This window comes from Oreochromis aureus, linkage group 22 (assembly GCF_013358895.1).
Source record: "Oreochromis aureus strain Israel breed Guangdong linkage group 22, ZZ_aureus, whole genome shotgun sequence".
NCBI lineage: Eukaryota > Metazoa > Chordata > Actinopteri > Cichliformes > Cichlidae > Oreochromis > Oreochromis aureus.
Window position 1 is genome coordinate 10,256,024 of NC_052962.1, and position 69,009 is coordinate 10,325,032.

At 40.4% G+C, this 69,009-nt stretch overlaps 2 protein-coding genes and 1 long non-coding RNA gene across 3 annotated transcripts; 2 read left to right on the forward strand and 1 right to left on the reverse strand.

Annotated features, from left to right (window-relative positions):
- Window positions 1-5,195: 5,195 nt before the first annotated feature.
- LOC120435907 lies at window positions 5,196-10,050 on the reverse strand. Its single transcript, XR_005610008.1, has 3 exons — window positions 9,980-10,050; window positions 8,986-9,075; window positions 5,196-5,415 (listed from the first exon to the last, which is right to left on the reverse strand). It is a non-coding gene; the product is annotated as an uncharacterized LOC120435907 (long non-coding RNA).
- Window positions 6,527-11,219, forward strand: LOC120435906 (macrophage mannose receptor 1-like). The gene is made up of 7 exons (XM_039606070.1): window positions 6,527-6,758; window positions 7,422-7,498; window positions 7,838-7,875; window positions 8,013-8,390; window positions 8,597-9,024; window positions 9,129-9,231; window positions 10,772-11,219. The coding sequence occupies exons 1-7, from the start codon at window positions 6,708-6,710 to the stop codon at window positions 10,774-10,776; spliced, it is 1,080 nt and encodes a 359-aa protein (XP_039462004.1). The 5' UTR covers window positions 6,527-6,707; the 3' UTR covers window positions 10,777-11,219.
- A 22,560-nt stretch (window positions 11,220-33,779) lies between these two features.
- On the forward strand, window positions 33,780-59,849 carry fndc5b (fibronectin type III domain containing 5b). Its single transcript, XM_031734394.2, has 6 exons — window positions 33,780-33,855; window positions 37,995-38,113; window positions 45,969-46,167; window positions 51,408-51,497; window positions 57,855-58,047; window positions 59,539-59,849. Exons 1-5 carry the CDS (start codon window positions 33,780-33,782, stop codon window positions 57,992-57,994), a joined length of 624 nt encoding a protein of 207 aa, XP_031590254.1. The 3' UTR covers window positions 57,995-58,047; window positions 59,539-59,849.
- The last annotated feature ends 9,160 nt before the right edge of the window (window positions 59,850-69,009 follow it).

Consider the following 69,009-nt stretch of genomic DNA (forward strand, 5'->3'; position numbering starts at 1 on the left):
TATTTACATATTGTATTTTTAAGACTATTATATTGACTTTTTTAAGCCCAATAACAGACAATTGCTCAAGTTTAGTGTGACTTTTACATTCCTATTTGAACTGTTTAGCAAACCGTTTTTTGTTTTGTTTTATTGTAGTTTTACAAAAGAATAAACATGAAAAGTAAACCATCCTTTAAGGGTTAACTTTTCATATCATTGTAACAGGTTCAAAGAATGTTCAAAGCTAGAGGAGCAAAGCCACGCTGTGACCACTAGAGGGTGCTTGAGGTTAATTCATCAATTTAAAAAAATAAATCCACCTAAAGTCGGCCGCCTACTTCGTATCGGGAACAGTTCTGTATGTTTAGCAGCCTCGGCCTCGAGAGTGACACGACCCACTCTCTCTCACTGTTCGTTTTAACACAGGAGATGGATAGCTGATACCTCCCAGGAGTTAAAGGTCACACTCTCAACTTCACCAGCTGCCCAAGTAAAGAGCACAGATTAAAGGCCACACCTGTCTCTGTGATGAAGTAACAGGCCTTGTAGTAAAGGTTAGTTACTTTAGGTCTGTGTACAGAAAAAAAACATAGTTCAAAACAGCAGAAAGATCGAGAAAATGGAATATTTTGCCATATGACAATGTATTAAACAGCAGTGACATTTTTAAATGTTTAAGCTTATTAAATATTATTGGAAGATTAAAGCTGCCACATCTTTGCTGTATATGGCACTTTTGTTCCACTCCCACAGAAAGAAACTGACTAAAGTTTGTCGTTCAGATCATTAAAAGTTGAAAACAAAATGTATAAAAACATGTTTTTATTTGACATGAGCGATGTTCCTTCTACTATATGCAGAGGATTATAATGGTTGGTAATGCTGCTTGTGATCCGTCTTTCACTTTTAGTTTGTTTATATGATACTCTGAACAACACCAGAGCAGAAGGTCACGCGCCTCATTTCACCACCTCATAGTGCATGAAAATAAGAGTTGGAGCGTTCTTCCTACTGCCGGTGTGGTGATGAGGTTGGTTTTACATAATCACTTTAGGACTTCCTAAACATCAGCCATGACACAAGGCATAATATAACCAGTACAAGGTTAATACCCCTGTTAACCTCTTACCATTGACCAGGTTTGTGGCAACCTGGGTAGCTTCATATGTACCCATCTATGTGAAAATCTCACCTCTTTCTATCTGAATGGAAATACTAAAACACAAGAATTGTAAGGGCAGAAACACCTGCTTGTCCTCTGAGGTCAGTAGCATAGTGACCATAAAGATCTTTGTGTTTTCATACACAAAGGTCAGTGCTATAGTGTTTTAGCTCTTACAGGTTGGTAAATATGAATGCACTCACTAAGAAACACCTGTACACAATGTTTATCCATGCAAATATCTGGAAGCTGGTGCACAGTGGCCTCTCATGACTGGTTACCCCAGAGAAAGTCTACAATAGCGGCTTTCAGCCTTGAGTGCCAAGAGTGCTGAGTAGACCAAAAGCCAACAGATGTGAATCCTGTGTAACTTTATGAATTTGAAGCTACAAATCTTGAATTTATGCCTGGAAATGCCAAGAGATTCTCAAAGGAACATGTTTTGGAGTAGGTGACATTTTCATAGTGCTGCAGCTACTAAAGGCTCTGATTGACGTAACAGTATCAAACGCTTGGTGAAGCCTCTGAGCAGACTCCACTGAAGCTCAAACAAGAGACCCTATCTGAAATTTGTATTCAGAGTTAATTTACTGAATAATATTTCTGCATGATCCTAGCTACAAAGCGCGCACATAGACCTCACGACGGCAGTGCAGCTCGTTTTGTGTCAGCACAAAGAGAACCTGATGGTCTGTCTAATGGGAAAAACAAATGCCAAACAAGTCCGCCAGCTGTCTCTGCCACAAACAGAATATATGCAAGTCCTGTTCAGGCCAGACAGACAGCGACATTCCTGACAAAGCAGGTTTTCCTCAGCACATCCCTCCAATGAGGACAGAAGTTAAACTGTTAAACTGACTGAACTGCTTAAAGTGTACCTGACTCCTGTCAGCAGTTACCAAGGAGATGATCCTTTTTTGCAAATGTCCAAGCAAACACAATGAAGGCAGAGTCAAGGCAGGATATGTTTGCTTGGTCAGTCAGTACACTTTCTGTGAATTCTAAGGTTTAAGGTTTAGGATATATAAAAAAAACATCTGTATGAAAGGAGGTAAATACAACTTAAGAATAACAAAACTACATGACATGTTACACATATGGCATTACTTTTTGTATCTACACTGATAAATACAGGTTTGCTTCCATCAGCTAACAGATGAGGGTACAGAATAACTCACTCTATCTCACTCTATCACCATCTGTTGGATGTCCTTCTTGAACGTTGCCTGGACATCACTGCTGAACATCACCTGGGACTCCTTCAATAAGCTTCGAGAACTATCCCTGCAGACTACTTCAAGAAATTACAAGAACATTAGTCTAAGAGAGTTCAGTGTGTTGCCCTGTCAGGGCCAGATCTCTCTAAAAAGAGACCTTTAATCTTAATTTGGCACAGGTCACAATAAAATAACTTTTGTATGAACAGAATAGAGCTAAATACAGGACTAGATTATAAAAATTCATTATTCTTTGAGCGAATAACAGCCACTGACACTGACTAGACCTGTCATGGTCTCAGCGTCTAGTGTGTGGCATATTTTTCCACTGTGTTTCTGGCATCCAGGTTCTGCCCCCTTTCCTTATGCTAATCCTGTGTCTCCCTGTGCTTTCTGCTACCTTAATTCAGGATCACTATTCAAGTCACCTGCATTTGCCTCACTACACACCACTCACCTGTGATTCTGCACTATCTCTCCTCTGGAAACACCTAAAACACGTAACATCTCCCCTGCCTGCCGTCCTGCTCGTCACCCCCAGATCACTGAAATGGTTGGACTACCTGCCCTGGTTCCTTCTATTTTGCAATTAAGCATTCACCTCACCACCACTCACGTTCTGCAAGTTGCGCTCCGTTTTGCATTAGCAAAACACTCTCCCTCTTTTTCCAGTGGTTTCAAAGCATGCGACTCTCAATCCAGTCACACGTCCCAGTTATTTCACCGAATGCTTCTGGGTCATGGGGCCATGTGACAGGAACAACAAATAAACTGATCTAGCTAGATGTGTGAAGAAAACAGTGGTAACATATTAAAACAAGTACTATGTGTCCCATCTCTCCAATACAAAATAAAGATTATAAAATACAGGCTACAACCACAAAAGAAGAAGTTTTATTTTTTTACCAGTATAATAATAAACCTCAGCATATGAAGAGTACTACATGATAATGATAATGCTACTTACACTGTTTGTCAACTGTCACCAAACTACCTTTAGTTTGCTTATATAATAAAAGACAGGAAGTTCACTTTGCTAATTTCACCACCTGATGATTCATGGAAATAAGAGCCTGAGCTCTCTTTCTGTGTCAATGAGGTGATATGTTTAGTTTTACATAGTCATTTTAGGATTTCCAAAACCACTGATATCAATCAAATGTGAGTTCCTGGATAAAAACAAAAAAAACACAGAGTGTTTGCATACCCTCCCCATTGTCTTTTTCTACCCACGTGCTCTTGGTTTCAAAAGAACTCTATTAGCATTTTCTCCATCCATATTCTTTGTCTTTTATCTGTTTCAGGGCTGCAGGAACACTGGAGTCTACTGACATTTGGGAAATGGTAGTGTACACCAGGAGGTTTTAACAGGAGGCTTCCTGCTGATTGGTGACGGTGCTCACTATTGCACCCACATGACACCTTGTGGTTTGATACACCTAAGTAGAAGTTGTTCATTGTCCCCTATTACAGAGTCATTGTGTCACATCAGCAGACCGCTTGTGGGATATGTTAAATCATTAGCTTGGTCTATGAAATTTAGCCATACTGGAGGGATTTCCAGCATGACCCAGCTGAATAAGGTCACGCCAAAGAATCTCAATCTGATTTAATCTGAACTTTTTTTTCTGGTCACACCAAAACGGAAGGGTGGACATTCCCCTTCAAGATTTTCTGCTAGAGGACAGAATTCCTGGATTAATCAATTACTGCAAATTCTTCAGGTCCTGAAGCAGCCAAGCAGCCCCGGACCATCATACTACCACCTCCATTTGACTATTGATCTGATGTTCTGTTTATGAAATGCTGTGTTAGTTTTACGGCTGGTGCAACAGGACTCAAACCTTCTAATATCAGAATTTGTTTGATCATCTGATACTTTGAAGTATGACAAAAATGCAAAAAACTAACAACAGAAAGCGGGCAATTTTTTTTTTTTTTCACAGCACTATAAGTACTCACAGTGTGCTTGTATAGATATTTTCTTATGTCTGATTTTGGTACATTTTTTTAGTTACCTCCTCTGTAGGAGAAGAACCGCCCAGCTAGTATGATCGTAACTGCTCTAGATTTTCAAAAGGAAATGGCCAGGACAGAAACAGTTGTGGCCAGTTATTTAAAGGGTTTTGCGGTAGGTAAAAATCAGAAGTGGCTGTAGTTGGATGGCATAAGTAAGTGGCTGTCTGTTGTTTGGCTAGCTGGCTGGACTCAAACGGGAAAATTCGCCTGTTAGCTGTAATGTTCAGGTTTGTAAAGCACTTTACAAACTCTACAAAAGCACTTTATATAATTCTATTTTTTCCTAGTGTTCATTTGTTTGTTTTTGTTTCTAGAAAAAAAAGAACTACATTGAGAGACTGCATCTTAGCTCATACAAATGCCCTCATAATTGTCACAAAAAAACATTAAATTAATATTTTATTTTTCTTTATCTCATTATCGCATGACTTTCCAGAGAAACAGAAAAAAGGTTCCGTTCAGTGGAAGGATAAATTGATATGGTTTGAAAATACCATCTTAATGCTTTCCTCCTAACCACCACTTATCGTTCCTTATGTTCTTGCCGTATACGGGTCTTTCTGAAATATTCTGAGCAAACCTGGGTGCAGCTGAAGAAGCTTCAGTGGTTATCCTTGATTTAATGAGTAAATGGTTTACTTTTATGCAAACTGTTTTTGTGCCTTTTTGCAGGTTAACATCAGGTTTATGAACTTGCTAGCTAGCTAGTGTTAGCCTAGCTTTCGTACCACTGATGTAGTTGGTAAAATGTTGAATTTTACTCTAATTGATTTTTTTATCATTGTTATATTGTTCCCTTCCTGTCAAGTCTGAGTTAATGAGGACCCAAACGCAGGACTCTTCCAAACAAATACAGTGAATTTATTTACAATCGTAAAAGGTGAACAACAATAGTGCCAATCCTCGCACTGTGGCTCCCATGGCGATTCACCCTGAACCCTACACAGTGCTCGTGTCCTTGGCGTGAATCGTGACAACTTCAACTCCAAATCTGTACAGTGGCTTCGCTTCCGTCACAAACTCCGTTCCCAACACCTGATGAGAAAACATACATTAGTTGATCTAGCAAGCTATGCAAGTTTTCACTAGCAAACCGTGGCTGTACTGATGAGTGAACGATCCAGCAGTTCTGCAAAGATCTAGTTAAGTAGAGAGGCTGCTGACGAATGCTTTCAGCTACAGCTGGTGATGGCTGATGAGCAGCAGGTGTGACTGGCTACAGTGCAGGAACTCTCCTGAACTCGCCTGATGACGCTTGTAAGGTGACCTTCTGGATACAAACACGTCCAAACACCTCTTTATTTTCAGGAATATTTTTTTGTCCAAAACATTTTCTTGTTAAAAACAAAACTTGATATATTTTAAGAATTTCTCTGAATGTATTTACAATTTTACAATTACAATGAATATGCAAATATTTACAATATATTTTAAAATGGACTGGAAACAGTTTGATCATTGCATCCCTCGTGCAGATATGAATTCATAGCGGCAATAGAATGTTGGGCCAAAAAATTTCCCAGTAGAACGTTTCCAAATGATGTTTTCAGCCCAATTTGTTCTCTATCAGCAGGCAATTACAAAGTCACGAGGTGACAGCTGTTAGCCCCTGTGAGATGTATGTTGCCCTGGATCTGATGCCAGTAGTTGTGATTCTTTTTAATACCAGGGAACCACTTGCCTCCAGCTCTAGGAAAAAGCCCTTGCTTTCTGCTGTCTGCAAGATAGTTGTATTTCTGGCTGACCATGCATTTCACCTCAATGATGCTCAAGTAGGCCACTGTTGGATAAAAACAGTCCTCTCTCCTTGATAACTGCACCAGTGCAGTCAGTGTACAGCAGCTTGGCCTTTGACTCATGAAGGATCCCCCAGTCACTTGCCTTTGGGGATGAAAATATCACTTAGCCTTCTGGACCCCATCCCAGTAAAATGCCCAAGTTTTGATAGACATGCCAGTGCTCAGTCTTTTGATTCCAGCTGATCTAAATGAGTAATCGTTTCAAGTTAAGATACTGTTTCCAGATTAAAAGCATTTATTTAGATCTATTCACTTAAAGCACATGTTTTAACATTTTTGCTGTACAGTACCTGTGTGTGTGTGTAATTGTGTGTCAATATAAAACACAAAGCTTCACATAAAGTTAAGAGAATAATTAAAACTAAGAGAGAATTTTTATTAAATGACTATCTTGTGTTTTTCATGGTGTCATCTCAGACACTCTCTTGAACAAATTTTTTCTGCTTTGGATGATTTCACCCTCTTCCACTCACATTCTGCGTTGGTTTGAGACACATTCTTCTCCACCCAAATCGACAATGCAGCCATATGATGGCATCTTTATCATCATCTAGCTCCCTCCTAACTCAGCTCAACCTCGTAAGTCTTCTTTTTCATGGATACATGGACACTACCCTTTATAATACTACCTTGGAGAACAGATACTCTGACCACTTTATTAGAGTTGGCTAAAATCTTTTTTTTTACATGTGAAAATGTAAGTTAGGCTGATTTTTACTACATTACAAAAATTGTTCCTAATTGTTCTTTTTGAATCACACTTACATACAGTGTTTATTAAGTGTTGTTTTACTAGAAATCTCTTAAGTTCAAGGATGATCAATCATAATGTCATTTACTTGGATTCAGTTTTTATGTAAGCAAATTAAAAATAGAACATTAACACAAATTGTTTTTTAATATAGTTGAACTTGTTTATTTTTTGTGTCAGTAGATGAACATTTAGTGTTGCTCACTCAGAAAAATCAAGTCATTCAGACTACTATTCACTCACAATGAGGAGGTTGCTCTGACTTAGCCATCTTTAGTAAGCTATGCCTAGCTCTTCTAAGGCAATGAGTTTGCATAATGTTTTTAGGTTCTGGGAACTAGTTAGATCGTACTTTGAAGTTACTTTCTTTTTTTTTAATTTGCATGTCTTAACATGCTGTTGTGATAATAAATAAATGACACTGGCTTTGCATAGTTACCTTAGAGAAGAAGGGGAGAAAGTGCTTAAAAGAAAGAAAATTTCTACTGAAGGTTTCAGGTGTGCAGAGTCAGAGCAAAGACAAACAACACAAGAACAAGAGAAGAAGCTGGCACATTGTAAAGTCTAGGTAAGCCTAAGGTATGGTCTGAAAATTTTACTGGTGTCGCCTTTTTCTCTCAACATCTTTTTCTTTCACTTCTGTGGTTCAGAGGCTGGAGTTCAATTGCATTTAAGTTCTTTGGTAAAGTTTCTGTTGCTTCTTCTAGAAGCATGAGTATAATACTGAAGTTATTTTCAATGTCATATATGTGCAAAAAAAAAAGCTCAAACACCTTGGATACTGTATATAATTCAAATACAGACTTAAACTATCCCTTAGACTTTTTAGTAGTTTTTATTTTTAGGAAAAATCAAGTACATTTATTGTGGTTGGAGAAAGTGACAAAAAAAGGTTTCTGTTTCTCAGGACGATGAACACACTGCTGCTTGCACTCGCTTTTTCAGGTCAGTCTGCAAAAAGTTTTTGAGTACGTTACAGTGGCTCCATGTTTAGAATCAGTGCATTGAAAATAAGCTATTTGGTTTCTGTATGATTACCATGTTGCAGCACTTGTCATGAGTAAAATTTCTTTCTCCTTCAGGTCTGACTGTCATATCTACAGAGCTCTATAAAGAGTACCACTATGTGAGACTTTTAAAGACCTGGGCTGATGCTCAGAGTTACTGCAGAGAGATGTTCACTGACCTCGCCACTGTTGAGAACCAAGATGACAACAACAACCTGCTCAGTGTGATCCAGGGCAGTGGAGAAAATGCATGGATAGGGCTTTATGATGACCTGATCAGATGGAAGTGGTCGCTTGGAAATGCAGACTTTAATGACAATGTAGATTTCACCAGCTGGCTATCAGGTCAGCCGAACAATGGATACTCCAACCAGTTTTGTGTTTTTATGACCAGCAATGGTCTTTGGAATGACTACAGCTGTTCAGCCAAATTTCTTGCAGTTTGCTTTGATGGTAAGAAACAACAAACTAGTTTGAGCTCTGCTTCTGTCTTCTTCTATATCAGCCTAAATCTTGTGGTCAGTAAAAGACCCAAGTTTCCATTTAATCTCTTGATAAAACGTTAAACCAGTTTATCTTGACAAGCAATGAAATTGCAGTACAGATGTCAGACAGTAGCGTTAACAATTGTCTTTTTGGTTTTCCTTGACTTTCTGTAGAAAAGGGTCCTCCCATGTATCATATAGTGAAACCTCAGATGACTTGGGATGAGGCTAGGAACTACTGCAGGAGCTCCTTCACAGATCTCGCAAGTGTGAGAAACATATCAGAGCACAATGAAATCCTCTCACTGCTGTCAGCAAACACCTGGTTCGGTCTCTACAGACATCCCTGGTCTCACTGGTCTGACCTGACCCCCACCAACTTCACTAACTGGAATTACGGCCAGCCTGACAACAGCGGCAGCACCATTTCATCATGTGCTCTTGTCAGCCCAGCTTCAGGAACATGGTTCGAAGCTAACTGTGGTGAAACACACTATTTCATCTGTCAAGACTTTCGTAGCAGAAGAAAAAGGTTGAATTTAAAGTTCCAGTCTGAGGCTGACCTGACTGATCCCAGCATTCAGCAGCAGCTCTTAGAGCAGGTACAGCGACTTTGAAGCTGCTTTACATAAAACTCACTTTGCTGTTTAGTTCTGAAAAAAAAGAAAAGAAATCTTGTTGTAATTATGCTATTTTTTTCATATAGCTTAATGAGAAGCTGGAGACAGATGGATTATCAGAGTTTAAACTGCGCTGGACTCAGGCTGACGGGCAGACCTTCCACAAGGAGCCAAAGAAAGAAACACAAGGTAAAGAGGTCTGTTAACTAATTAAAAAACAAAGCATCATTACATTATAAGAACCTTTGTAATTGCAGTGTAAGTCTACAGACAAGCTAAGCAAATAGACTGGAAACAAAAGCTACTACTCTGGATGCTAAAAAATTAAAATGTATTCCTATCAGACACTTTACCAATTTCTGCTCTTGGACACCAAATCAAAGGTTCCCTGATATAACACATGACTAAACACAACACCAACGTTGAGAAGGTTACTTAAAAAATGATTCCACTACAGATTACAGAATACATGCCCCAAAATGTAGTTTGTAACGTATTCCATTAAGTTATTCAATGAGAGTAACGTATTCTGAATACTTTGGATTACTTAATATATTATCATGCGTTTAACAACTACATTAATGTACTATTGATGTGTGATTTATTACTATTACTGATAGTTAATTGCCACCGAGCTAACATTGTTAGCTGGCGTTAGCTGAGGCTCATAGACTGTTTTCCAAACAGCACGTGATTATTTGCAGCTAGCAGGTTGTTAATGCTATCCATCAAGTCTAACAGTCTGCAGTCTATGAACTAAACTCAGCTAACACCAGCTAACAATGTTAGCTCGGTGAAAGTAGCTTTCAGTAACTGTAATAAATCACGCAGCAACAGTACATCGAAGATACCGAAGTGACACTTAACCCAGGCCGCTACCACAACTAAAACAAGGTAATAGCAATAGGCTACCATTAGTTTTTAAAAAAGAACTTACCTCCAGATGTTTCTTTTGAGTTGCAGGTGGAGTCTTTTGACAAATAGCAGCTTGAAGAATAGCATATTTTGCCCATCCCTTTCTTCTTTAAATATGAAGTTGTGTCATAATTTCCAAGTGAAAAATGCATTCCTGCTGTGCACTGCTGGCTCTGTTGTGCAGGCTTTGGGTCAATTTTGTAACTGATGTCACCAACATTAACAGGACGCTTACGTTGAAGCCTCTTATTGCGTGTTTTGCTTGGGTTTACAGCAATGTGTGGAATTACCAAAATTAGAGAGGGGATAGCCTAACATATGAAACAGGAAAAGACCGCCATGTAATCCATTTATTAATCACCTATTTAAGCAGTAACTGTAGCAGAATACAGTTACTCATATTTTGTATTTTAAATACGTAATGCTGGTACATGTATTCCATTACTCCCCAACACTGCACATCAAGCAGCATGTTAGCCTTGCTGGCCATCACGCTAACTAGCTAGCAAAGATTTAAACAGCAACGGATTCATTTGTATCCTCTTCTATACATCACGGCATTTTGCATTTTAATTGTTACAATTTTGTCTTTATATATATAGTAAAATGAGTTTTCTCTAGCATTCTTTTTTTTTTACCAGTGGCAAGAATAGCTGAATCAGTCTATTTCTATGCTTTTGTTTTTCAAGCTAAGTTATAAATGAAGCTGTGTAGCTTTATCCATAAATTTGCAAAAGCTAAATAATAAGTCTCTCAGTCTTCTGGTGTAATTGTAAGCAAAAACTTTATTTCAATTATTTTTCTTACTTTTCAGACTGAGCTGGTTAAGAGAGGACATCGTGGTCAACTGAGTTAACATCTCACAACTGAAATGAAAATGACTGACCTGCTACTGAAACCATTTTCACCTTTAGAAACACATTTTACGCATTGAAATCAAACGCGCATTTCATTTTAATGTATTTGTACTGTACACACTAACATCCAATAGTAGTATATGTTAGTGTTCACATGTTAGCTGTGTCCCAATTCCTTGGCCGCATCCTTCGGAGGCCGCATTTGAAGGCCGATTACATCACAGCCAGGCGACGAAGGCAGTCCCAATTAGAAGCCTGCTTCATGACCAATGCGTCCTTCATTTGAAGGATGGGTCGGGTGTATCCTTTGTGGCCCAACCTATCCCAGAATTCATAGTGTGGCTCAGCCAATTCCAATTTCCATCAATGGCGGCAGCTACTTAGATTTAATATTACTCTTTCTAGGTCACAAAATAAACTTTTAAGATATTTTCAGGCAAGAATGTATCTGTGTAAACTTCAAATTGATAGCAGACGGCTGAGTTTATTAAACTCCACCGACAGCTGGTGATGCAAATCTGAAGGCTAGATCGTCCCATTTCACAGCCTCACACTTCCGGCCTTCTCAGTCTTCGAAGGACCTGGCCCACGTAGACCATGAAGGCCAGGTTCTAGGAATTGGGACACAACTTCAGTCAGTGTTTGCCTCTCACATCCTCATAGTTAGCGTTTCCATGACTTTGACCATTTGCTCATGTCTATGCTTTTTGATTCTCAGCCCTAGTATTACTCACAGCTCATGTTCACTGGAACTCGCTACCGTCATAGTTTTGCCCACGCTCCTGTATAAAGCCGTCGCCTGTTCACTAGTGTGACCGTTTGCTCACTCTTCGTATTGATTCACACCCTGTATATATCACTGTTTATATCTTGCCACAATCACTGTACATAAAACTCAAGTTGCACATATTCTTAGCCTCTTTCTTGAATCTGCGTTTTGGTCCATCCTGTGGTCTAGTGTTTTTGCCGTGACATTATGAGCTACACTCAAGACAACTACATACAGAAAGATAGTCCCCAGAGTTTTGCAACAGGACCTTCACCTTTACCTTACATACACTTTAAGCTCCTTAATACCAACCACTCATGATATACACAAATCTCTCGAAGTGATGTGCGATAGTCATGTCTGCTTTTCAGACTTTTTCTGGAATGCTAGTTTTTCTTGATTGCATGAGCATCATGTGAAAAGTCAAAAAGCATGGTGGCCATGGTCTGGTTCCAAACAAACTGAGCTGAGAACATGAGCCGACTTCAGTTCAAACACACGCCCCAAACATTTTTTTAAAAACAATATTTTTAATAAGCTTTTATCTTATAAGCGTGCACAGGGACCTGCTGGAACATCTCAATCAAAAAAGAAATCACATTTCAAAGCTACTCGGAATTCCGTTAAACAACGTTAAACATTTAACAAGCAACCTAGCCAACTCCACCGCTGACCCATTTAGCTGCCAAGTGACCTTTTCAAATTCCCAGAGCATCATTAGTTGTCTGACAGCAAAACCAATCACAGCAGAAGTGAGCTGATCCAGTTTAAACAAGATTTATTGCCACAATCTTCGGCTCTAATTTTCCCACACGTTTCTGCTGCCTGTGTGGCTACAAAAGTCAGGTTGTTTCAGTCAGATGAACATTTTTGTATTACAGAGCTCCAGATCAGCATGAATTTTCATTTTTATTTTTGCAAAGAGATTTCTGCTGCTATAGCAGTCAGAGATCACCTGCCAGTCAAACCATTTAGAAAGCTGAGATGTCTCTCCAATTGGATTTTCTCTTAATAAGCCTTCTCTAAGTAGCTTTACACATGCTAAGTACCCAGATCTGCTTAGTATTACACACATAAAACACAGAACTACTTTTGTTAGAAAATATAGAGTTTATGTTATATACAATATACATGGAAAAGTCCAGATTAATAGCACTTTACCATTTGTGAGACGACTATAAATTGGGAAGTGATTTACCAGCAGACACCCACACACCCTCCTCCAACCTCCCTGAACACACCAGGAAGCCAAAACCACCCACTACATCCCGATGATATGTCAGCAGTCTCCATGGTGACCTTAGAGCCATCTGGAGCACAATATGAAGCATCACACAAACACACAGCAAAAATCACCCATTGTCAGAAATGATTCCTGGTAATTATCATTTCTTCTTTTAAAACTCTGGAGGATGAGATCTAGCTTATTGTTCTCATTATTAGCCCTGTATCTGTGTATGTCTGTTTTATGATGATACACAACTGAGTTTGCATAATTTCAAGTGTCAGCAGTTGCAAACTATTCCAAATGGCATTCGCTCCACCTGCTGCCATACCTTCAGGCACACAACACATACACACAGGCAGACAAACTGAGAAAAATAAAAGAGTGGAGGTGAGATAGTAATTCAACCGTGCTATCGGCTGGTGCGCGACCATCTCTGGCAACACCCTAAATGAGTTCTCGTGTCTCCCATGGCAAGATGGAGCACCGCTGATAAAGCAGAGCCGCGGGCCTCGGTTTCCTAGTTTACACTGCTACTAAATCACAGTTTGTCTCCTGCTTTTCGTCTGCTATAGGTGCTAACTGTGTAGGTGTGTGTGTGTGAGTGTGTGTGTGTGTGTGTGTTTGATGCTTTCCAAGTGATTGGTGAGAAGAACAAAATAACCAGTAAAGTGACTGGAAAGTGGAAACAAAGAAAACGATACAATAAAACCTGAGCCCGTGTGTGTGAGAGAGAGAGTAGCCAGAACATTTCACACAGCCATCATTCCTCAAAGCTCTCATCATCTATGTTGGCATAAAAACATCAAGATTCCAAGAACCAAAAGAAATCTCTGTGCTCAAAGGATGAGGCCAAAAATCAGCGCTGAATGCCCAGAATCGTCAGGTCTGTGGCTGGCTCTGCATTAAATTGCATTAGACATGAGTCTGTCATGGAAATCGTGAAAGAATGGCCAAGATTCAGCCTTACAGTACATGGATGAAGCTTTTTAAACAAGGTTGTTAGCATTAGCTAACTGCTTAGGACTACACTCTTTAGCCTTTTGCTTATGGATTTAAAAAAAAAGTAACAACAACAACTAATAAACAAGGCAGGATAACTAAATATTTTTTCGGTAACTAGCTAGCTACTACCGCAGGATGGGACCACCACTCCTGACCAGTTTGGGTCAAGTTACTTGAAAAAGTAATCAGTAACTAATCACTGATTACTTCTCCAAAAAAGTAATCCCATTACTTTACTGATTATTTTCAAAAATACTTAGTTACTTTTTAAAAACATGATACACAACCTTAAGGGGTAATAAAGCAATAGATCTTTCAGCTCAATTCTACTTTTTCTGCAGGGGTATCGAACTCCAGGCCTCGAGTGCCTGCAGATTTTAGATCTCACCCTGGGTCAACACACCTGAATTACATGATTAGTTCATTAGCAGGCCTCTGGAGAACTTCAAGACATGTTGAGGAGGTCATTTAGCCATTTGAATCAGCTGTGTTGGATCAAGGACACATCTAAAACCTGTTGGACGCCGGCCCTCAAGGCCTGGAGTTCGACACCTGCGAATCCATCATATAAAATGTAATCAAATGAAAAAGTCTCTTTTTAAAACTTGTTTTATTAGTTTGAATCTTTTAACTTTATGCACATTTCATCAAGCAAAAATTAAATTAAACATTCTCTGACTGGAATTGGTTTAACATTTAAACCTATTTTCTACATATCCCAGCATATTAAAAAAATAATTTTGGCGTTTACACTCACTCTTTCAAATAGACTCAAGTAAAACACAGCAGAAAATAAATAAAGTCAAAGATTCAGCAGCTGTCCTGTTGCTCTTAAATCTATTTTCACCTGTTTAGCAGGAGTGGAGCAGGCGGAGGTTTGCCCTGGTGCAGGTGTTCCGCAGCAGTCATGTCAGTGTCCGGGATCCGGGGGTTTCTCTGTGAATTCCTCATTCCCGTGGCAGCGTGCTATGTACTTGCTCAGAAGTTTAGGGATTTTTTTCGCTGTAAAAATAAGTTTTTTTCCCATGCAGATTGTACAGCGGACGCTAAAGTTTTTGTCACTTTTTACAGAATCAAACTCAAAGTAAGGTCAGTACATCCACGCTTTAAACACTGCACAGTCATACTCTCTCCCGCATTCGATATATTATCCATTGTTGTCTGTTGCCACGAACGTTGCACACGCTTACATCGTCATGAGACTCCCTCGCAAACAAAATCACGGTTTAGTAACGCAGCATGCTTACAGAAAAGTAACAGTAATCTAATTACTTTTTTTGCATTAGTAATCCCTTACTTTACTCGTTACTTGCAAAAAAAGTAATCGGATTACATCTCTGCTCCTGACCAAAGTCATGCTGGAGTTTTTGATGGTTTTTTTAATCCTCCCTGTCTGAATTTGCTGAACATACAATAACTCATTGTTATAACATCAAACATTGTTACTTGCAATGACAAAAACACAAAGCAAAGAAGTGTGCTGTTTGTGTGAAGGTCAGGTGGGCCCACCCAGTCCTTAAACAAGGGATAAGAAGGGTTCATACAGACGTACATACAGTACACTAGAACTATGACAGTAAAGATTATAGCTTAAGTGTCCAAAACAAAACTCGGTCAGTTAAAGTCTGGGTTGTTTGGGGATCTCATCATAGTGTGATATGTAATATTAAAAGTCTAGGTGCCAGCAGTTGATTTCATAAGAATTTTTCAATATCTACAACTTAAATTAGTGAGTGCTGTGTTGAGGGAGGCATAATAGTTTTTATTCACATATCTGAAGTTTCCTTATTATTTTTAGACTTCAGAGAAATCTGCCCTGAATATAATCAGCATTAGATTACAAGATGCTGTTTTTTGGTTTGTTTTTTTATTAAGTGCCATAGCCCCAGAACACACCTGTGCACCTGTGTGAAGACAAATTGCTATCACAAAGCAAACAAAGCAACATACTTATTACCATTTGGTTTCATCATACCCACAAAAGTCACTTAATCTCTTTTCTGAAGTTACCTGGGGGCTAAAAAAAAAAGGCCAAGACTGTGGTTGTTATTGAAGTTATTAATGTTATGTCCTTGTAAGCTATGCAGCATCCTCACTGGTATAAAAATAGGTTGGGTGTCTGTGTTTACTGTAGCAATGAGTGTATGATAAATTAGGCCTTGCTGTTCATTAAAACAGAAAGTGTTTATGAGTGCATATAATATAAACCTGCAGTGCTTTTTTCCCCAGTGACACAAGCACCATAACGCCTGATTGTGAAAACAAAACTAACCTGGTTTATAACACTACACCCCCCCCCACACACACACACAAGCTCAGGCTGTTCAAGCAACTGATCTGATCTGCTTGCTCCCTCTTCCCATAAGCATTTCAATCGACGCCCTTTAATGGGACCAGTAATGGATTCCAGTTGACACCAGCTCAATCACTATTACATATAAGCTGCACTCCAGCCCGCCTCTCGCCGTTTCATTTGTGTTCCATAATGTATGTTTAATGACGGCATTTAATTGTCATTCTGAGTTTCTGTTGTCATCTCTCAGTCATTTCTGTTGTGGCTGATTATGACTTTAATTGAATATTGGCTCAACACACACACTCATTAGTGTGTTGAGTTGATAAGGTGCAAATTGCAAAGTAACTTTGCCAGAAGTCAGTTGGCAGCCCAGAGCATCAGCCAGAGAAAATAGTGGGAGTGTTTGGCTGCCAAATCACACCAGCTCTAGTGCGGCTGAATGCATCCCTCAGTAGTAAGCAGTGGGTTGTTGCCATTTGCATCCTTACTGATATTTTGACTTTAGGCTAATACAAATGTGAAATGCATCAAAAAAGCATTTACAAACCCAGCAAGTATGAAATTAGTGGAATGGGGGGAAAAAGTACTTTCCACCTGTCAAAGGCACCCAGTGAGTCACATTTCCTGAACATTTTAAACGAGCACTGATTTGGTCTCTCAGAACATCTCCGTCTTTCTCAAACGCTCAGAAAGACAAAATGCAGCTCTTTAACTGTAGAGTGATTCCTGTAAAGCATATTTAGGTGCTTCAATACCAAACATTAACTGCGCTGCAATTAAGCCTCATTTCACCATACTTTGCACAACAATCACACGTGATGAGCACCATTCAGAGCCGTCACCCCGTTCAGCACCGACCCTTCAAAAGCCACTGTGTCATCATTCGGTAACAGTCAAACTGTGAAGCCCCTTTGATGGAGCAAACGTGGCCGCAATCAGCTCCTGTGTCACCTTTCACTCGCCAGGCTGCTCGATGAAGAAAAGACCGTCTGAATGACAAGCAGGAGAGCAGGGCGTGTTTCAGTACGAACGCTGTTTATTTTATTGTTAAACAATACCTGTAAAATTGCCTTTTTAAGCTTTTCAGGGAATATCTGAGTTATCAAATGGAGGGAAAAAAGATCCTAGAATCTCTTTAGAATCTAATCCATGCTGACTGAAGGCAAAAATACCAACACTTGTATCTATCATGACTTAGATTTTCTAAAAGCACTAATTTGTACTTACATCAGGTGCACATCTGCATGTAACACTTGTGTTTGCATGTGTTTAAACCTGAATGTGTTTTTCAGTTTAATTCCAAGTTTGATGTATAGACGGACGATTTCTACATGTTTCTCCAGCTTTCTATCCAAACTCTGTCCATCAATATTTCTGCCAATGTTTATCACGCTATCTATAAATGAAGATCCACTGATATTGTATTGGTGTTGTGTGTTGATGTTGAAATCCACATGCTTCTTTTGCATTTACCCCACTAAGCATCACTCAGTAATCTTAATGAATTACTGTAGACATGAATGTCTTTCTTAAATGGTAAAAACTGTCAACACAACCAGACTGAGATGGGCTTTGTGCATGTTTAGTGAGACTGGAGTTTTTACATGACTGATTCAGTTGCCTTCACAAAGTGTTGCTTACTAATAAAACGAACAGGACTCCTCTAGCCTGCCCTTCTTGGATCCTTAATCATTTTACCCTGATGGACAGAAAATAAAGTGACACATTAAAAGACATGTAATTGTGTCTTATATTAATCTTTCATTTCCAGTTTATTGTTTTGAGAAATTTAGACGTACACAAAAGTCTAATTTAAAAAAATGAATCCAATTGCAGAAGGTCCAGTGGAAAAATATAACGACTGATGTGAAATCTTTATATTGTTATTAAGAAATATACGATCATATCTGATAAAAAATAAATATAATAAATATGAAATCAATTATATATAATAAATGAAAAAAAATAATTATATACATAATGTAGCTTCATAAACTAGTATTCGCAACAACATTTAATAAAAGTATAACAATAATAACAAAGTAAACTGAGCACATTCGTGTCGATGGAATTGACAGCTTGCAGATGTGGAAAGTGGCCATCAGTGCAGGAACATACAGCTTTGAGAACAGCATGTTGTCACATCCAGGGGAGGTCTCTCTTTGAGCGAAGGCCTTGCATATTTCATGTTCAGCCACACAGTGCAGCTGTTAGAGTTTGGGAACTGAACTGGACTGCCTGCAGTTCAAACCGTTCACCATTAAAAATCATTTGGTACATTGTAAATTGAATAATACGACACAGAAGACCCAGGACTGTTGGGCATCTAGAATCCAACATCACACATGGAATGGGACAAGATTCCTCTCCCAAACGTCCAACAGCTGGTCTGCTCAGTTCCCAGATGTTTATGGACTGTTGTTGGTTGGTTCTTTGAGAAACGCTACTGCAATCAAATAAAAAAATACCTTTTTTTTCTTAAAATTGTACAAGTTCTATTGCTAATAAAATAAAGGTTTTTGAGATTTGCAAATCATTGGATTCTATGTTCATTTACATTTTACAGCGTTCCCTGGCACGACCAGTTAAACTCCCCTGTGTGTCGCTGTAAGCAAGTTTAATTACATATTTGATGATTTACAGGTCTAGCAAAAAAAAAGTGTATCCTGTGTATCCATTGTAAAAGACAAACAAACACACACAAAAAAAAAAAGGGGGTTGGGGGGGAACAGAATTTCTTTAAATTTACTTTTCTTAAATTCATTACTTTATTATTTGGGTGTAGCATGAATAACCATGTGGGAGGTCTTTACCAGTAAAGATAAAGCTGTAAAATTTATGAAAAATTTATGCCTTCCTTCATGTTTTCTGAAGCTGACTAGTGGGACCTGATTGGAGTCTGTGCTAGGCCGATTCTGGCCCCTGGGCCCTATTTTTGAAGCTCCTGGATTTTTCCTATTATTTCAAACAATAGGGAAAAAAAAACATGTCATAATTTCCAATCTCTAAATCTTATAGAACATTAACAAATGTACTGTTTATAAAGTTGTGGAAACCTGCTGAAACCTGACACTGAAGAAGTCACTTGTAAAACGCGACATCCAGACAAACAGAATCAACTTTTTGGGATAAAACATTAACCTTTACAAGCACAGAATTTAGGAAAATAAAGATGTGAGGCCTGACGAGTTGAGCAAAAATGTACCTTTGAGTTAACATTGAAATACATCTTCAATAGCCTGGAGATTATTTCCTCAACTAGAATATCTTATAAATAAAAAACACATATTTGATAAATACTGGTGTAATAAACAGTAACATTTTTAAGTCTCTAAAATAAAGGAGCAGACAGGGTATATATATATATATATATATATATATATATATATATATATATATATATAGTTACTTTTACTTGAGATTTAAGTATAGTAATAAAATAAAGTAACACTGTCACAATACTAAATAAGTAATACTGTTTACTAGTATCTTTTCACCACAAAAATCATACTAGTATATTTTTACTTGTGTTTTTCTAAATGTAACGAGCTGACTACACCTGTGTAAGGCACACATCGTTCTTAGTGTAACACAGCACCTGTGAACCTTTTAATCCCCTGCTTTCTTGCTGTTTGCAGACAGTTGGTGCGCTTTTTGAGCTCGCCCCCTGCTGGTTACATTTCAGAAGTACAATTTTTACGTGATGGAAAACAGCGAGTAATTCTCTTCCATATTCAAAGACACATGAAAAGCTGCTGGGAAGAAAAGATGTGTGTCTGCATGTGTTCCAGATGACTTGTGACAGCATGCAGTTATCCAATCCTCCCACTTCTCACAGAGCCACTGTTGTGAATTAGTAATGACTCCAGCTGGAGTCCCAGAGCTGCTACCTTTTTGATGTCTTGCTGCCAAATATAGAGACGTGTGCACGTACGGGAGCAGAAAGAAGGGGATTATTACACAACCGCCGCTGACCAATATCTGGACGCGTTCCATCAGTGTACAGTGCAGCACTGTGTGGACTGAGGCTGCACTACTGGTCCTCTGTTTTGATCTTCTGTTAATACTCGGTGCATTTTTTGGCAAGGTGCCTCGAGGGAGGTGGCAGTGCCTCCAGGTGGTGTCACGCGGAGCTGCCGTGGGTTTAGGTCGGGCTAATGCAGACACCTTCATTTCTGCTCAGACCCGCACTTACGCTGGCCACGTTTCATTTTTTTCCGCTGTCCTCCGCTGTCATGAGTAACATCCTCACATTTTTTTTTCTGTTTCTGTCTTATCTCCTCCTCAGGATCACCTCTGTGGTAAACCACACAGGTATACAGAGTCATAGCATCCGTATGCACTTAAATATAAACGCAGTGTAACACATGTGTAGATAAAAAAAAAGATAAGAAGGCAACTTATCTTGCTTTCTTATCTTTCTTATCTGGCAACACATAGCGTGAGTACACTAGCAAGTATTTATTGTGAGTTTTCTTGTTAGAGTTCATCCAGTTTTAATCTGAATCAGAGTGTGATGGCCTGTGTCTGATGCTCAGGACACCGTTTTAATAGTCCTTTAGATTTAAATAGGGTTTATGATGATTGTGTGGAATTGCTGGACCTTCTTCACTGAAGCTTGACAGCAATTCAAACAACTTTACATGTTGTTTCCTTCTGTTTTTCACCCTTAAGCACCCAACTTTAGAGGATTTTCTGGGTCCTGTTTCCTTATTTTAAAATGCACATTAGAACTGCAGTGATCAGGTAAGAATAGGAAGAATGTCAGCATAATGAGTTACTGCTAAATTTGCCACAGCAGTAAATATAGAATAATAAAAATTCTCTTAAAAAAACAAAACTATTATTAACTTTCATTAAAATAGTTCTGTAGTTCACTAAGTTAACCGCCCCCTTGAATCTTGAATCTGCTGTCTAACAATGTGGCTCAGGCATCAGCACATTTCTTTCCGACACTTAAAAGCTGCATAAAGCACAGTTAAATAGTCTGGAGAAGACAGCTTAGTGACAAAGGGGACCCAGAAGTACTTTGATGTCATCCTTAATCTTTATGTTATACAAATGTTCTTGAGTTGGTAAAGCTGGATTTAGAATCACACATTTGTGTGGCTCCCAGGCTATGCAGAGAAAAGGATTATGGGAATTCAGTCAATGCAGACACAGGAATGTGTTCACTCTTCTAAAAAATAAGAAACCCCCAAAAAACAGACAACGTGTGTAAGCGAACACACACACAAATGCAGAGCAACATATTTGGCTTTCCACATAGAGTGACCCACCTCCTCTCTCTCTCTTCCCTTTGGATTTTATTAGAGGTTAAAATTAAACTATTAGTGAACCTCAAAGTTCACTTTTTTCCTACTGCCATGGCCACACCATATTATACTTGTGCAAGAGGGTGAATTTCTAAGTTAAAACTGCATGGGTACATCACACAGGCCGAGAAATTAGTACTATGTGCCTGATTTCACTCAGAAAATCTGATGTGAAAACTTGGGCAGTACCTCACAGGAAGCCACATAATTTGGCAAATCATTCCATTAAAATGCACCAAAAGGCACCAACACCACAAAATGCAGCCGGCAGGTCCGTTTCAGTGACTTGAATAAGTGTTTGTGACGCTAAACTGCAAATTGTTCTGTCAAGCAAAAGTTTCCCCAAAGACTAAAGTTTTCATTAAACTACCTTTTTGTTCTGTTTTACTACACTGAGATTGCACTTTGCGTGTCCATGCATCGTGCAGTACTGTTGAAAATGTGCTTCTGTTCTTACATCTGTGATTCTATTAAGTTTACAACAGCTAACAAAAGAAATGAATTCTCCCTGATGCTGCTTTGCTTTGTTGGGAATGATACAAGGGCGAAAAAACCCCAGAAACTAATGCAGTCGTTGAGCCAAACCAGTTGTTTTAATTGTTAATTTTAGCTGACTGAGCACTGAGCGTGTTGAGCACAACACAGCCAACTGGGCTTATTCACAACTGAGTTACTGGTGGCTTGCACCTTTCGTCCATTCCCATCTTTTCCACTCAGTGGTCAGCCCCACAGTGTGTTCAGGTGAAACCTAAAAACTCAAACGCTTTGTTTTGAAAAGTAAACTTCAGAGTTATGTCAGTAATTGTCGAGCTGCCGGCAATAATACGCAACCGCTGCAGATGAAGATGCAATGGTAATGATTTGTACTCCTGAGCAAGGAGAAATCATACGATCTGCACCTTAATATGATGCACTGAAAAAGGCTCTCACATCAATACGCCGTTCCCAGCGGCTGCGACGTTACTGCAATGCTAATGAAGGAAACGCTCGGTGAATAGTGGGATCATTAAACTGTGTGTGGAGAGGGAGGAACAGAGTGGCGAGGCAAGGAAAGGAGCCTGATGGTGGGGATGATGATGATGGTGATGATGATGGTGATGTATGGATGTTTCCTAGATATGAAGCCCCAATTTAAGCTGTATTTGCTCAGTTCAATCTGGCAAAGATGCTAAACGTGCCCCCACTCCACCCACCTAATGAGAGGACACTGGCATTAATGTTCAAGCCTGGAGCCAGAAGAGAGACAGAGAGGGAGAAAGAGCACGATGGCATGCGTGTTTGTCTCTCAGAGGAATCAGTGGTGCGTTAGAGATTGGAAAACGGGCCCGTGTAGTGAACAGATGAGAAAATCAAGATTGCTCAGTGTCAGCCTGTGCTGGTGCTCGAGTCTTAAGAGAGAAAGGTGGAGAGGAAGAAGAAGGAGCGAGAGTCAGGATGGTGGGAAACTCCCATTCATCAAAAACTCTTCAAATAGTCGGGAATGAATGCTGGAATTGGTTTAAAAGCAGATATGACGACGGCAGAACCAGCACTGATGGATCCCTGGTTCTCGTCTGATAGACAGATACAGCAGCGACACACAAACAGACATGCACAAACACACACACGAGGTCTCTTACTGAAGTGTGCTGTCAGCATCAGTACCGCAGTTATTCATCAAAGGCCCTCCTCCCCTTCGTCTCCCCTCGCCTTCTCTCCTCTTCTTTACACACTTTCACATACATGATGGTGCAAAAAGGGGGCGAGAGGATACCCGCCTCCAATAAGGTTAGCATGAAAGAGAAAATTAGCATCAGACTGCAAGGTGTTACGGTAGTAAATTTCAAAGTCAGCGAACACGACTGTTTGCTAAGCCCTCCCTACCCCCAAAAAGAGTTATTTTACTGGAATTAATATTACATACATAAAATTGTGAGTGCACTGAAAACTCATCTCTGGCCGACTTTTAGTGTTTAACCTTTGGAGGCATCAGTCACACAGACCTGAAGACTCCCTGGCAACCTCCAGCTCCCAGTTGACGACTGGTTGCTGATAGCTGCTAGATGAAATCAGTTGCAAATAGGTTCATCCCCCAGAGTCTCCTTGTTCATGCATGGTCTCTGCACCTGAAATTGTAAAGTAAAAAACCAACACATTTCAAGGTGTAATTTTTACGTTGCACATGAATGGTCTCCATTTCTAGTCTGTGTCCCATTTTTTAGTTTCTTTTTAGGGAGTAGTTTTAGACAAGTTAGCATCCTCCATGCAAACTATGGGCAACCTTGGTGATATGCCGGGAACAAAGCAATTGCAAGGAGGTTTTGGGTGCAACACTACATAACTTTTTGAGACTAACTGACCCTATTGATTACCATCACAAAAAGCCAAAGGCGAGCACTGAGCAAAATCTGCATGATCTTAACTGTACCGTGAAGTTCTTTGAACTACAGACATGATTTTATCCTAATTTCACTCTTATATTGAAGGATAAGGCCTAAGTCCGTGGAGGAACACTATAGTAAACACAAATGCCTCGTTTTTACCAACCACTACAAAAGTTTTAGGGTATGATCCGATATGATATTCTTCCAAAAAAACTATGTCATCATTTGTGTAAGATGTTACAACCACAGACTGTTTATAAAGGATGTAGTTATCACCCATTTTTTATTAAAGTCTCACCTTGAAGACTGTGTTTTGAAACCATAAGCAATAAGTGAGGGGAATCAGTTCGAGAAACAGAACACCCTGTCAATCGCATGACAGTAAAACCAAGAATAAACCAAAACAAGCATGCCCTGCTTTGTCAACTCAGAAAAGAAACAGACTTTATAAAAATGAGCACCATTTTGCATTAAATAACACCTGAAGTTCAGGTGAAGTTATGAAGACTATGAACTTATTAAGTAATAAAGGTACTACAGCAAGCTGTTACTTTGACACCTTTGTACCAGAGTGCAGACATGTTAACACGCCAGTTTCCCTCAGAGCTCACCTCTTTTGTGTTTTGTTGAGGCTTAGGGGCATGCTTTGAATGACAGGTGTGCCAAAATAGGCTTCCTCTGATTTGAGCTGGATCGCGCCACAGTATTTGTGATGATGGAGACTGTAAGAGCATTTGTAATGGAATTATCTGGCTAATGAAATGGGCTGCTGTGTGGTGCAAACCACCCAGAAGAGTGAAATTCTAGTATTTTATTAGTCCATTACTTAAGCTGCATCCATAAACTGTACACACTGATCCCTTCGACTGTTGTTATTTAAGCTGGTTAGTGTTAGCTGGTAACTTTGCCCTTTACCCTCTCATCCAGGCATGACCATTTTTGGCTCCATTAAAACCCCACATGGCTAACCTGGAATCAGATTGTAGATTCCCGAAACAAGCAGCAGCATGGTGGCTTGTCCATCTTTTATATACAGTCTAGAACCAGCCACCTCACTATACCCAACCCAATCACATTAACTTAGCTGTCATGTTAAAGTGGGGAAAACTTATTATGCATACTGCTTTAGAATGCAAAGAAATTCAGAGCTTTGCAGGTCTGTAAGGGCTTTAGTGGGAAAGCCATTTGGCTTGAATAAATCTTTGATGGGGGATTAGAGGGTTGAAGATGCTGATATGAGAGTAGCTATATTTGCTAAAGAGGAATTCCAGGTTGGAGGGGGCTCCTGAGGGGTTCTCCCAGCAAAATGAGTTTAATTCCACAATAATTTCATTTGCCAGAGCATATCCCATTAGAGCCTGAATGAGGAAGGATGATTTAATAACAGACATCAACATTAGTGGTATTATATCCCTGGATACATAGCTAACTGTTCTACAGTTTAATACCAAACAATCAACTATAGTGTAATGTGAGGGTTCAGGGACTAATTAGATCAGTCCACTGGGCCTAATCTGAGATTAACTGGAAGGCCGAGTTTAGCATTTTTTGAATATAGGGATCGGCAGACGTGCAACATTCCAGTCCAGCTCCATTATAGTTACAGTTAAACCTTCGAGTTTGGAAACCCTGCACGAGTTGAAAGTGACTTTAACATGTCGATGCGGTACACAGACACAACGTGATCATGCTATCGCACACATGCATGAAATGTGACAGCACCCCAGCCAGCGGCTTCCTGTTAGGTAACACAGGGGCTTCCACCCTCAGCGCTGGGCATCTGTCCTTGCAGGAAGAGAGACATAAAGGGATGCTAAGAAAAGATGCTTACATCAGGCCATCAACCGTGGACTTCTCTTTCTCTCTTTCTTGCTCTCATATGCTTTCTAACTTATCGCCCTCTCTCCCCAGCTTTCCTCTGTTTCTCCTTCTAAGGAGGACAGCCTCTCTACCTGATGCCAGCACTTCAATCGGAGCCACTTAAGAAAATAAGCTGTTGCCATCTTTGTGCTGCTGGTTGGTGCTACGGTCACATGCTGTAGCACTCTCGGGAGGCAGGTGCAAAATTCCTCATAGGAACAGTTTCCTGTCCAAGAATGAACTAAAATGCAGGTTCTTTACCACAAAACAACTGAAGAATTTTATGTGCTCGTTATATTTGGTGCATCTCATTATGTCAAGATAAAGCTATATTCACTGAAGTGTAAACGGCTGACTGAAATTATGGTATAATTTATAACTTAGACCAGTGGTTCCCAAACTTATTTTGCCAGGCCCCCCTTTTTTATAAGAAAAATGTTCGCGCCCCCCCACCACCTAACCCCCCCCCCCCCCACAAACACATCCTCCAAACACACACCCCCATATTTTGTTTACAAACTCCATTGCGGTTTATTTCACACCTCAAACATTTAGTAAACAATTAAGCAAATACAAGTAAACGGCAATAAATTACAGGTAGTAATAAAATATACTACTAACTCTTTTACGCTGCGTCCACACCTACACGGGTATTTTTGAAAACTCAGCTGTTTCTATGCGTTTGGGCTTTTCGTCAACACGTAAACGGCGTTGCGATTCACCGAAAACGGAGATTTTTAAAACTCCTTTTTGCGTTTACGTGTGGACGAGGATTACAGAGTTAAATCACGCAACGTCAAAGGTATGTGCCTCTTTTCACGTCACGCTGTGCGCCACGTTATTGTTTACATGAGATGAATTGCAGAATGGCAGATAGAGACAAAATACTGTTAATCTGACTATCTGCAGGTTTTACACGCTTACATACACACGCAGTTACTGTCCCTGCATTTAGAAAGGCAGAGGCGTCACGGTGTAATTATTTTACGTGTAGTTGTTTTTTTTTCCTGTGTAATAATATTCAACATTGCTGTCAATACATTTTTCAAAAAATGCCTCTCTGTACAAAATGGGTTCAAAAACATAAACAGCTGTGGGATACTGTTTGTCCGTGATTTGAACCGGGGGAACAAATTACGGCAGGATCAGCCTGATATTATTTGTATCCCACTGTAACTTTACTGCATAAAGAGCTAACATGTCCAAAATGTCAGGAGTAGTTAGTTATTACAAGAAGTGTTTGTGAACTAAAAATCAAGAATGTGGGATACTGTTTGTCCGTGATTTGGAGAGCCCAGCGCTGCTCCCGACGCAGGGAAACTAATTTTGCAGGGGAGACCTACCTTGGCACTTGTGCAGGTGAAGCCAAAGGGAAGATATGCTTCACCATAATTTCCTGTCTTTGGCTTGGAAGGAAGTTGGTTTGGAAACATATTTGGCGATGCTTCATCTCCTGCTTTGCGTTTGTGTGGGAGCCTCGTCAAAAACCTGTCCACAGTGTCCAAGCGCTCTTTTTTTTTTTTTCTTTTCATACCGCGCCCCCCCCCTGCAATGGCTCTGCGCCCCCCCCCTAGGGGGCGGGCCCCACACTTTGGGAACCTCTGACTTAGACTAAGATGCTAATACACAGGGGTGGAAATAACAATTTGATCCCCAGTTTATTCACTTACAAAGACATGAACAGCCTCTCATTTTAAAAAACATTGCATTACATAATTTGATCCCCAAGCAAAACATTCAGTACTTGGTGGTGAAACCCTTGTTGGAAAGCATAGAGGTAAGATGTTTCTTGTCAGGAGGGATTTTGGCTCACTCCTCTTTACAAATTCTCTAAATACTATAGGTTTCCTGGCTGCTGCTTAGCAATTCTACAGAGGACACTGGCTGGGTCACACTACGACCTCAATGTATTTCTTCTTTCTTCTACTTTGTTGCTTGGAGAATGCATTGTCATGCTGGAAGACCCATCTTCAGTGTTCTGGGCAAGATGTTCTTATCCAAGATTTTATGGTGCACAGCCTGTTCATTGGCCTCTCAGTTCAGTGAAGTTCTCCGGCATCCTTAGAAGGAAAATGGCCCCAAAGATAATGTTTCCACCTCTCTGCTTGACTGTGAGGATGGCTTTCTTTGGTTCATACTCAGCATTTCCCAAAATACAGGGGGTCGAGTTGATGCCAAAGACTTTTATTTCAGTTTCATCTGACCACAGCACTTCTCAGAATCATTTAAATGTTCTCTGGCAACCCTAAGATTGGCCTGTGCATGTGCTTTCTTGAGCAGGAGGACTTTGCAGGTTCCGGAAGATTCCATTATAGCACAAGCACAATCTGATATTGTTGTGTTGGAATTGTTTCTGGATCAACGACGGTAATGTTGATCCAGGTTCAACATTGCAAGGGACCAATCACATTGTAGTGATTTCATAGTTTAGCAACTTGGAAACACCATCACACCACACCCCAAACCATAACCCTAACTCCAGAACTCTAACCCTAACTATAGCCCCGTAACCCTAACTGTAACCACGATCATATCTTAACCCCAACACTAATTTTGACCCTAACTTTCCCCTTTTTTGGATTTTTTTTCCTGAGTGGACATCGGCAAGTATTTTTCTCTAAGTCGCAAAGCTATGACATCGTAACAATGCGACTGGTCATCTGAAATGTTGATCGAAGAACAACACCAAAACGAGAAAATCAGATTGAGCACAGCGTATTGTGTTACCAGGGGTGTTCTTGGTAACGGTGGATCCAACTGCCACATGGATACACAGCCAATCTGTGGCTCCCACAGATGCCTCCCTGGGTAATTTCACAGAAAATCCATTCCTAACTTTTTTTTGGTTGAAGTATTATTATGATTGTCTCTCTATATTAAAATTAAACTGCCATAAAAATTAGAGACTGTTCATTTCTTTGTAAGTGAACAAATTTACAAATTCAGCAGGGGATCAAATTATTATTTCCCCGTGTGTATTTGAGAGTTTTCACAAAAGGATGCAGTGGATGAATACATGCATAGAGACTAAACGGTTTCATAACATACAGCATATACAAACACTCTATACATAACAGGGACAAGTTTACCGTATAAAAACAGAATTCAGAAATATTACAAGGAAAAAATTGAAATAATGAAGCGCCAAATCACAACAACAGTCACCTCAATGCTTTATATTGTAAGGTAGACCCTACAATAATACATAAAAAGAAAAAACCCCAACAATCATGTGACCCCCCCTATGAGCAAGCACTTTGGCGACAGTGGGAAGGAAAAACTCCCTTTTAACAGGAAGAAACCTCCGGCAGAACCAGGCTCAGGGAGGGGCGGGCCATCTGCTGCGACCGGTTGGGGAGACAGAAGGAAGACAGGATAAAGACATGCTGTGGAAGAGCTTTGAAATGAGAAAACAATTCGAGAAGATGATTAAACGTTGCTTCCTCCAATTCCAAATATTACAAAGAAGAACACATTTTTGTTGCCTTTGGTTCAGGTCAGGTCATGTTGGGGAGTGCGCTTATCCCCTACTGGGACTGCATTAAATTTACACATGCACCCCACTGTCAGTAGCATCCTCGGGCAAAACAATAACCTACTTATGTGACATGATGGAAAGCAGGCTGCATCAGTCCTACACATGACCAACTTCCAAACTTTCCATTTACGGAAAGTAGTTAGTTAACTAAAGCTGTATCACCAGTAATTTATTATTGATGGTTTTTTTGGCAATCCAGAGAGAGTGTAAAAGTCAGTGTACACTTTCAGAGCAACTAAATTCACTTGCAAACACAAAATATGTTTCCGTGTCCCTGCTGTGCTGCCTGCTTGCTCACCTGCAGGGAAGACAGGAGTAAGGTGAATCGCTTTAGTCCCATGAGCCTTAAAATTGAATTGCATCGCCAAGGAGAAAAGGGCCAAATATTCAAGAATGAGGAAGAGATGTGATGATGTCAGCAGCTCTGAGGCCAGCACTTTTTTCCTTTTTTTTCAGGATAGCAGCATGCATGGATGATGTGCATGTGTATGTGTGACATTGCAGAGATGCCTCTATGCTGAGTTGAACAGCCGGATGGGTTCAGGTTGTCATTAAGGGAAAGTTGAGTAAAGCAATGGGCTGAAACTCATTTTTATTATCTCCATATCACACTCTTGGCACTTTTCCTTCTGCTTTTTTCCTCTTCCTGACCTCTCCCACCATTATTCCCTCTGCTGGACTTAAATCTTCCTCGCTCTCCGTCTGCCTTCACTTTTCTGTTGTTCGAATTTCTTTCAAGTCATTATTTTCCGTCCAATTTCCACCACAATTTCTCACCTCATTTCACTTGAGATCCTTTTTCGTCTTCATTTGCATGGCTCAACCATAAATATTCCTGTGTCCTAAACACGTACACACACGCATGCACACACACACACACACACTACCATACACTGTAATTAAACTCCCCCAGGGGCAGTTTGGAGGTTAGCAGTGAGAAGAGACGAGGAGAAAGTGAGCGATAATGCCACTTCAAAGCGGCTGCAGACTGGCTCATTCCCCTCAAGCTTCAGATGGATTAAGGCCACTTCTGGCCTTTTTTGTACCCCATCAGCTCCACTTGAGTTCCACACAGAGCACCCTCTTGGACAAATGTATCCCGGTACACTCCAAACGCAACACGCAACGGAAAACAAGTCCTCAAGAACAAAAATTAGGCACAATGAGCCGTACTTTGAGTGCTACACACTAATTGCAAATGTGGGAATAATTTAATGATTTGTTATTTTACTGTGAGGTTGACGTGATTCAGTCCACATTCAACAAACTGTTTTTATAGCTTACCTAGCAAGCTAAGTAGCGAGATAAAGCTAATTCTCGCTAAGCTAAAATTGCTTGTATATCCACACAGTCATCTAAGATCATTAAAACACTCTTTAACACCCACTAACAGGGGCCAGAAAAGAAGTACAAACTGTTTTTCTCATGTTGTCCAACAAATCGATCATAATAAAGCTTAGTTCCTGCTGACCGTGCCTGTAAAGTGAAGCCAGGAGTTTTACATAAATCACATGCAGCTGCAGAAGCGCCTTAAATCTGCATTCTTTCTAATGAACAGTAGGGGGCGATGTCTTTGTTTTGAAAAAGATAGCGTCAATAAACATTTTCTTGATGAATTTATGACCTCGTTTGCTAGTTTTAAGAAAGCAACATGCCAGTAATTTTGTGAATTGTTCTCATTGGGCAGGGTATGCTGTGAGATGGTCCAAACCCGTGAGAGTTTTGGCCCACCTTGGTTTCTCTCGGGGTGCCCAAATTCATAGGCTGCATCCTCCTGAGGCCGCATTTGTAGGCCGATTACGTCACAGCGACGCGACGAAGGCTGTCCAAATTCGTAGATTCCTCCAAGTGCGTCGTCTTTTTCCCCAGATTTGAAGGATGGGTCGGGTGTATCCTTCGTGGCCCACCATATCCCAGAATTCATAGCGCAGCCCAGCCAATTCCAGTTTCCAACTGGAATAACCCGGCCCACATAGATTGCAAAGGCCGGGTCCTCAGGAGGATGCAGCCTATGAATTTGGACACGGCTTCTGTCATATTAAAATTTTGCTCATCAGATCTGGCTTCAAAACACCAACATGGTGATTTCACTTTGTGACCCCCCCCCCCAGATAGTCCATGATATAGGATTGTTGTTGTAATAACATCAGTCGTTCACTTATTTTTTTCACATTTAACAAACAGTATGAACTGCAACTCCTTGCACACCCCTGTTATATGCATCTAGTGATGTTTCAAGCACACCTGCTCATCATCAGATAGTGAAACACCAACCAGCACCGTCTTAAATCCCCTGTGAATGGTCACATGATCAATGACATCCAATCAAGTATCAGATCCTATAGAAGACAAACAGTTGATAAGATTTGCCTAAAAATAAGGCAATATGCATGGTTTATTAACAGCTACATGTGAAGCCATATTCTTTGATAACTGCATGCAGAGACTGCTGAGATGACAAGTTTATTCCAGTTTGCAAAGGCGCTTGTATTGTTCATCTTCACCTCAACGACTCTACACAGGGGGTCATAATAACTGTGTACTGACAGTAAATGTAATACTATGACTGTGGTGTTGATCTTTACCATCTCCCTCTGATCTCTGGTAGATGATGAAGTATTCCTCTTATTCTAAAACTGACATTAAATCTGCATATAACTTCTTATCATTGCTCCAAACACATTAACCTCTAAAAATAAGTTCTCCAAAAATAAATCTGTCAGCATCATGCTTCATGAAAACAACTGGTGTGACCACCAATAAGGTGAAAATTCAAGGTTGGGTTTTTTGTCTTTTCTTTTTTTGTTTGCAAGCTGAAACCAGAGGTCACTGGAGGAGACTGTGCTCGTCTGAACCTAAGTTGAGTGATAAAACTGTCAGCGGCACAGCAAAGAGATATGAATGTTGTCGTCTTAAATTGTTCTTATAACCTTGAAAGACACTGAAGAGCAAAGAGAGGAGAGGAGCAGAGCGGCACATCGGCCTCTTCTCCCTGAAACAAAAGAGACGTTAAAGGGACGTCTGTTGAGAATGTTAATCATGTATTGATCTGTGTAATCTGTGTCCCTGAGTACCTATACATGAGCACAACGGACAGCATTTTGCCACACTAAAGGAGAAACACTGGCCCTATTTTATTCTTAATAAGGTGCACAAGCTTTGTAGGACCCTTGTGTCCCCTTTATTGACCTACTACTGCATGTTCCTCTCTTTAAGAGACCATATAGGATCCACAATTAGTAAGATTTTATGTGCCTGCCAGACCCCTTTCATTTGATTGAGTAGGTATGGGATCAATAGGTCCTTCGATTGCACATAAGTGACAAATCACACTCACAATTGATTTCCTGTTTTTAGATTCATCCCCATTATTAATTTCTACACATACACAGTTCATGTTTTATTGAACATTCAGTGCAGGGTGTTCAATTTTTACTATTGGAAGATCATTGGCACCAGAATTGGGTAAGGCCCTTGGTGCACAAAAGATGATAGGGCAAGTGTTTTTGTTTCTTTTTACTGATTTATAGGATATATGTGAAAAGGAGGGCACCATCAGAACCGACACTAGCAATCCTAAACAGAAACAGTGACATCATCACATCACAGATGAATGGTTTTATTTAGATATTGTAACTTTGTTTGCGTGGCTTGTCAAGCTAAGCATCTCCAAAAGCATCCATATATTCTCACCCAGTTACTCTCTGGTTAGGGTCAGGCATGAAAAACTACTTAGTTGACTTGGCATAATGTAAGGCATAACATGCATTATGTGTTAAAAACCTAACTTAAAGTGGTGTTAAGGCAGCAAGGTGACATGGTGGTTAGCACTGTTGCCTCCCAGCAGGAAGGTCCAGGGTTCAGATCCACTCAGGGACTCTCTGTGTGGCCTTTCCAGCTTCCTCCCAGATCCAGATGTATTGATATCCCAATAACACATGTGCACAGATAGAACAGTGAACGTCTGTGCGTTATAAATGATTGGTTAAAGCGTTTCAAACTGCTTCATTAAAATAGCTACCACTGACACCAGGCACGGATATGCTACCTTTTGACTAAAATGATGATTTCTCTTTGGAGGATTGGTCCGTTTTTGTTTTGGTTTTTTGCAAGTAACTTGTAAGCGAGGACTGATGCAAGTGTGTGCGTGTGTTTGTGAGCGAGAGAGAGAGAGAGAGAGAGAGTCATAAGCCGTGGCTGCACGTTGCACTCTGCAGCACTTGCGCACTTCTTCCACCTCTCCGCGTACTGAAATCCTCTCTGCGCCGACTTTCCATCACAGCCAGCCTGGAAGTCTGCCGGTGGTCGAAGGGCCGTCGTTGTGAGGTGTCCACCGAGACAACTGAGAACGGCATCGTGCACCACCACCCCCTCCCTTTCCCCACCCTCCCCTTAACCCTCCTCCTCCTCTTCCTCTGGCCGTTGTTGCGCTTCTGCTGCTGCAGAGTCCAAGTTCAGGTGAGCCCGGTCTCCGGTACAACAAGTACCTCCTCTCTCCGGTACCCTAACCGGAGGATGCTCGCCTCCTCCCGTTAAACGCGATGCTATAAATGGGCCGCACAGGATGTGAAGCCTCACCAGAAGAAGCAGGAGGATGGCTAAACCAGGCTTGTCTGCGGCGGTGCTGCTGCTCCTGCTGGGCTTCCTCTCAGCGTCCTCCGTTAATGCCGGTGAGTTTTACCACAGGTTGATGAGCGATCGTTGCGTGTAAATGTGAGTTGATGCACCGGGCCGATTAAACACATGTTGTTGTGCTTTTATTTTAGTATTAGTTCGCAGCAGCTGACTGATGTCATGCATGTGGTGTGCATTTCATCCCTTTTTGGGAAGCCACCTGACGTGACACACTGCATGTGCGTGCATCAGCTATAGGTGGACACAGTGAGCTTTAGTGATGCCAAAAAAAAAAAATGGCTGACACAAGTTGGTATCACACTGCATCAGAGTGAGAGTTTAATCCCAGTTTGTGTAAATGTTTCTAGAAATTTGTCATTCAAAAAAAAAAAAAAGTCTTTGTGGCCCCGTGACTGGCCCAGCAAGTTCTCAGTTGACTGTTAAATTCAAGTAAAGACTAAACGAGCATTAGAGCTTTACACTTTAGTTGACTAACTGACCAATCAGTGGTCATTTTCTCAGATGTGAGCATTTGCCACTTTCTCTTGTGTCACGCTAAACAAGATATTAGTGAGCATCATTTTGGCTCCTGGAATATTTCAGTTGGCATTTTTTCACCATTTTCTGAAAATTCTTTATTGTTTGGCGAGATAATCTCTAGTAGCTGCTTTAAAAATGTGCAGCTTCACCCATCCAGTGTCGTGAAGGGATGTGAAATGTGATTGAGTTACTTCCATGTAAAGCCTCTACGTACAGCAGGTCCAATCCTCCTATACGTGCGTGCGTGTGTGGGGTTGGGAGCTGGGGGACTATCTCATCTATCTTGTGCGATATTGCATGTTTCTAACCTGCGGCAACACATGTTCATCTCAGGCGTAAGATCTTGGTTACACTGCATCCTGATGATAAGCTGATAGATGACAGTCGCGTGAAAAGCCCAAATCTTGGCAATAAGCTTGTGTGGGATTTATCTCGGCCTCCAGAGATTTGATATTTTGGCTTCCCGAGGCTGGGAATGGATGTAGTTTTAAGAGGGAATTTTTGTTAATCTGCAGCAAACGCTTTAAGAATGGATGGGAATCCCTCTCTGCCATTGCATTGTTTCTGTGTCTGTGTGAGCAGAGGAAGATAAACAGCGAGAAAACAGCTAGTCAAACAGGGAGTCATAGCGATGGATCATGCCCGTACAGTACTTGGGAACACACCACACATTTACTCTGCATCAGCAAACACACACATACACACACATTCACATGCAGCCTTTGGGAGCCACTGAACTGAGTTTGTCGCCGACCACAAATGAATTTCACCAACATGATGTAACACACTGTACTGTGATGATTGTGTTATCAGCAAGCAGAAAGGGAGGGGAAAAAATAAAGTACATTCTTGCTTTTCCTATAACAACACTTTTTAACTCCAAGAACAAGTCTCAAGATTGTGTGCTCAATATTTGCACCGGTTTAATACAACAGTGTCATGTGACTGACGGCGTTTCTCCTGGAAACAAAGAGAATGCAGATAAATATTTTCAAAGAAAAAGCTTGAAAAGAGCTTGTCCAGTCGGAGCTAAAAAATGGTGCAAATAAAATCAAAAATGATCTATTTCCTGTGCAATTGTGCAACAATGAACTGACTTCAGTGGGAGGACAGATGGTAGAGCAGCCAGGTTACAAGCTTTGAGGAGTTATGACCATTACTTTCATTTTTTATGGCACGAAATGACAAGAAAGCGATGGTGAAGTACAAACTGTGCACAGGCCAGAAACAGCTATCCATTGCTGCTAACCATAGACCGTATATAAAAGACGGTAGCATCACCCATTGATCTCTTGCACTCTGTGTTTTAAAGTCGTCTGGCTGCCATCGTGTTAGTTTTTTTAGAGCCAGAAGTGAAGTTATATGAACTAACATTGGAGTTCAGTTCGCCGGTTCACCTTTTGAAATGTGTTTGGCTGCAGCAGTAAGACATAGATTTTACTCATACATGCCAACCCTCCTGATTTTTCCGGGAGAATCCCGAATTTCAGTGCCCCTCCCGAAAATCTCCCGGAGCCACCAATCTCTCGGATTTCTCCCAATTTTCCACCCGGACAACAAAATTGAAAAACCATATCCCAGAATTCATAGCGCGGCCCAGCCAATAATGGTGGCAGCTACTTAGTTTTAATATTACTCTTATTAATCTTTCTGGGTCGCAAAATAAACTTTGAGCATATTTTCAGGTGAGAATGTAGCTGTGTAAACTTGAAATATCTGAGCTGGTGAGAACAGCAAACTCCTGGCACATCGTTTTCAAACCCCCGCGGTCTTCCGCTACTCAGGTTAAACGTAATATATAAGTCACTTACATAATTTGAAAATGTTATTGTTTGGCTTTTTTCAGTGTTTTATTTGTTCGTGAGTAAATCGGTTTGGCTGAGATTAAAGTTAGACCGCAAAGGCTGGGTCATCAGGAGGATGCAGCCTCTGATTTTGGACACCCCCGCTGTTTCTGGACGGACAATAATAATGGTGACATTTAACTTATTTTATAAACAGACACTGTAAAATTCAAGTTTTTTGTATATATATATGTGTGTAGTTACGTTGAAACCAAGCACACCATTGTTTTTCTTGTGGCATTACCAGTAAGTTTGATGTGTCACATGGCCCTCTGACTATTGAAAAAACAAAAGTTGTATCCAAGATGGCCGACTTCTAATTGGCCACCATGGTCACCACCCATCTTGAGGAGTTTGCCCCCTCACATATACTAATGTGCCACAAACAGGACTTTAATATCACCAACCATTCCCATTTTATTACGTGTATCCATATAAATGGCCCACCCTGTAGTTGGTGAATATTTGCAGACAAATCTTTCATGCAATCTTTCAGACAGCCACCTCAGTCTGCAAGCAACCAAAGCGATTACAAGGAGGTTTTTGGTAACCCATGGCATGAAGCTCCTGGTGCATAGCTTTTATGCTGATGTCAATATCAGAGGTTTGGAGCTCTGCAATTACAGAGTCAGCAGAGTGTTGGGTTGAGTTTCTGTGGTTCTTAAATATATATATGTGCAATAATACTGTGTACAGTTGATCGTTGAGTATCTTGGACTGGAAGAAATTTCAAAAACTGACTTGTTGGTATCATCCTATTACAGTGAGCTCTTTAGAAGAACCTGTGCTAAAGAGGTAGACTACGTGAATGGGTGCTTGACCTTATTCAGCTGTGGCCGTGGGACCACAGCTGAATTCACCTGAATTCCTGAATTCAGAGATTAAGAGGTGTGGCCAAATATTGGGTATATGTTAATTAGTGCTAACTACCAGACTAATAAGAAGCAAAACATTCTTGAAGGGTTTTTACTCATCATATACATCCACTAAAATGTCTCCAAAAGACACTAACAGCAGAAACACAGTGGACAGTTCAGTGACTCCAGTTACAGTTTCCAGGTGTCATTTAATCTATCAAAGATTTTGATTAACTGGAATTTCCACGTATTCAACTGAATATTTACGTCACAAAATAGATAAATGCCCCTCTCAGTGACAGTTTTGTGTGTGTGTGCACATGGGCATCAAGTACGATGTCAAGGTCTCATTCTGACGTTGCTTTTACAAGTCGGGCTCATGGGAAATACAACTCTGTCTGTAATCGTAGAAGACCTTGAGTTGGTCTTAACTCTCACATAACCATACACACTTTACTCTCTGCTACCTTCGCAGCTAAGAAATGAAAAATGTTAAGAAAGACTGTAATTTAGTCAGTCAAAGTTAATTTTCTGATTGACAAATGCATCATGTTTTTTTTGTTTTTAGCAGAAGCTGCAATTGACAGAGGAAATATATCCTCAAGAGTTGTGGTTTAATGAGATATGTGGAGGAGAAAGAAGAGAGGAAAAGTTAAAGATGGGAAAGTGTGCGTGAAAGAAGAACAAAGAGAGATTAGAAAAAGCGTCTTTTCAAGGGAAACACCAGGAGACATGTATGTGCTTAATTAGGGCCGGTATTAATGAAAGGAGAAGGATTAATTTGTAGGAGGTGAAGAGAAGATCTTAAGGAAGGAGAGAGCGAGAGCACAGCGAGAGAGAGCGACGACGAGGGGAAGATTTGTTCAAGTTGTAGCGTTTATAGTTATAAAGTGTAAAGAATATTTATGGCCTGTCTCTTTTTATTTCTTTCCTCTGGCCGTGCATGTGCGTCAGACACCCTGCTGTCAGCACCACTCAATGTGACCATCAGAGAACTCGAGGTTAACTCTGCTGTGGTTACGTGGGAAATCTTGGAGGGAGACCCTGTCATCGGATTCGCCATCACCCAACAGGTACCGCTGCATGTGTTGTAGGGCCCAACCGATACAGGATTTTTTAAGACCAATACAAATATCAATATTTGGTGATTTAGAGATGCGATTTGTCGGACGATATTTATATATTTTTTACTTTCAGACATACGTAACATAAGTAGATTTCGCTAACGTTTGTTATGTGTAATTCTATTCAATTCAATTCAATTTTATTTATTTAGCGCCAAATCACAACAAAAGTCGCCTCAAGGCGCTTCACAGGTACAGCGAAAAACCCAACAATCATATGACCCCCTATGAGCAAGCACTTTGGCGACAGTGGGAAGGAAAAACTCCCTTTTAACAGGAAGAAACCTCCGGCAGAACCAGGCTCAGGGAGGGGCGGGGCCATCTGCTGTGATTGGTTGGGGTGAGAGAAGGAAAACAGGATAAAGACATGCTGTGGAAGAGAGACAGAGATTAATAACAGGTATGACTCAATGCAGAGAGGTCTATTAACACAGAGTGAGTGAGAAAGGTGACTGGAAAGGAAAAACTCAATGCATCATGGGAATCTCCCAGCAGCCTACGTCTATTGCAGCATAACTAAGGGAGGATTCAGGGCCACCTGGTCCAGCCCTAACTATATGCTTTAGCAAAAAGGAAAGTTTTAAGCCTAATCTTGAAAGTAGAGATAGTGTCTGTCTCCCGAATCCAAACTGGAAGCTGGTTCCACAGAAGAGGGGCCTGAAAACTGAAGGCTCTGCCTCCCATTCTACTTTTAAATACTCTAGGAACAACAACTAGGCCTGCAGAGCGAGAGCAAAGTGCTCTAATAGGGTGATATGGCACTACAAGGTCATTAAGATAAGATGGGGCCTGATTATTTAAGACCTTGTATGTGAGGAGCAGGATTTTGAATTCAATTCTGGATTTAACAGGAAGCCAATGAAGGGAAGCCAAAACAGGAGAAATATGGTCTCTCTTTCTAGTCCCTGTCAGGACTCTTGCTGCAGCATTTTGGATCAGCTGAAGGCTTTTCAGCGAGTTTTTAGGACATCCTGATAATAATGAATTACAGTAGTCCAGCCTGGAAGTAATAAATGCATGAACTAGTTTTTCAGCATCACTCTGAGACAGGATATTTCTAATTTTAGAGATGTTGCGCAAATGGAAGAAAGCAGTCTTACATATTTGTTTAATATGTGCATTGAAGGACATGTCCTGGTCAAAAATGACTCCAAGGTTCCTCACAGCATTACTGGAGGCCAAGGTAATGCCATCCAGAGTAAGAATCTGCTTAGATACCATATTTCTAAGATTTTCAGGGCCGAGTACAATAACCTCAGTTTTATCTGAATTAAGAAGCAGAAAGTTAGCGGCCATCCAGGTCTTTATGTCTTTAAGACATTCCTGCAGTTGAACTAATTGGTGTGTGTTACCTGGCTTCATGGATAGATAGAGCTGCGTGTCATCTGCATAGCAGTGAAAATTTATGCTATGTCTTCTAATGATGCTGCCTAGGGGAAGCATGTATAATGTAAATAGAATTGGTCCTAGCACTGAACCCTGTGGAACACCATAATTGACCTCAGTGTGTGAAGAGGACTCTCCATTTACATTTACAAATTGGAGTCTATTAGATAGATATGATACAAACCACTGCAGTGCAGTACCTGTAATACCTACAGCATGTTCTAATCGCTCTAATAGATTATTATGATCAACAGTATCAAACGCAGCACTGAGGTCTAGCAGGACAAGCACAGAGATGAGTCCACTGTCAGAGGCCATAAGAAGATCATTTGTAACCTTCACTAAAGCTGTTTCTGTGCTGTGATGAGCTCTGAAACCTGACTGAAACTCTTCAAATAAGCCATTCCTCTGCAGATGATCTGTTAGCTGTTTGACAACTACTCTTTCAAGGATTTTTGATATGAAAGGAAGGTTGGAGATTGGCCTATAATTAGCTAAGACAGCTGGGTCTAGAGATGGCTTTTTAAGTAAAGGTTTAACTACAGCCACCTTGAAGGCCTGTGGTACATAGCCGATTATTAGAGATAGGTTGATCATATTTAAGATTGAAGAATTAATTAATGGCAGGACTTCTTTGAGCAGTTTTGTAGGAATGGGGTCTAAAAGACACGTTGATGGTTTGGAGGAAGTAATCATTGAAGTTAACTAATTGGAGAAAAAGAGTCTAACTTAACACCGATGGTACTAAAAGTAGCTGTAGATAATATTACATCTGTGGGATGATTATTGGTAATTTTTTCTCTAATGATAAGAATTTTATTTGTGAAGAAGTTCATGAAGTCATTACTAGTTAACGTTAAAGGGATTGTTGGCTCAGTAGAGCTCTGACTTTTGTCAGCCTGGCTACAGTGCTGAAGAGAAACCTGGGGTTGTTCTTATTTTCTTCAATCAGTGACGAATAGTAAGATGTTCTGGCTTTATGGAGGGCTTTCTTATAAAGTAGCAAACTATTTCTCCAGGCTAAATGATGATCCTCTAAATTTGTGACACGCCATTTCCTCTCCAGCTTACGAGTTATCTGCTTTAGGCTACGTGTTTGAGAATTATACCACGGAGTCAGGTACTTTGGATTTGAGGCCTTAGTTTTCACCGGAGCTACAGTATCCAGAGTCGTACGTAGTGAGGAGGTAAAATTAATAACAAGATAATCGACCTCTGTTGGAGTGGCGTTCAGATAGCTGCTCTGCTCTATGTTGGTACAGGGCATTGAAGATGATAACAGTGGGTGGATTATATTCTTAAACTTAGTTACAGCACTTTCAGAAAGACATCTACTGTGATAAAGTCTACTCTCCACTGCTGTGTAATCAATTATTGTAAATGTAAATGTTATCAGGAAATGATCAGACAGCAGAGGGTTTTCAGGAAACACTGTTAAATGTTCAGTTTCTATGCCATACGTTAAAACAAGATCTAGAGTGTGATTAAAGTGGTGGGTGGGTTCTTTTACATTTTGAGAGAAGCCAGTTGAGTCTAATAACAGATTAAATGCGATGTTGAGGCTGTCATTTTTAGCATCTACATGGATGTTAAAATCACCCACAATAATTATTTTATCTGAGCTGAGCACTAAATCAGATAAAAAGTCTGAGAAATCAGAGAGAAACTCTGTGTAAGGCCCAGGTGGACGATAGATAATTACAAGTAAGACTGGTTTCTGAGTTTTACAGCTGGGGTGGACGAGGCTAAGCATCAGGCTTTCAAATGAATTAAAAGTCTGTCTTGGTCTTTCGTTGATTTATAGGCTGGTGTGAAAAATTGCTGCCACACCGCCCCCTCGGCCTGTGCTTCGAGGTTTCTGGTAGTTAGAATGACTCGGGGGTGTTGATTCATTTAAACTAACATAATCATCCGGCTGCAACCAGGTTTCTGTAAGGCAGAGTAAATCAATTTGTTGATCAATTATTAAGTCATGTACTAACAGAGACTTGGAGGAGAGAGACCTAATATTTAATAATCCACATTTCACTGTTTTACTCTTTGGTTCAGATGTGGATACTGTATTGTTCTTTCTTTGTGATTTTTTATGTTTAAGTTGTTTATTGCTGGATTTTAGTTTGTTTTTTGTCTGTTTGGGAGCTGACACAGTCTCTATGGAAATGGGTTTTTGGGGGGGTAGCAGGAGGAGAGAAGCTGCAGAGAGGCGTGTAAGACTGCAACTCTGCTTCCTGGTCCCAACTCTGGATAGTCATATTTTGGGGGGTTTAATAAATTTGTCCATATTTCTAGAAATGAGAGCTGCTCCATCCAAAGTGGGATGGATGCCGTCTCTCCTAACAAGACGGTTTCCTCCAGAAGGTTTGCCAATTATCTATGAAGCCCACATCGTTTCTGGGCTTCATAGATAGTAGTTGTTTATGAGCCCCTGATAAGATAATATGACGATGCAGTTCAAAAATAATCTCATTTCATTGTCACAAGCCATGGATTCATTCTGCCCAGCTATGCTCGGATCAGCTGGTTTGTGTTTGCGTGACAGAGTTACAGAGTGCCCTCTGCTGGACAAACTATGCAACACAAATATATTGGCAAATGCCTAATAACGCCCTGCATATTGCCGATGCTGATATATTGTTATATAGTATATATGTTGTTCAGGCTTTAATGTGTTGTGTGAGTATGTTATGTGTGGAGAGCGAGTCAAAAATGATGGCTTAATCAAACGGAGTAAGACTTTTATATAGTGTAGCCCCATTCCTAGCATATCAGTACTCCTGGAATTCTGAGTTCTGATTTGGTACTAATACTTTGGCTTTGGGTATCTGCTAAATATGCCAGTGCTGCACTTGGATCCTGCAGCAGGCCAATGATCCGAAACACACCAGCAACCTTGGAATCCTCCACCTTTAAAACCAGTCTTTAAGTCTGACGTCATTAGCCGTTTCCAGGTCCAAACTTCACTTCTGGCCCCAAATTCAAACAAACACTGCGGCATCACTGAAAGTTAAAAACTGTCAAAGTTCTTTCATCTTTAATAAAATGATCAGTGTTGCTGCTTTACCAGGTGTAATAATTAAGCTTAACATCCAGACATCCATGAAAACAGAATTTATTAAATTTAGCAGAGTTAGAAGTTAGCAGGAAGTTAGCTCGCTAGTTTCCACCCAAAAATAATATACCATGTTCTGACTGAGGGAGTTCTGAATAAATTAAAACGTACAGCTCTGCTATCACTTACGACTTAAATGAAGACAGAAAACTAAACAGTAGTGACGTTTGTAGGGTTACTGAAGTTGGGCTAACTGGTATGTAATGATGTGCTATGTGATGGCTAGCTACACAGCAGTGGTTAGCATAATATAAACACATTAGCACAGTGAAGCTGAAGGATGAACGCTATCTTTTTTCCACTTGATAAAAGTTAATGTGAGGGTTCCTGATGGTTAGGGACAAATGCAGTTGCTGGATGCTGTAAACGGACCAAACTTCAGTCAGGAGACAACTGAGATAATCCATACACAATATGAGGTTAGTCATTAATATACTGCTGGATTGGCTGGGCTCTAGTTACATTGTAAGATTTTAAAACGTGACCTTTAAAATGAATAATGGTAGATCAAGAGAGGCCGACAGTGATCACTGACTTTTTTTAGGGGCTTGGTCAGATTGAATAGAACAAGATACAAAGCATTAAAACATGTTAAAAACACAACAGCCTTAATAAATGCAGAGTAGTTTGGACCTGGAAGCCGGGTTCATACGTCATCACTTAAAGACCGGATAGCTTAAGAAAAACAAAATGAATACCTTGGAGTGTCAATGTCTTGACCTGAATCCGATTGAGATGCTGTGACACGACCTTAAAAAGGCAGTTCATGCTAGAAAACGCTCCACTGTGGCTGGATTACAACAATTCTGCAAAAATGAGTGGGCCAAAATTCCTCCACAGCTGTAAAAGACTCAATGCCAGTTGTCACAAACGCTTGATTGCAGTTGTTGCTGCTAAGGGTGGCCCAACCAGCTATTAGGTTCAGGGGGCAATCACTTTTTCACACAGATCCATGTAGGTTTGACACAACTGAGGAAGCTCCTCAGTTGTGTCAAACCATTTGAAAACGGTTTCTGGCTTACTCAAAAACTACTGCTTAGGAAAAACAAAACACTATAGGCATCGTAGGCATGAATGACCCCCCCAAACTGTTCTCCTGCTACCAAATGGTGTATTGTTGCTACTGTAAACAATACAGAACAGAACTGAGTAGATTAGACCATTGTCATCTTGGTTAAAATTGGGCTGGAGCAATTCAGGACCGCATTCTGGTATGGAGTTAAATACAAAATAATGTCAAACAAGTTCATTTTTGACTGATGCCATGGGGACAGTTAAGTCACCACATGGTCCCACCTGCCCACATACTTTTCTCTTTTTCATCACTGTCACTGCATCCATGCTGCAGATGTCAGTAAAGTTGAGTCTGTGGCACTTCAGCAATATATAGCTCTACTCAAGGGAAGCGAGAATAAACAGAGTAACTTTTTTTAAAAATTTAAATGCAATGTGTCAGACAGCTCAACAAACAAACAAACCATTTCTGTGGTAGGTAACGACTGCTCAGCAGGTGACATTTGATAAACTGGAAATGTAAATTTTAATCACACATCAGATCTGTACATGTGTTGCTGAAGTTATTAGGTTATTTCATATTGTGAAACAGCTTTGACAACACATTAAATGATAATTTAAATGTTATTCAGAGGTCATATATCGCTGCTACTTTAAGTTCAGGATAGCTGCAGATATGTAAGAGAGTGAGAGAGAATAAAGATGGTGGTAAAAATATAACTTCCACAAGGAAAAAGCTTTAAAAACCTTATTTTTGGGCAAAGTCTGCAAAACGTTAATTTATTTTTGACAGTTCTAGACATAGGATAATCTAGACATGCAGTTTTTGACCACTGAAATGAAGTTCATTTAGATAATGCTTCAGAATAACAGGACTTACTTCTAAAAGGAGTCATCAGTCATCTGCTTACATGGTGTAGAACTGAACCCACAAAGAGCAGCAAACCTCAGAACAAGCAGCAGCAAAGGCCTGCTAACCACAGCCTGTTCACCAAACAAATCTACTAGAGATCACAGTCCAGTAATTATGTCACTTATTACTAAGCGAGTCATATCCCCAATTGTCCTGTTACACCAGAACTTAGGGTTGTACCACCTGCCAAATAGCATTTTAACCCCTGTTTGTCACCAATGTCCAATTATTGGATATTTGGATCCCTACTTTAGATATCAATATCAAATAAAAGCCCATGAATCTGTTTATAATTAATTTTTTAAAAGTATCTGTATTGATTGTTGCTAGAAGATCATCACATTTGAGGTTTTCTTCACAGTTAAAAAAGTCCAGGGATAGTTGTCTGTACATCTATTGGCTAATGGCTAATTCCACATATAGTGTGAAATATGGCACCAAACCACAGGTTTAACATAAATAAACACCAAAAAAAAGCATGTGAAATCCAAAGTCAGAAAATCATAGCTTAAAAAAAATACCAGAAACTTGTATTTGGCCATATTGCCAAATACAAATCCAACCTTCCCAAATGCACATGTAGATACACGTATGAGGAGAAGCTGGGGTGAAGGTGGGTTGCAAAGAAGCTTGCAGATGCACAGCAACTGCAAGCCAATGCGACTTAAATAACGTGCCGTATATGAGATTTTCCGGTTGGTTTTATATTAGAGGGTTCTCTAGGCCAGTTTCTAGTTCAGTTTCTGAGGCCACATTGTTTAAGATCCTCTTTCAAATATGCTTTTTCAAATGCACCTCCTGTCTACATGAAGTTTTAATGGTTTAAGAAATCTGCTTCTTTAATTGCCTGGTAAACAAAAGTGCCCCCAAGGTGCCTTACTTTTAATCTAGCAGGAGCCAATTGGCCTGAGCAAGCAGCCCTAGCTGGATAATAATGTACATTTCTAGCGGAGTGTACACTGCCAGAGAGGCTCTCTCTCCCTCTCTCTCTCTCTCTTTCTTTATGCTTAATTACATTGTAAAAAAAAACCCAGAAGGCTTTATTTCAGCATTTTCCTTTCTATTAACCAAGAGAGACGTGTTTGCATTTGCACCACATCAGACCTAACCAGGAAAATTGGACTTTGCCACTAGAAATCTGAACTTGATAAAGCGTGCACCCTGGGAATGTTCACTAACAAGAAGAAAGGAAGTATTGCTAAGCCTATTATTTTAAGTGAATATATATATATATATATATATATATATATATATATATGTATGTATATGGAAATGTCACCCTTTTCATGCCAAAGAATTCACAAGTGGGTACTGGCATATCGGGGGAAAAAAACTAATACAAAATGTACACTTCTGCCTTTCTGATCTTTGTGCTTCTGCAGAAGAAGGATGTACGCATGCTGAGGTTCATCCAGGAAGTGAACACCACCACACGCTCCTGTGCATTGTGGGATCTGGATGAGGACACCGAGTACATCGTCCACGTTCAGAGTATTAGCATGGGAGGAAGCAGCCCTCCAAGTCAGCCTGTGCTATTCAGAACGCCAAAAGAGTCCGAGAAGATGGCTTCCAAAAGCCCTGGTGAGAGAGAGAATAATACTTTTTTTAAAATTTCAGAATCTAGATATTTTAAAGGCTAACCCTGGGTGAAAACTTTACCACTGCCTTATCGCCAATTTTCTCTTTGCTTGCGTAAAGTTTCCCAAATTTTTCTCGTAGTTTCTCATTCGAATCTGTCCCTTTGAAATGCTGTATTCTTCCGATGTTTCTCAGTCAGACACAACCTTCGTATGTGTGCTTTACTTCCACAGCACATGCTACAAACACACTCATATGAATCAATAATTTAAATTCTGTGCATGCAAATCTATAAGAGCATGCTGACAAAGCAATCGTGTATCAACATAAGGACACTCGAATGGAGGAAACCAACATTCTGTTCGCCTATCCTTCCCCTGCTGACGAACATAGATCTAAATCTGCCCGTTCACAGGTAGGAGCACTTTAATAGCAGCTTTTAAACACAGACAATAACACGGAGGGCTAATCTTCTCTTAATGTTTCATCATCACAAAAAGAGTCTCTTTTTTTGACAGTTAAATCCAACAAAACACAGGAATTGCCATCAATGCTAGAGTCCCTCCCACCTCCTATTCGATGTATTGTTCTCACTCTCCAGCACAGAGGCTGCTGTTATCAGGAGCGCCTTGCACTGCTTCCAATTTTATCATGTCCGACCCAGTTATTGTGCCAAAAGCAGCTGCTTCAGAGGGACACGGCGAATGCTAAACGCTCATCAGCAGCAAAGTGATAAGAGTGGAAACAGAAGACATTAGGGAGCGGTGTATTCCCTGGAAACACCACAGTGAGGGAGCTTGCTGAGGGCCTTGTGAGGCAGAAATGTGTTGATAAGTGGTCTAGAGTATGAAAAATCAAAGCGAAGTCTATCTGAACATATGTAAGCAGTAAAAAAAAGCAACATATTAGTACATTTTTCACTAGCGCAGACAAAGAGTGATTTTTAAGCCAGCTGATTGTTATATGATTGTTAACATTTAATTTCTTGCTGTTTAACAGCAGCAACAGGGGCAAACTTGAAATTCTTGGTGATTGATGACACAGTAGGTTCTTAATTTCAAGATATGTATGCGGGTAGACGTGGGCAGATTTATCAGCTCTGCGACCACCCATTTTCTGTGGGCAGATTTTGTCCCCTGTAGCTAGGCAGGTAATTAAGTTAAGCTGCGTGAGCTGGCCGCGTCCAGCTGACTATATAATGCTTCCAGCTGACTTCATTTTAAATCGAGACTCATGTAAAAAAGGGTCTCACATACTTTATAGACTTCATGAGTAACTGCATGTCCCTGAATAAACGACGTTGCACTTAAATGATATGGAAATGATACTTTTGGCTATTTAATAATATCCTGTATATAAAAGATGGCAATGGCCACCCATTGGTGTATGGACTCTTTCTTTTTTAGCCTCAAGTCATTTTTTAATTCTTGGCCTTTTTTTTTGAGCTGCAAGTGACCAAATTTTAAAGACAGGCTGTGCTGCCGAGTTATTAGGTAGCAATGTGTAACGAGCACAGTGTAGCCTGTGATTAGATATTCGCTAATTCTTGTTAACATACGGATACATAAAAAAGAAACAAAATGCAAGAACTTCAGTCACTAAAAGACATCTTAGATGGTCTGTTAGTAAAGTTAACCAAGTCATGTTATTAGTCATATTAAAATGCTTTGAACTCTCTTGAATTAGTTGATCTAGCATTTATAAAGCTGCCTCCCTGTCACTCAAAGCACACGTGGCCCTAATAATGCATAACTTTGAGCCTTAAGCCTAATAAAGTTTTATACCCTGTGTTGCATTGAAGAGGAAATTACCCAAAGAAACGGAAACAATTTTTTATACCTGGCTGATAAAATGTTCATTTTAAGTTGAGTATTTTAACAACTTACCTCAAGAGGAAGTGACTTACTTTTAGAGTCTGCCTCAAGTGGCCATCCAAGGAACTGCATTTTTTTTTTTTTTTGCACTTGTGTGTTGGGCCTTGTTTTATTACTAAAGTTTGGCAATTAGCTTAAATAAGTATATAATTAAAAGAAAAGAAAAAAGATCTAAACTAAAATTTTCATACTGTAGCTGATTTCACGCCATTTTAGCATAAAGAGACACTCAAAGCTTGGCGAAACAATCTGATAATCAGAAGGTTAAGGTTGGTTAACCCTCTTTGGACAATTGCTGTTTTGAATAGAGTTTTAATTGTTGGTCATAGTGACAAAGATTATGGACTACATTTAGGGATTTCTCAAAATGGCTACGGCTAATGTCTTCAGCCTTGTTAAAAAATCGAGGTTACAAATCTTAATGGCGATGGACATTTTTGTTATGTTTCAGTGTACGTGAGGTCATGTGATGGCGATGTGTAGTGCGAAAGTTTGTCTTGATGTTTAGGGGCTCTGACTTTGATGGAAGTTTCTTGTCTGCCTATAGTGTCGTGCATGTGTGTGTGTTGGTGGAAGCATTCATTAGCTGCCCTGATTAAATCTCCCAGCCATTACTGCTCTGCTCGCCTTCTAAGCGGGTATTAATCAGCCTGACAGGATTTAGTATCTGTAGGCGCAAAGCAACACAACAGGAAGCCTGCCTGGGTTTCTCTCTGTCTGTGTCTGTTGTTCACATGCAAAAATCTCATGGACGTTTTGAATGCACTGACATTTTTTATGTAGCAAAACTTTTGAATTCAATTCGATTTTTCAATTTCAGTTTAATTCAGTTTTATTTATACAGCGTCACATCACAACAACCATCACCTCAAGGTTCTTTCTATTGTAAGGTAGAACCTACAATAAAATGTAATTGTAATGTGTTCTTTTTATGTTGTTTATTACATTTTATAGGCTGCTGAAAAAGCCAAACGTTTAGTAAATAAATCTTTTTCAGCAGTAAAAAATTACAAAGTCTGCTTACTGTTGGAACTGTTTTTACATTTAATTTATCTCTGAAATTCTGCTGAGCAGCATGTTGCTCTGCAGCAGCAGACTGCTCTGTAACAGTTGCACTCCTTCATGCAGTCTGGAAGCTTCCCACTAAAACCAGTGCCTTCACAGCCTTCCCATTTAAACTGCAGCAGGTTTGGACTTCTGCATCAAAATAGAATTTTGAAGTTTTGACAAAATGATCAATAATAATTTTTTTTTTCTGAATGCAGCCCGAATATGTAGTTTCACATGAACGCTACATTCTGTATTTTCTTTGAATATTTTGATCCTACATACAACGGCATTAAGCTAATGCAGAAATTCCAAAAACTGCATTTCCTTGAATGCTCAGTTGAGGCTAGCTCCCAAAACAGATTGATCCCTAAAGGCTCCCATATTTTCCTGCAGAAACAAACATGTTTACATACTGGTATAAAAACCAGTCTGGGTTTTCATAACTCATTTGTTTAAAAGCCTAAGAATTGCATTTTCATGGGTGTGGCCACTTTGACTGACAAGCTATTTCTATTAGGGGTAGGGGGAGAAATTGATACAGCACAGTATGGCGATAGTTTGTTTGGTGATATTGTATCGCTACAGAAACAGTAAATATCAGTATTTTATTAGATAATTCAAATATTCTGGGAACACTATGAACATATGGGCTCATCTCATTCACCAGCATTCTGAGATAATGTTAGCCGAGCAAACTTGAATTAAATCTGCTCAATCTGCTCAACACAGAATCTGGGCGAGGTTGTAGGGACTTATTTCACTCAGTGATGTTAAAATCAATCCATAACATTTATGTGAAGTGGGTTTTTTTCACGGATTATTGGTTGATAGCTGAAAAGCAGTTGCAGCTGAAAAACGTGATAAATTGCAATACTCAGCATATTGCAAAATTCTTAAATCGCAGTAATGTCATATTTTGAGTTCGTGTCATATTTTGAGTCTGTGTAGTTAACTGTACTAACAGCCCTTCTAAGAAGTCAAAGTTCTAGTTTTGCAGAGTGAAGCTGTATTCATTTGTATGCTACATACCATTAATTAGCAGGTATTTCCTGTAGCTATTAATCTGAAGTAGAGAGCTTACGCCTGACTCTTCATGTCTCAAGGGGCTCGATGGCTGATGCTAATGTTACCAACACTTGCCAAGGGAGCAACCTCAAGGCTGCCGTTCTGACTTTACATCCACAGAGTGTTCAGCTCGTCCGCTGGCTGATATCTCCACACCTCTCCTCATAGCTTCGGGTCTGCCCTCGCAACATAAACATATAATCTGCTCTTAGCAACTTATTAGAGTACAACCTTTCCTCTGCGCAACCCTAGGGACTTAGTTTGAGCTCAGAGGGATCACCATGGAAACAGCAGAGTTTTGAGCAAGCCAGAACACATTAGTGTCAAAATCATCATCCCCGACTCCAAACAGCAAAACGGTGACCTGAAGAGACCACAATTGGGGATGAAACGCAGCCCTTCCTTAGAGGTCACAGCTACACTTACCTGCACCTCATCATCATAGTTTGAAATTTTAAAAAAAGATAGTTGACAGCTGTGAGCAAATCTAAGACTTCCCAGTAAATAACTAAATTGCAATAAAAGTGACGCTCGTCCTTAAACACATGTTTTATCACTTCAAAGTGTAACAGAAATCAAACATATCAGTGTCTTATATTGTCAGCAACGTCTGGTCCATTTGGTTTTATTGCACTGAGGTTTTCTTTGCTGCAGCTCCATAAAGGGTACTGTACACCTTTAAGATCAGCTCCCTTCAACCAGTGTGTGGTCAGCACTTCCTTTGGGGATATGCACATCAACTTAGGATGCAAGCCCAGACAAAGTATTGACAGTGATGTCTTTATTCAGTTTTTTTTCATGTTTTTTACCCTTTAGATAACAGACTGACCCAGGGGAAGCAGGCTGGGGAAGAAGGTGGAGGAAGGAAGGCAGTTTGACTAAGGGTATATGGGAGGTAGCATAAGGCCTTGTGTTGGCAGCAGGGAGGAAGCGGTTGTAGTCCAGACTGTGTTCAAACCTTTAACCCACTGATTGGTTTTATGCTGCAGCTGCCAGAGTGCTGTCAGCAAGAGGAACACAATGAGTGATGGGGTAGGGATCCTGCTTACTCTGTCTCTGCGGACCTCTGCTCTCACTTAGCTTTAATTACACTGACCAGAGTGGAGAATTTACACCAGTCAGCCTCTCTGCTCTCTTGTCACCCTGCTTGATTCTTTTATCTTTCCCTGCAGAGTTTCAGAGTATGTGGGACGATGAATCGCAGCATCCTCACCGACTGTTGACTGTGCTCACGTTTCTGTGTTCTCTCTCCAGACGAGGTGACGATGGAGGAGGTTGGCGACGCTGCCCAGCTGAGGGCGGGAGAACTCATCATCATCGTAGTGGTGCTCGTCATGTGGGCAGGTAATATTTCTGTTCAGCAATGCACATTTGCCACCACGGACCTCGTAGGAATCCACTGTCTTTGGGGCAAATGTGCTCTCTGAGTGAGTTCCTGTTAAGATGCGATATCATCCCTCTGTGATGAGTGGCGTGTCGCCTGCAGGACCTTCGAGATGATGTAAAGATAGCTAGTGTGAATTTGGGCAGTAACGCATCAAATCCAGGTCTCAGTTCAATAAACTCATCAACAGGAAGCAACTGCAAAAAATAAGCTAATGGCTTATCAGCAGACAAGCAGCTCTTACAGGAAAATGCTTATCAAAGATGTGTTTATTTAAAGTAAGTACATGCTTCCTTTATTATGTTATAAATGGTGCTGGTACATAGCATGACTCCTGTCATTATCAAACCTGACTGCTTCCTTAGTATCCACATAACATGGATAATGCACATAAGATGGACTGGTACTTATTTATGGTACCTTTCTATTCAATAAGTGTTTCTTATTACAAGTCTCAATCATTTAAACACAAATTCACACACATTCAATTCAATTCAATTTTATTTATATAGCGCCAAATCACAACAACAGTCGCCTCAAGGCACTTTATGTTGTAAGGTAAAGACCCTACAATAATACATACAGAGAAAAATCCAACAATCTTATGACCCCCTATAAACAAGCACTTTGGTGACAGTGGGAAGGAAAAACTTCCTTTTAACAGGAAGAAACCTCCAGCAGAACCAGGCTCAGGGAGGGGCGGCCGTCTGCTACAACCACTGGGGAGAGACCGGTCTCCCCAACCAGTCGCTGTGTTCCAGTGGATACATTGGTGTGTGTCAGGATTTATTACCGGATACTTTGGCATGAGGACTGTAAGAGTCAGGGATCGATTCCCGACAACCCACAACCACCTGTCTATAAAGCATTGTCCAGTAACAAGACTAAACTTCCAGCCCTGCTTGCAGCTCTGTGATGATGCTAGCCTTAATGCTGCTTCAAGCTAATTGCTAACATTAGGATTCTACCATATTTACCATTTTCACCATTTCGTTTTGACCTTTCTTCTATAATGCTAAATGTAAAGCACTGATGCTTCTCCTAGATTACATGTCAAAAGATCTTTGACATGGTGACGGTGAGACAGTTTGCTTGAAATTAGTTGAAATCATCATGTGAGAAGGAAAATTCTGTTTGTCAGCTAAACCTTAAGAAAGGTTGATCTTGGAGCCATGAGTACCAGATAAAGTAGGAGGGTTGTGTCAGGAAGGATATCCTGCATAAAGTCCTGTCAAATCAGACATCTGGATCCATCTGCTGTGGTGAGCCATTGGAAAGATACGGGAAATAATAATAATGACTAAAAACATCAACGTGTTGCTAGTTTGACTCTGGAAACTCTGGAATAGCCGGTTGTCGTTAGGAAGAGCAACTAGGATCATAACCTCAATAGAAAATTACACAGCTGACATCTTTCTTCTCTTTACTCTCAGACTGCAAGCTTACTTATGATCCCTGCAGGCTTAGACTGCTAGGCATTCCCATGATGCATTGAGTATTTCTTATTCACTCTTTTTTACTCTCCCGGTGTTTTTATCACTTGTTTTAATTCGTTTTCATCTCTGGCTCTCTTGCATGTGTGCATTTTTTCCCCTCACCCTACTGGTCACTACTGGGGTTTCTTCCTGTTAAAAGGGAGTTTTTCCTTCTCACTGTCACCAAGTGCTTTCTCATACGGGGATCATCTGATTGTTGAGGTTTCCTCTTTAATATTTGTAGGATCTTTACCTTACAATAAAAAGTGCTTTGAGATGACAGCTGTTGTCATTCAGCACTGTATGAATTGAATGGATTTGAATATTTGTCTTCTGCAAACAATCTATAATCTGTGTGCAACTCTCTACTCAGTGTCAGAGCAAAAAAATAAATATATAAATAAAACTCATCCTTTTATCACTATTGAGCAGAGTTACATAAACTAGTGTATCTGTCTGTTACAGGGGCAAAGATTCATCCTCTGGAGATTACACACAGTCCCATAAACCAGCGGTCCCCAACCCCTGGGCCACGGACCGGTACTGGTCTGTGAGTCATGTGGTACCGGGCCGCGAGAGTTGAGGCTCAGGTGTGAAATTTATGGTTTTCAGGGTTTTTACCCTTAACTCGGTCTTTTCCCGTGTTGTAGTTGTGTGTCTTATTTTGAAAGAAACATTTACGCGTTACCATAGCGACCAGAGAGCATTAAGGGGCAGAGAGGAGGATGTTACTCTCAATGTTGTTGGCGCATTTCAGGAGGACGCTGCTAATAAAGTTACACAGTGAATTCGCGTTTATTATTATATTTACAAAATACCACAGTTGTTGTCTTGGTCGTATCATTTTATTTTGTTGTATTTATCCGCAACACCTTAAAGGCCGATCCGTGAAATATTGTCGGACATTAAACCGGTCTGTGGAGTAAAAAAGGTTGGGGACCGCTGCCATACAGGGAGTGCAGAATTATTAGGCAAGTTGTATTTTTGAGGAATAATTTTATCATTGAACAACAACCATGTTCTCAATGAACCCAAAAACTCATTAATATCAAAGCTGAATGTTTTGGAAGTAGTTTTTAGTTTGTTTTAGTTTTAGCTATTTTAGGGGATATCTGTGTGTGCAGGTGACTATTACTGTGCATAATTATTAGGCAACTTAACAAAAACAAATATATACCCATTTCAATTATTTATTTTTACCAGTGAAACCAATATAACATCTCCACATTCACAAATATACATTTCTGACATTTCAAAAACAAAACAAAACCAAATCAGCGACCAATATAGCCACCTTTCTTTGCAAGGACACTCAAAAGCCTGCCATCCATGGATCCTGTCAGTGTTTTGATCTGTTCGCCATCAACATTGCGTGCAGCAGCAACCACAGCCTCCCAGACACTGTTCAGAGAGGTGTACTGTTTTCCCTCCTTGTAAATCTCACATTTGATGATGGACCACAGGTTCTCAATGGGGTTCAGATCAGGTGAACAAGGAGGCCATGTCATTAGTTTTTCTTCTTTTATACCCTTTCTTGCCAGCCACGCTGTGGAGTACTTGGACGCTGTGTGATGGAGCATTGTCCTGCATGAAAATCATGTTTTTCTTGAAGGATGCAGACTTCTTCCTGTACCACTGCTTGAAGAAGGTGTCTTCCAGAAACTGGCAGTAGGACTGGGAGTTGAGCTTGACTCCATCCTCAACCCGAAAAGGCCCCACAAGCTCATCTTTGATGATACCAGCCCAAACCAGTACTCCACCTCCACCTTGCTGGCGTCTGAGTCGGACTGGAGCTCTCTGCCCTTTACCAATCCAGCCACGGGCCCATCCATCTGGCCCATCAAGACTCACTCTCATTTCATCAGTCCATAAAACCTTAGAAAAATCAGTCTTGAGATATTTCTTGGCCCAGTCTTGACGTTTCAGCTTGTGTGTCTTGTTCAGTGGTGGTCGTCTTTCAGCCTTTCTTACCTTGGCCATGTCTCTGAGTATTGCACACCTTGTGCTTTTGGGCACTCCAGTGATGTTGCAGCTCTGAAATATGGCCAAACTGGTGGCAAGTGGCATCTTGGCAGCTGCACGCTTGACTTTTCTCAGTTCATGGGCAGTTATTTTGCGCCTTGGTTTTTCCACACGCTTCTTGCGACCCTGTTGACTATTTTGAATGAAACGCTTGATTGTTCGATGATCACGCTTCAGAAGCTTTGCAATTTTAAGACTGCTGCATCCCTCTGCAAGATATCTCACTATTTTTGACTTTTCTGAGCCTGTCAAGTCCTTCTTTTGACCCATTTTGCCAAAGGAAAGGAAGTTGCCAAATAATTATGCACACCTGATATAGGGTGTTGATGTCATTAGACCACACCCCTTTTCATTACAGAGATGCACATCACCTAATATGCTTAATTGGTAGTAGGCTTTCGAGCCTATACAGCTTGGAGTAAGACAACATGCATGAAGAGGATGATGTGGACAAAATACTCATTTGCCTAATAATTCTGCACTCCCTGTATACGACCACAGTCAGTTCTACTTCCTACCAGCTGCAGAAACTCATTCTTTATAGCAGGCTGTTGCTCAGTAACAGAGGACTTTATGTTGAAATTAATTTTACATCACAGTTCACTTTTTCACTCAAGGTTAAGTGCTTTACTGTGGAAAAAGTAGACTAAATTACACATCCACATGCACACAAGAATGTGGATACTTGTTACTTGTTCTTCTAGTTATTAGTTGTATGATGCATCTCGACACTGTTTCACACGTGCAGCTATAAATATCCCTTCCTAACCCACTTCACCAAGTGCAATGATATACAAATATGGCCCAAATACTGTATAAGGTATATACAGTACACACAGTACTCTGCAGGAGACCTGGATCTCCACTGCCTATTAGCCGTGAGAGGACATGAGACGTGGATTCAAAGAGAGTCGAGAGATAGAGAAGAGAGAAAAACTGAGTCAATCGAGTTTTGAGAAGAGAGGAAAAAAAGAAAAAACGAGGGCATGGTGGAAAAAAACTGAAAGTGAAGGAGGCGAATTATGTTTTTCACTTTTTAATTGGGCCTGTGGGGAATGCTTGGGGGATATCACAGCGAGATATCCCATCTCACCCTTTGGTATTGCAGTGATCAGATGAGCGGAGGCTGACATAAGCAGAACCACTGAGGCTGGAGCCCATTCAGGCCTGGATCGCACCCTCCACGTGCTCCCCCACCTTCATGAATTATTCCCTTTCTCCTTTTCTCCGCGCTTGTTCGCTATCTGCCGTCGCATCTGTAACTCCTCTGCCATGTTTTTAATCTCCCTGACTTGAAGGCAGGTTCCATGCGGCTATCTCAACATCACGTTCATATCACCATCTGCTCATTTCACGCTGCCTGTGTCTCTGTTTCTCTCAGCCCCGTTTGAATGGCTTTATTGACACATCAGTAGCACGTATCATCACTTGCAGCTGCTGAAAGAAAAACATTTTCATGTTTTCAAGCAAAAAAAAAAAAAAAAAAAAAAGCAGTACAGTGAATCCAAAATTGTGGAGGACAAAGTATAAGTTGCTTACTTTTGGTTTAAATCAGGCTATTTTATCAGCTTGTCAGCAAAGTTTCAACATAAACAGTGTTTTACAAAAGGCGATCAATGTCTAACTGAGTGACTAAAACAAGACTTTTTCTGTCTTATAACTATTTATCTGTTACTTAATTACTTTGGTGTAGTATGAATGGCCATGGGAGAGGTCTTTATCAGTAGAAAAAGCTCTAAACTTATTAAAATACATTTTAAAAGTCCAAAATTTACACTCTCCTTCACATTTTCTAAAGCCGTCCAGTGCGTCTTTGCTGGGCCGATGTCTGACACCCAGTCTTTATCAGCAGGGTTAATATTAAATGACCCAATATGAGATGTAGCACTGAAGTTTTTCTCAGCATTAGCCAGTGGAGCTGTGTTTGCCTTCCTGTGTTTTTTTTTAACATTATATAACAAGACTAAGGCTCTTAATGTATCTACAGCAGAAACAGGAGTCAAGAGTAATACAAGGGAATGTGCTCATTTAAAAAAGAAAGCTGTAGCTCTTTCCGATTAAACTCATTTATTATGACGAGAAGCAAGTGTGGAAAAGCATGAAATAATATCATGCTGGATCGATTGGAAGGAGGATGTTCTTGGACAAGAAATCAGGCAACATACAGAGTAATGTATTTTTTTCTGCTCTTTGCACCTTTCAGGTTAACATCTAGATTCACATTTAGAAATGATTGCCTGGTATTCATGCCTCTCTGAATGTGGTATGCACGAGAGGCGTCGTAGCCTACAGCTTCCTAGTGCTGTTATTAGCATCTTCTGCCACTAAAGTATAGCGGACCCATGGGACAGACACTCCCCTAAGTATGCAGAACATTTCATTGCAGTGCATTTTAAACCTCTTATGGAAAAGGCAGAAGACTTTATGAAGTTACAATTTTATATGCACCCACCTGCCTAAGACTCTGTAGCATCTATATAAAGCAGCAGTGGGATTTTTTTTTTATTACAAAAATATGATTTGAATTATGAGCTTGTACTGCCACTCAATAATTTTTGGCAAACAAAATGTGTATCTCACTCAGTCCCACAGCATCTCCTTTCATCCAGATCCAGTTTTGCTTTTTCTTGTTGCTAATGTTTGTTTTTTCTCCCTCCAAATTTGGGTTATATTTAACTACGTTAATAAACTTTGTTAAATTTATGAAAAGTTAGGTTTGGTTATGTATAGATACTATAAATATATATATAAGGTATAAAATCATATAAATGTTACTGTTATTATTTTACCAGAGAATTACGATGCGCATTTGTCTCTCAGGTGTGATCGCCCTGTTTTGTCGTCAGTATGACATCATCAAGGATAACGAGCCCAACAACAACAAGGACAAAGCCAAGAACTCCTCAGAGTGCAGTACCCCAGAGCACCCGCAGGGGGGGTTACTGCGAAGCAACGTCTAAGATCAGCCCTGCGTCACCTTCTGCAATAACCAACTCCTTAAACCTCAGGACAGGTGAGAGACTAGAATCTTTTTAATATTATCTGCAAACGATCCCATCATACGTCATACCTCAGAAATACCCGTCTTATTGTGTTTTTATGATATATTTGTCTTTTTGAGGCAGCAACCTTAATTAAGTTACGATATCAATGTTTTCTCTTTGACTGACCATTTGCTGATCCCCTTTGCTTATGTGTCATTGTATTATTGTGTTTTATTTTGGTTATGGGCGTAGATGGTATGTAAAGATGGCTGTAGTCACTCCAGCAGGTAGATCCTGACTGAATTATCAGGAAGCTGATATTAGCGAACGGCCAATCAGTTGAAACAAACCTTTGGAACAACAAACCTAAAGAGACACTTAAAATCACTTTTACCCAGATGAACATGGATCGTTTTAAATAAGCTAACAGAGAAAACGTGAAAGCTAAACCTAAGCTATTCAAAATTTGCTAGCCACAAGCTATCAGCCTCGGTATGAGCAAAGAATAAGATACGAGTGGTTTATAAACATACTGGGAAATAATGTAACCTTACATTTGTTTAGTTATATGAATCTGTTGCAACTCCTTGCTTTTTTTGGTAAGGTAAAACATGTCAGATAAAGGCAGATGTGCAGCAACTCATTTTCGGCTAATAATTCCAATAGCAGAGCACTTTGTCTTCAGTTTTTCGGTAAGAGAAGGTTCAGCAAAAATGTAATAATTTATTCTTTTTGCATCAGAGAAAAGTTAATTTAAAAAAATCTGAAAAGTAGAAACACCCTTTGATCATGTTATAAGTGACGTTGCATAGTTTGTCCACTAGAGGGAGCTCTGCAACTTCCCTGTTGGATGTTTGGAACGCCACAAACAACAACCAACTAACCTGACCAGAGTCAGGGACGGCGTAAATTAGTAAAAATAGAACGACGCATTATAATTTTTTTAAACATTTGTTTATGTTTAATGTGTCTGAAAGGAAAAATATATTAGCCAATATATAGCAATATCGGACTTTTAAAATCACCAAATATTGGTGTTGTTATTGGTCTTGAAAATCCCATATCATTCAGGCTCTAGTGACATCAATCACTGAGAAGCAAAGTTGCTTTATGAAGCCTCGAGTAAAGCATCAACATGCTTTTGCTGTGGTCTGACTGAGAGACAAGGCCATACTGGACTTTTATCAGGTGGCGACTTGTCAGTCAAAATACAGGCTTCCTCTAAACTCATACCCTGCTTTTTTGTGCTTTTTGACTCTGATTGGGACAGTAATTTACAAAAACAAAATTGTGTTCTATTCAGCAAAATCCAAAACTAGTGATTGAGACCATAAACTCATCAGCAAACTGGTTACTTGGGTCGTATGCAAGAGAGCAAAAGGCTAATTTTGAGTGCAATTATTGAACAAGCCTTAGCGAATGGGAACAAGAAAGTACATTTTGAAAAAGGCACAAAATAAACATCATCCAGACTAATTTTCAGCCTTTTGTTGTTCAAGTGAAATGACTGTTTCTTTCAGATCCTGAGACCAACGGAAAGCCATTCTCAGAAAATATACTGAAGAACAGATAATCCATTACAGAAACTCTTCTTGACACAATGGAGAGCTCTGCAGCTACAACAGGCACAAATGTGAACTTGCAAAATGAAAAGCTGCAAAACAGTGAAAGAGGAAACACCAGATGATAAAACCCCTTTCACTTTTGTAGCAACCCAAAACTGGATCGCGGCTGATGCAGACACGAGATATTAAATGGCTGTCGGTCAAGCTCTTCTTGACGAGAACTGCTTAACCCGTGTGTTCCGATTACTCCACATCGGTGGCATCCAATCCCAGGAGTGGATCATTAAACATGAATGTCAGCTTCAGGTTCGTATCATCGGTCAGAGATGGCAGAAGTGCAGACTGCCACACACAAATAGCTGGTCCAGTCGGCACACAACAAAACAAGCTAAAGACTTTCTCTTTTTCTATGTCTGTCCATCTGCATTACCTCCTTTCTGTCTTTATAACAGCCCTCTGCGTAGCAGCTCATCTCTCTCCCTGTCTCTCTGTGTCGATGTCTCAATGATAAGCACATTGCTGTTTGGTGCTTCTCCTGTCGTGATTGTTTTAGCCCTTACAGTCCCAGTCCCGATTATGGAATGATTATATTGTTGGGTCAGAAGTATTGAAAACCGCACAGTTATTTGTTTTTAAGGTTAGATTTAGGAGTTTTCCTTCTCGCTTAAAGGGACTCTTAAGTCCAGCTTGTCAATTCGGGGATAAAAGATCAGGAGAAAATGAAAACCATGCATATGCGCAGTTGCAGCCAATTTGTTATCAGTTAGCCAACCATAATTGTCTGTGCATCGGGGGAGGAAAAAGACTGGCATAGCTGGAAAATAATAGATTTCTGTTCATATTGAGGGTTATTGCTCATTAATGCATATGCAGCACCATATGTCATCTGCAATCTGCAGCGGGATGTGAAGGGAATATGGATGAAGATATGTAGGGCATGTTCCTAATGAAATGTATACAAAGGGTAGACTGTTTGCCTGAGTTTCTTGAAGACCAATAAGGGAAGCCGAGAAGTAGAAACCAAGACATGTTGTCCAGTTACAGTCAGACCTGTTTTTATGCCCACCGGTAGCTATGAGTTGGAGTGGGTGCAGCCCTGCCAAACAAGCGTATTGTCCAGGAATTCAGAATTTCGGAAAAAGCACAGAAACTACCTGTACTGTTTCCTGTTGTCCACTATCCCTAATGTTGCCCACTGCCCACAGACTCCTCCCTTCATGTTTAACCCTCTGAGGTCTAAGTAAGCCCTAAGACCTAACCTTAAATTGTGGCAAAAGACATAACTCACTTTTTTTGGAAGAAATAGGAATAATATTTGATGTGTGTCAGTTGGAATGATTATTTTCTTTGGTCCTTGATTGTGAAGACTTTAGAGAACAATTTCATGAAAAGAAAACTTCAGTATTGCCTTGGGTTTAAGTTAGGGTTAGGGTTTCTGTTGGGGTCATCAGCAAATCAGACCACACAGGGTTTACAGAGTGGCAGAACCTTTTGACTCCACATGAACAACCTGGCTTGTTGATTGGTTAGGTGTTTGTGTGCAATTTAAGTTTTCGTATGACTTTAATATGCTAATCTTTAGACTGCTCGCCTGCTTTTCTGTAGTCTAGGCGATGGTTATGCCTACCTCTGAAGTAGCCCACCTATTATTCCCACACTCCACCTCTCCAGTCCAGGACTATAAAAACCAGTCCTGCCACTTTTGTCAGAGTAATTAACAAACTAAGTGATATGAGGCTTTGTCCTGTAGATTTAATCACCCAAACTTTGATTGACTTACGATGACTGAAAACCTGGATGGTGATATAATCTATGTGCTACCAAGTGTATTTTTCAGTTGTTACAATAACTAAAAAAACAACTTAAACATGTGTCACTATCTTTAATACTCTTGACATTTGAACAGTTCAAATTCATATTCATGTCTAATGTAACAACCAAACTAATCAGTTTTATGTGGCCCAACCACAGAAGGATTATCTGCAAGTTTTTGTATTGATCCGATACCAATTAATACATAGCAGGCATTACCTATAACAATACTGCTACTTTTGACCTATGAAGGCAGCTTATGTTGGGGAGGGCAGTGTTTTAGGATTTATGAGATGAATCGTTAATTTGCAAATTTTAAACACTAAATCATCGTAATTTTTACTTTCCGCAATAATTAGTTAACACAACAAAACACAACTTTCAGCTTTTCATGTATTTTCAAAATCCATGTAATGCAGGAAGGAGTTAATTAATATGTAAAAAAAATTTCGTTAAATGAAGACCAAAATCAACAATCAATTAGTCCTGCTACAAAGTATGTCTAACCATAGCCTTTTATAATTAGCTTTGGGTAGGGTGTGGCTCAGGAGGTAGAGCGGGTCATCTACCAATCAGAAGGTTGGTGGTTTATTCCCGTGTCTGTGTGTTGAAGTAACATTGGGCAAGATACTGAGCTCCAAGTTGCCCCAGATGCATCCATCGTGTGCGTGAATGTTAGATGAAGGCACTTGTCTAAGACTTGTCTAACAAGATCTAGAAAAAGAGTCATTGGGTGAATGAGGCTTGCAGTAAAAACCGCTCTGACTGCTCACTCAGTTTTAAAAGAGTGCTATATAACAACGGCCCCCAACCTTTTTTGCCGCACAGACCAGTTTATGTCCGACAATATTTTCACGGACCAGCCTTTAACGTGGCAGCACGGTGGCACGGTGGTTAGCACTGTTGCCGCACAGCAAGAAGGTCCTGAGTTCAATTCCACCATCAGGCCGGGGTCTTTCTGTGTGGAGTTTGCATGTTCTCCCCGTGTTTGCGTGGGTTCTCTCCGGGTACTCCGGCTTCCTCCCACCGTCCAAAGACATGCAGCTTGAGGGGATAGGTTAATTGGATAATCCAAATTGCCACTAGGTGTGAATGTGAGCGTGAATGGTTGTCTGTCCCTGTGTGTTAGCCCTGCGACAGACTGGCGACCTGTCCAGGGCGTACCCCGCCTCTCACCCTATGACAGCTGGGATAGGCTCCAGCGCCCCCCGCGACCCTGAAAAGGATAAGCGGAAGCGAATGGATGGATGGATGGACAGCCTTTAACGTGTCGTGGATAAATACAACAAAATAAAACCATTACCGGTACCGGTCCGTGGCCCAGGGGTTGGGGACCACTGCTATATAAGTACCAGTCCATTTGCCACCAGTGTGTACTCAACAGCAGCTGAAAGTAGTCCCCAACATATATAATCTGCTAATTCCTGATTAGGCAACATTTGTGGATAAAAAATCATAACTGCCCAGATGTTTCATGTTTAAAAACAGAAAGTAGATGTGTTTATGGCGATTCTAAAGGTTTATGTCTTCAGTTGGAGCAGATGGATGAAAAGTGAGCGCTGCGGGCAGATTAGCGAACAGATTGTTGGTTTTAGTCTTTTCTCCGGATTTGCAGACAAAAACATATATATGTAAAATAAGGAGAAGCTAATTGTCAAAAGCAAAATCAAATGGAGATTATATTTGAAGTCAAAGGAAATCATTATTTGCTACCTAAGCTTTTAAGCAGATGTGGATACAATATTAATAAATGAGAAATCCAGTGTACATTTTTATAGTGTTACTACTCCAAGGGATACAAAAGAAGGAGCAAAACACTTCATCTGGCTAAAGATAAAGGCTTCGTTTTATTTTAAGGTTTCCTGTTAAATTATATTGTGTTATCTGCACAGTTACAAATATATTGCACAGCAGCCCCTTTACACTGATGCTCTCTAGTTGAGTTCCCTCAAAAAGTCAGACAGAAAAATGCTGCGAAGCTGAACTCAGCAGAGTTGCATCCTTATTAGAGATAATGAGTGAATGTCTGAATGCCTCGCTGGTTGAGATGACTGCTAATAAGGAGCACGTATACGCACATATACGATTTAAATACTGCCGTGTGCTGAGAGAGAGCAGGGCTTTGCGTTCTCATCTCAATCAATTCTGCCAAGGCCTCGCCCTGCCATCCATTTTTCACCCTCTCCCTACTTTATCAGCCTTTCTTTTTTTCTTCCTCTGTCCCCAGCCACCTTTATCCACCTGCATTCTCCCCCATTTATGACTTCACCCTCACTTTCAATCCCTCTGTCAAAGTGCTCTCTTCCTCATATATCACATCACCCTTCCTTGTTTCTACCCTTCACCAGTCTTGTCCTCTCTCTTCTTTCCTCTCCCCTGATTCTCATTATATCCACTTTCAGGCTCCCGTTAGCTGCCTTCTCCCTCTCGGCATCAGCTCTGCTCTCTCATTCATTCGACCCGGCCCACTGCCTATCCCTCGCTCGCTCTTCTGCCCATTTATCACCTTTTTGTCTCAGTCTGGCTGAGATGGACACTTTACCTGGTAAACAAGTGAAAAAAATAGACTAAAGGGAGGAGGAAAATGAGAGAATCAGTGAAGGAGAACTCTTGAGGAAAGGGAAAAATAAGATAAGTAGAGGAATTTTTTCACTGATAAGCACATTTAAGTATAGCCTAAGCAGCACTTTTTACACAGTTTGGGGCTTTTCTAAAACAAACAAACAAATAATCTGACAGCAAAAGCGTAAAAACCTATATTTACTCTAATAACTGTTAGCATGTCTGATTAACTAGCTAACTAGACAGTACTATTCTAAACCAGCATTGTGTTTATGCAGCATTTCTGACATTGTGGATGCTAGCATTTCATAGTTACTAATTAGCAAGCCTGCTCTCTTTATTGGATTTGGGTGAACAGCACCAGCCACTAAACGTACCAAGCACATTGGTTAGTCTTTATCCTTAAAGCCTTTTTGTCTTTTGATGTGAGAATGGTTTGAATGTAATAGTAAGGCCTTTAATATTTCTTTATTAATACTATATAACTTGTAGTATTTCACAGCTTTACATGATTCTTTCTTGATTTAATGTCCTCTGAAAAACAAGTCTTTAGGCATGATAGCAGTATAGGCATATAGCCAGTGTTGCCAAGGGTAATTGCTATTGGTTGTCCTAAAAGTTGTAGAAGTCGCTAAATGATGTCATTGCCTAATTTGCATAATTGGTCATGCTTATGTAATTGTAACTGAGCCATAGGAGAGAGAAATAACATCGTGGAAGAGACATAAAATTAGTTAAAAAAAAAAAAACCATCCTAAATACATTTAGAATATATTTGGAACTACAAATTAAATTTCTTTTAGCAATTATTGTTTTTTTAATGTCCCAATTCCAACCCTCCTCCTTTATCCAAGCTTGGGACCAGTCAAAAGTGACCCTGGCGGAGTTACTTCTTTTGTGTGTGTGTGTTTTTAAGTAGTTTTAAACTTTGTGATCCACAAAAAGTAACAGTAAAAGAAGAACTGACTGCGTTACAGTCAAGGCGGGAGCAGCGGCTTCGCTCATGTGCGATTCATTTGCAGTTTGGATGTGTAGGGGTGAGCATGTCCTGCTCTGACAGCAGATGGGGGCGACTCCTGTATGAGGACTACCTGCCGCCAAAGGCGAGGTGCCCATGGCAGCACCCACTGCTTGTTGAGAGTAAGAGCGATATGTCCTTTCACGTCAAAAAGTCGTCATAAGTCTCCAATAACACCAGCAAAAGTCGCCAGATTTGTCGCTAGTCGCTTTTTAGAAAAAAAAGTTGCTAAGGGGGTCTGAAAACTCGCTAAGTTGGCAGTACTATAGCTTGATAACTATAGCTCATATTGTATGCTAGCATTCGCTGTTTTTCAGCAGCCAAACTCAGCAGCCACTGGTTAGAATCCAGTGAACTGGTCACTCTTGAATGAGAATCTGTTTGCATCTAAATTTGCAGAATTGTTCAAAAGAATTAACACTAGATTTACTATCCTGCGCAAATTTGCGTAACTTCCCTAAACCCAATACCCCCTAGAATTACTGGCTTTTTTATTTTCTGGTGCAAGTCCCGAGGTGTTAAGCACCCCTGCTGAGATTTTCACAGGTCGTCAGCTTGTTTCTCCTACAGCTTTTGTTGTGCAAACCACCCATTGTCCTTGAGGCCTGGCACATTTGCATTTGCTCACTCAGAGTTGCTCAGATCCAAGGCAGGCCAAACCTCTGTGTTACAGCTTTCAGGAATGCCTGGTAGAAATGCTTCAACTTACTCATGAGATTTTGACCACATTTTTTGCGGAAGTCACAACTATACTGAATGCACGACCGTTGTTGCCAGCTGCAAGAAATGCTTGGTAGGAACAGCTGTTCCCTACCAAGGTTCGTTTCAAAGTTTGAAACACTTTGAAATAAAACAGACTTGTGTACCCATATATTGTGAATGTCTGTCTTTTGTATGTAGGTTGTAAGACAGAGGTTTGGCCTGCCTTGGATCTAAGTAAGCAAATGCCAATGTTGCACAAACACAAACACACACACACACACACACACACACACACACACACACACACACACACACACACACACACACAGCAAATCTGCATTTATTTGTCCCACAAGTGGAAAATCTGCATTGTCATTGCAAAAAAAGTGGACAGAGCACAGTATAGAAAGTGCACTATACAAACAATCTGGAAACATAAATATGGACACGTGTATTAAAAAATATTGGTGTATGTATACACACACACACACACATATCTATCTATCTACGTGTGTGTGTGTGTGTGTGTATATACACACACACACACACACACATATATATATATATATATATATAGATGTGTCTGTGTGTATAACTAGACTTTATGCATATTATATAACGTGTGGCTATATAAATATATGTACAACTCTATGTATATATGTTTATGGCCAGGCATCCAATGTAGTGACAAGGATTGACAAGATCTAATATTGCATATGAGAAATATTGCACATAGAAACTACCATGGGGTATAGTACGCTGCAGGTAAGGAAGGAAAGTAGCCTTGCAGGAAGGAAAGAATGGTCCAAGTCAGGCCAAACCTCTGTGTTACAACTTTCAGAAATGCCTGCCGTATCTATACAAAATATCCCACACATTGACTGACCTGCAAATATAAAAGACACACATTCACACCTTCCTTGACTCTCAGCACAGATCTTCCATTGTTCCATCGTCACTGTGTATGTGAGGGAGTGGCATTGCTTGCCTACAGCACTGTGCTGTGCATAAAAGCAGACCGACCCAGGCCGGAGAATCATTTCTTGTTCGCATTTCTGAGAACGCACATCAGGATGGCCTCCGTCATCACTGCCACGCAGGAAGAACCTCTCCACGCAACAGGCTTTGGCCTTACTGGAAATGGACGAAGCAGATTCTGATGGAGGAGAGGTTTCATTTGTCCAGCAGGCCACTGATACCTCCTCAGAAGAATCTGAAAATGAGACGGAACAAGAACCCAACATGCCTCCACGGAAGAGGCCCCGTGGTACTGGGAAGCCCAGCCAGAACCACACGGCAAAAGACGGCACTGTGTGGGTTGAGGAGGACATTGGAATGCCCAGTGCAGTAGCAAATCGTTCGTGCTTCACTGCGCAAGCTGGACCCACAGAGTCTGCTAAGGTTTGTCACTGCCATATTAGATATGATATTTATATAAACCCATTTAGAGTGAGGTTCATGTAAATTTACCATTTTCTATTTGTTTATCTTCCGACAGCGTAAAGTTACAAGTGTGCTCCAAAGCTTCCTTTGCCTGTTAGACGTGGGAATGCTGCAGACCATCAGAGAGTGCACGGTACATCAAGCCCGCAGAACAGAGCCGGACTGGAATTTGGCAGTTCATGAACTTATGGCACCCATTTCAATCCTGTTTGTAAGAGCAATCGTGTCCTGTTGGTGCCATTGTGGATTGCTGGTCAGAAAGTTTTCTGGTGCCACTAATCAAAGAGACAATGCCCGAGATAGATTCATTTCAATTATGCAACACCTTCGATTTGATGACAGGGACACGCGGGCAGAACGGGTGAAAACAGACAAATTTGCAGCGATCTCCGACATCTGGACACGCTTCAACGAGAACTGTGCTAAGAGTTTCACCCAGGGGAACACATGACCATAGATGAACAGCTGTTCCCTACCAAGGTTTGTTGTCCATTCACCCAGTATATTGCAACCAAGCCAGACAAATTTGGGATCAAGTTCTGGATGGCCACGGATTTGGACACCAAATATGTCTGCAGTGCATCTCCTTACTTGGGAAAGGACCCCAGTCGTCAGAAGGGAGAGAGGCTGGCAGAGAACGTGGTCATGAAACTGATGGAGCCGTTTTGGATGATGGAAGAAATGTCACAACGGACAATTTCTTTACTTCACTGTCACTGTCGCACAGACTGCTGCAGCGCAAAACAACATTACTGGGCACGGTGAATAAAGTCCGGCGTGAACTTCCTCAGCTTGCAAAAGATACTGCAAAGCGAGAGGTATTCTCCACTTCAGTGCTTAGAAGTGGCAGTGTCTCCTTGACAATTTATGCACCTAAAAAAACCAAGACTGTGTGTGTTCTAAGTTCCATGCACCAAGACGTGACGATCGGTGACGGCAGAAAGAGGAAACCCAACACGATAACAGACTACAACCACATGAAGGTATGTGAATGTGTGTACAGTTTTACACCAGTGCTACAATGTTTTCTGATGTGTGCTATACAGGCCTATAGAAAAAAACATATACTCATGACTCTCTCGCTCTGCTTTTACAGTGTGGTGTAGACGTGTTGGACCAAATGACATGGATGTATTCTGTAAGATCAGCAACACGCAGGTGGCCAGTAGCGGTTTTCTACAATATGCTGGACCTGGCGGCAGTGAATGCCTACATTTTGTACAAGGCATGTACAGGGTGGACAGGCAAAAGAAGATTGTTTCTGCGTCTTCTAGCTCAGCAACTTCGTAGCCGATTCATGCAGCACAAGGAAATCTTAGCACAGAGGCAGGCTGCTGCAGCTGCTGTGCCAGGGACTGTAAAGACAACGCAGTGCCAGGTGCAAGAGAGCTGCAACAGGAATCGCAGCAGATTTACCTGTGCAACATGTAAGAAATTCACCTGTGCCAAATGCAGGGATGATGGACACTGGGTCTGCAAACGATGTAAAGTTTGAAACACTTTGAAATAAAACAGACTTGTGTACCCATATATTGTGAATGTCTGTCTTTTGTATGTAGGTTGTAACACAGAAGTTTGGCCTGCCTTGGATCTGAGTAAACAAATGCCAATGTTGCACACACACACACACACACACACACACACACACACACACACACACACACACACACAGCAAATCTGCACTTATTTGTCCCACAAGTGGAAAATCTGCATTGTCATTGCAAAAAGTATATATATATATATATATATATATATATATATATATATATATATATATATATATATATATATATATATATATATATATATGTGTGTGTGTATATATATATACACACACACACACACACACACACACATATATATATATATATATATATATATGTGTGTGT

Excerpts from the sequence above, each read along its gene's own strand:
- fndc5b (XM_031734394.2), top strand. The coding sequence starts at position 33,780 with ATGGCTAAACCAGGCTTGTCTGCGGCGGTGCTGCTGCTCCTGCTGGGC. Across the intron at positions 46,168-51,407 it reads GATGGCTTCCAAAAGCCCTG|ACGAGGTGACGATGGAGGAG; the intron begins GTGAGAGAGAGA and ends TTCTCTCTCCAG. Across the intron at positions 51,498-57,854 it reads GGTGCTCGTCATGTGGGCAG|GTGTGATCGCCCTGTTTTGT; the intron begins GTAATATTTCTG and ends TTTGTCTCTCAG.
- LOC120435906 (XM_039606070.1), top strand. The coding sequence starts at position 6,708 with ATGATGGCATCTTTATCATCATCTAGCTCCCTCCTAACTCAGCTCAAC. Across the intron at positions 7,876-8,012 it reads GCTTGCACTCGCTTTTTCAG|GTCTGACTGTCATATCTACA; the intron begins GTCAGTCTGCAA and ends TTTCTCCTTCAG. Across the intron at positions 9,025-9,128 it reads AGCAGCAGCTCTTAGAGCAG|CTTAATGAGAAGCTGGAGAC; the intron begins GTACAGCGACTT and ends TTTTTCATATAG.